Here is a 61,001-nt window from a genome sequence, read left to right as displayed (position 1 = left end):
TTACTACAGCCAAGTTGCCTGTCCAGTACAAGGGCTGGTCAGGAACGTGGACTTTTGCAGTCTATGATGATTATCCCATCCCCATGCTGTTGGGGGAAGACTTGGCCAATCAGGTGAAGCTAGCCAAGAGGGTGGGAATGGTCACCCACAGCCAGGCTAAACAAGTCATCATGCCTAGATCTATTCCGGAAACTTCTACCAGGACCCGGTCAGAGGTGAAGGACCCGGATCCCAGGCCAATGTCTGCAACAGCAGTAGTGGATCCAGTCCCAGAGACCCAGACAGAGCCAGTCCCAGAACTGGAACCGGCGGAACAACTATTACCAGACCCATGGCCAGTACTGAATCCAGTACTTGCAACCCCAACACCAGAGGGCCCCACTGAACCTGAACCGGCAGCAGCCGATAACCCGACACAAGAGGCTCAGCCGGAGCCTGAACCCCAACATAGTGCACCAGCGGAGAGTGGTTCACAGTCAACGGAAACAGCCCCATCCCCTACATCACTTCCAGAGGGACCAAGCATAGGTCCACAATCCAATGAGGAACTGATGTCTCCAGCATCAAGGGAACAGTTTGAGACCGAACAGGAAGCAGATGAAAGCCTCCAGAGAGATTGGATGGTGGCACGGAGCAACCCACCGCCTCTCAGCTCTTCTAATCGATCCAGGTTTGTTGTAGAAAGAGGACTTTTATACAAGGAAACTTTCTGGTGGACACCAGGAAGACTGGCATCCTCAGAGACAGTTGGTAGTTCCAACTAAGTACCGGATCAAGCTCTTGAGCTTAGCCCACAATCATCCTAGTGGCCATGCTGGGGTGAACAGGACCAAAGACCATTTGGGGAGGTCATTCCACTGGGAGGGAATGGGCAAGGATGTTTCTACCTATGTCCGGTCTTGTGAGGTATGCCAAAGAGTGGGAAAACTCCGAGACCAGGTCAAAGCCCCTCTCCAGCCACTCCCCATCATTGAAGTTCCATTTCAACAAGTAGCTGTGGATATTCTGGGTCCTTTTCCGAAAAAGACACCCAGAGGAAAGCAGTACATACTGACTTTCATTGATTTTGCCACCTGATGGCCGGAAGCAGTAGCTCTAAGCCACACCAGGGCTAAAAGTGTGTTCTAGGCACTAGCAGACATTTTTGCCAGGGAAGGTTGGCCCTCCGACATCCTCACAGATGCAGGAACTAATTTCCTGGCAGGAGCTATGGAAAGCCTTTGGGAAGCTCATGGGATGAGTCACTTGGTTGCCACTCCTTACCACCATCAAACAAATGGCATGCTGGAGAAGTTTAATGGAACTTTGCAGGCCATGATATGTAAATTCGTAAATAGGCATTCCAATGATTGGGACCTAGTGTTGCAGCAGTTGCTCTTTGCCTACAGAGCTGTACCACATCCCAGTTTAGGGTTTTCACCATTTGAACTTGTATATGGCCGTGAGGTTAAGGGGCCATTACAGTTGGTGAAGCAGCAATGGGAGGGGTTTACACCTTCTCCAGGAACTAACATTCTGGACTTTGTAACCAACCTATAAAACATCCTCCGAACCTCTTTAGCCCTTGCTAAAGAAAACCTACAGGATGCTCAAAAAGATCAAAAAGCCTGGTATGATAAACATGCCAGAGAGCATTCCTTCAAAGTAGGGGACCAGGTCATGGTCTTAAAGGCGCTCCAGGCCCATAAAATGGAAGCGTCATGGGAAAGGCCATGCACGGTCCAGGAGCACCTGGGGGCTGTTAATTATCTCATAGCATTCCCCACCTCCAACCAAAAGCCTAAGGTGTACCATATTAATTCTCTAAAGCCCTTTTATTCCAGAGAATTAAAGGTTTGTCAGTTTACAGCCCAGGGAGGAGATGATGCTGAGTGGCCTGAAGGTGTCTACTATGAAGGGAAAAGTGCTGGTGGCGTGGAAGAGGTGAACCTCTCCATGACCCTTCGGCATATGCAGCGAAAACAGATCAAGGATCTGTGGACTAGCTACGCGCCAACATTCTCAGCCACCCCAGGACTGACTGAATGGGCATACCACTCCATTGACACAGGTAATGCTCACCCAATTAAAGTCCAACCTTATTGGGTGTCTCCTCAAGCTAAAACTGCTATAGAACGGGAGATCCAAGATATGCTACAGATGGGGGTAATCCGCCCCTCTGGCAGTGCATGGGCATCTCCAGTGGTTCTAGTTCCCAAACCAGATGGGAGATAGGTTTTTGCATGGACTACCGTAAGCTAAATGCTGTAACTTGCCCAGACAACTATCCAATGCAACGCACAGATGAACTATTAGAGAAACTGGGATGGGCCCAGTTCATCTCTACCTTGGACTTAACTAAAGGGTACTGGCAGGTACCACTAGATGAATCCGCCAAGGAAAAGTCAGCCTTCACCACACAGGTCGGGCTTTATGAATTTAATGTACTCCCTTTCGGGCTGCGGAATGCACCCGCCACCTTCCAAAGACCTGTAGATGGTCTCCTAGCGGGATTAGGAGAATATACTGTCGCCTACCTTGACGATGTGGCCATATTTTCGGATTCCTGGGCAGAACACCTGGAACATCTACAAAAAGTCTTCGAGCGCATAAGGGAGGCAGGACTAACTGTTAAGGCTAAGAAGTGTCAAATAAGCCTAAACAGAGTGACTTACCTTGGACACCAGGTGGGTCAAGGAACTATCAACCCCCTACAGGCCAAAGTGGATGCTATCCAAAAGTGGCCTGTCCCAAAGTCAAAGAAACAGGTCCAATCCTTCTTAGGCTTGGCCGGATATTACAGGCGATTTGTACCGCAATACAGACAAATCGCCGCCCCACTGACAGACCTAACCAAAAAGAAACAGCCAAATGCCATTCAGTGGACCGAAGAGTGTCAGAAGGCCTTTAACCAGCTTAAAGCGACACTCATGTCTGACTCTGTACTAAGGGCCCCAGACTTTGACAAACCATTCCTAGTAACCACAGATGTGTCCGAGTGTGGTGTGGGAACAGTTTTAATGCAGGAAGGACCAGATCAAGAATTCCACCCTGTAGTGTTTCTCAGCAAGAAGCTGTCTGAGAGGGAAAGCAACTGGTCAGTCAGTGAAAAAGAATGTTACACCATTGTCTACGCTCTGGAAAAGCTACGCCCATATGTTTGGGGACGGCGTTTCCACCTGCAAACCGACCATGCTGCGCTACAGTGGCTTCATACCGCCCCGAGAAATAACAAAAAACTTATTCAGTGGAGTTTAGCTCTCCAAGATTTTGATTTCGACATCCAACACATCTCAGGAGCTTCTAACAAAGTGGCTGATGCACTCTCCCGTGAAAGTTTCCCAGAATCAACTGATTAAAATCATCCTTGAGATGTGGAAAATATTGTTAGTCTTTATATACTTGGTAGTATATTTAGAGGTGCATGTGTCTTATTAACTCTGTTTTCTCCTAGAGCTCCAGGAAGAAATCACAGCCAGCGTTTCACCCGATCTGTGATTTGGGGGGCGTGTCATAAATATAAAGGGAAGGGTAAACACCTTTAAAATTCCTCCTGGCCAGAGGAGAAACCCTTTCACCTGTAAAGGGTTCAGAAGCTAGGATAACCTCGCTGGCACCTGACCAAAATGACCAATGAGGAGACAAGATACTTTCAAAACTGGAGGGGGGAGAAACAAAGGGTCTCTCTGTCTGTGTGATGCTTTTGCCGGGAACAGAAAAGGAATGGAGTCTTAGAACTTAGTAAGTAATCTAGCTAGATATGCATTAGATTCTGTTTTGTTTAAATGGCTGATAAAATAGCTGTGCTGAATGGAATGTATATTCCTGTTTTTGTGTCTTTTTGTAACTTAAGGTTTGGCTAGAGGGATTCTCTATGTTTTGAATCTGATTACCTTGTAAGGTATTTACCATCCTGATTTTACAGAGGTGATTCTTTTACCTTTTTTTTCTTCAATTAAAATTCTTCTTTTAAGAACCTGATTGCTTTTTCATTGTTCTTAAGATCCAAGGGTTTGGGTCTGTGTTCACCTATGCAAATTGGTGAGGATTTTTATCAAGCCTTCCCTAGGAAAGGGGGTGTAGGGTTTGGGGAGGATTTGGGGGGAAAGACGTTTCCAAGCGGGCTCTTTCCCTGTTATATATTTGTTAGACGCTTGGTGGTGACAGTAATAAAGTCCAAGGGCAAAAGGTAAAATAGTTTGTACCTTGGGGAAGTTTTAACCTAAGCTGGTAAAAATAAGCTTAGGGGGTTTTCATGCAGGTCCCCACATCTGTACCCTAGAGTTCAGAGTGGGGAAGGAACCTTGACAACCCCCAACTCTTTTTCAGTCATTTTGAGATATGGATCAGTAGCTACAGATGTTTGACATTCTGCTTTTGGTCAATTTGTTTCACAATTTTGACCCATTAACATAAACAATCAAATCCATGAAAATAGTTGTAGATGAAAAAGTTACATTTAAACGGAAGTAAAGGGCAGGGGAACTCTTCAATTACTAAGAAATTCCAAATTGTTTCCTCTGGTTTTCATCATGGAAATATGCAGCCGTGTGTGGAAAAATATAATCCATTTGCTTTTTATTTATTCAAGAGATTTGAACACGTGCTTTGAAACAATTCAAGTCTCCCTAGAAAATTTATCATTAGGAAAGGGAAACCTGCATATAGTTCAACTTTGAAACACGAACTGGATACAGAATATTTATATAATGGGTATGCTGTCTGTAACTGTCTTCTTATGTGTTGCATTCTGTTATGATGCTCGATATGAAGTGCATAAATCATTGGGAAAATTATGTGAAATACATTTAATATTCCTGCGGTAAATATTTTTAAATGTTGACGTGTAACCTGTTTTTTATAAATATAAAAATATCTAGTTCCCTATATTGTTAAGTGGAATTTAGCATCAAATTCTTTGCTGGCATAAATCAACTCCAATACACCTCTGCCACTTTTTAACCAGACAACGAAATGCTTCCAAATCTAGCTAAATGTAATGTATTCTGATGTTTGTACAGATGCACACATTCATTGCGTGGGGGTGTGTGCATACATAGATTTACATATGGAGCACAGTGTATAAACAGAAAGGCAGACAAGTGTGTATGTGTAAACTTGCTTTTAACCTGCCTGGCCAGGTTTTATAGCTGAGTTACACACATCTTTGAAAACCTGGTCATATTTTTAATTATATTAGGTATAATACACCAAGCCCCTTACCCACAAAGTGACACAGATTAACAATCCTAACCTCAAATGGGAAATGGTTGTCTTTCCAGACCCACTCCTTTTCAATTCCTTTCCCTAGCTTGCTACATGACACCAAAATCCAAAAGCATTTCTTCAAAGGGCTGAATAATTTTAAATTAGGAGTATTTTCAATTTTTCTTTTATTAAAACGGATAGTTCCCAGCAAGGGATGAACTGAGAACCGGTCTCTCTTCCTCACTCCACATGTGAGATAAGCTGCATTTCTTGAAAGCTGCAGTAATAGTTAGTAATGCAAGGGGATAGATTTACTCCTTCGGTGAAAAGATCTATCCGAGCAGACTGCGGCAGTGTGGGGCGACGCAGCGAACAACAATCAAAAGGGAGAATTAAGTATCGAGAGCTCTCACTGCAGGAGTGGCAGTATAAACAGAAGCATACTTTTCAGAGCATGTCTCTCCCCAGGTCATTGCATCCTATTATTCCCTTAAATGGCCTACTGTCTTTCCTGAAATAAACAACATATAAATTCTGATATTGCTATGTTTACCCTTTTCCTCACGTTGGGAGGAACAGTGTGAATTTATCAGGATGCCCAGAAAGTGAAATCTGTTGTGTGTGTGACAGAGCCCAGACCACAGCTTACTCAGTCTGGCTTTGGGCTCTGCTGCTGTCTCAGTTTCCCCTTTCTCCCAAGTAAAACAGTTCCATATTGCAGATGTTTCTCCCCCTTTAGGAGTGTGGATGATGAACATAAAGTTCAGAACTCCCATACAACTTCCCTAAAGGGCTCACACCCTTGGGGTAGGGTTTTGGCCTGTTCTTATAGCCCTCCTAGCTAGCTCCTGCTCCCTGTAAGCTTGCATTCTCCCAGGCCTTTCGCCTGGAAGGTCGGTCAGTCTGTCTCTGTCTCTCTGTCCCACAGGCTCACCCACACAAGCATCCCCTTCCATGGAGAGTTACCCACACTGAGCTCATCCTGCCTTTTATAGCTTTCAACAGGTCTGGTTCTGAGACACATGATCTCATCACACTCTCTGGACTCATTCTGTTCAGCTGTGGAGGCAAGCTACACCTGGCACAGGTGAGACTGAGCCCTCACCCTCTTAAAGGGCCAGCTCCATTTTTGACAGAGCCCAATATGATGCCTCTTTAAAAATAATTTAGGTTCCTGTTATTATTTCAGGGGAAGCCCTGTGAGGGGTGAACTTGAAGGGCTTCAGAGTTCCAATCTGATTCAGAGAAGTCTGATCATTCTCTGAAGCTTGTATAAACTATCCACACCCCACGTGTGTGCAAAATTGAGCAAGAAATCTCCTGGGAACAGGCATTCCTGTGAAACAGCCACTTCCAGTCTCAGCTTGAGCCAATATATCAGTGCTTTTCTGACGGGGTGCAGAAGTACAAAGACACACTTCCTAGGGTGGTAGGCATCACATTCACAAGGGCATTTCAGAACTTTGCAGAAGGGTTGATTAAGTTTCATCCGAAAAATGGGTGAAGATCCAAGGTGGGCTGCATATTTTCCAAGCCTTGTACCCATCCACAATGCCTGCGCGGATACATAGTTCTTCTGACAGTACTTTGGGATATAGTCTCCTACCAAAGCTGAAAGACTTGCCTGGCTAGCTGCCCTTAGGGTAGCCATATAAGAACCTATGTTCCCCTGCACTGTGCAGCGCAGAAGGCTATTGAAAAAACCATAGCATTTCCACTGTGGTGATATGTGAGACTGCACAGAGTAGTCCCTGCTCCATGCAGCAGAGAGACCTGGTAGGGAATCAGGGTGTGACCAGAAAACAGAGGTAGGGAGCCACAGACACCCTTTTTGCACAGAATGTTCCCTCTGTTCCATCACCCCACAGCCACGTGCAGAAGAGTGATTGAATGAATACCACAGCTATCGAGGACATTCAGGGTCAGAGCAGTACTCAGGATCACCACCTCTGCTGCTAGTGCTGAGTGCATTGATTTAGCCCACTCTTCCAGTCCTGTGACTGTCAATTTAAGGATCTATGTGCTATTCGTTTCTGCCCAGGAGAGGCTCAAATACCAACAAGAGAGAATCGTTGCAATCGGTGGCCCAGCTGTCCAGGAGAAGCTTACACACACTGCATGGATTTAAAGCAGAGTTATGAGCATCTCACTGTCATAAATACTAGCTTGAGTCCTGAAATGTGTGTGTAACTGGGACCAGATCCTCAAGGTGGTGTGGCAGGAAGTCAGCTGACACTGAGTCAGGATCTGGCTCCAATTCCTTTGAGATGGAGCTTTACAAACACCTTGTGCAAAAAAAATAAAAAAAATAAATCCATTGTACCCCAGATCTAGCTGCAACGGACAGTGAGAGGGATGGGGGCCAGGCCTGCTCTCAGGGATTCCATTGTCACTTCACTGACTTCCATGGGATTTATGCTGAGACACCCAGGACTTGAATTTGACCCAAAGGCTGGGATCAGCTGTAAATGAACAACAGGCCAAAACAGCTGCCCAGGTAGGGTGACCAGACAGCAAGTGTGAAAAATCAGGATGGGGGTCGGGGGTAATAGGAGCCTATATAATACAAAGCCCCAAATATCGGGACTGTCCCTACAAAATCGGGACATTTGATCACCCTATGCCCAGGAAAATGAAGCTGGGCATGAAAGTCACTGCTCCTGCAGCTCTACCATGGAATGAGTCAGCCCTTTTAAAAGAAACCTAATTATTTCACTTTAAGTCAATTAGAGCCCCCCCCCTTTTTTTTAGGTATTTAGGCACCTAAAGCGGCAGACAGGCACCTATCTCCCATTGAAAACAAAGGGAGTTGGGCACCTAGGCATTTTTGAAAATTCCACTAGGGCCCAGGTGCATCTTTAGGCACTTAGGCCCAGATCCACAAAGGTCTTTAGGCATTTCAATCAGTGGAAGTTAGATGCCTAAAGACCTTTGCGGACCTGGTCCCAAACACCTTTGAAAATCTGGCTCTGAGCCCTTGACACGTTCCTGGCACAGAGATGATCCTGGAGACACTGCATGGTGCTTGCTGGGGCTAGACAAGAATAGCAGCCGCAAGTGAGAAGAGGCTGGAACCAAGTGGGTATGATAAAGAAGGAAATTTAAAATGAGATGAGACCCAGTGAGGACGCAGGCTTTGTAGATTGCTAGCCCTTTAAAGGCAGTGAACGAGTGGCCCTGCAGAACAGCGAAGAGGTTCGGAAAGGTTCCCAGTCAGCTTCTGAGTCATTGGGGGTTTATTTGAGAGAGATCATGCAGCAAGGGAATGAATCTTCATTGATTAGATACGTGCAGAGAGATGTCACCTGGCAGATTAACAGAGGGACAGGCAGCAGCAGGAGGGGCGGGGGACAGATGCTAGCAATCATACGGTAGCAGAGAGACAAAGTCTGATCCTCAGATCACAGCACCAGCAGGGGGAAGAAGGAAAACAGAAACTGCAGTGGTCGATGCAGCAGGGAGCCAGGTGATGCAATCTCTGCAGCAGCAGAAGGGGCAGGGGGTCGATCCTTCAGTCAGACCAACAGGAGCAGGAGCAGGGCAGAGATGCAGCCAGGGTGGCAGAGTCGAAAGCTCATCCTGCTCTTATAACAGCATCAGCCTTGTCCCACCCCGCTCTTCCCATGGGACACTGCCAGAGCAGGGTGTTCAGCACAGTCACTTGGGCTGGAGCAACCTGCATATTAAAGAGAGGGAGTTTCTGGCAGGGGCTTTTCCTTATGACACCCCCAGCTTTGATATCATCTCCCCCAGTCTGAATGAGCAAGTGCAAATATATTGGTTCCTGCACTAGTGGGAGCCACAAGAGTGACAGGCAAAGGACAGGAGCTGAGATGGCAACTAGTGGGCAATCCATCACAGCTGCCGGTGGCACCTAATCCTCTCTTTGCAATAGGATTCTTGTTCCAGCACCAGCAGCAGCTCTGTCTCCTTCCCCTGTTAATCTCCAGCTTTTATGAGCCGGTGTTGTAGGAACAGAAATTGCCCATGGAGATCATTTTTTATTAGTATCTTCTGCTTATTCATCAATCCCGTCTCTGAATCTGTCTCAGCTGTAGTCCCTCTGAGGATATTGCAGGCTGGTAACACAGGCCACGGCTGTTGGCTACACGAATAAGAAAACGAAGGGCTTAACATTTATACAGGGCTTTTCCTGCAGAGATCCAAAAGGGCCCTGCAAACTTTGTACACCGGATGAGAGGGGAAGGAGCGATACAGGACTGAAACATATTCACTTCCAGGGCCTGATTCTGAGCCAATCTGTGTGAATCAAGAGTAACCCTGTTGGTGTCAGCAGAGCTGTACTTGTGTCCAGCCAGCACAAGTGAGAGCAGAATGAGAAGGTGGAAGGGGACAGCTACATAGTACCCAGTTCCTCTTTATCCAGAGTGACACAACCTGGTCCCAAGCTGAAGCAACAGGTTTACCTCCATCACCTGGTTAGTAGACCATGGAGGGTACAAGATTACTCATTCCCGTCATTTCTTATAGCTTCCCCCCCACCACCTTGGATCATCAGTGGTCATCTTGTTAGTCTCTATGCCACTCCCCATTCCAACCACCAGGATAGCGGGCATGGGCTTGGGAAAAGGAGGCATAACCTGAGCACTGCTGAGGTCCAGAGGTCCTCTTGGGACCACAGCTAGTGTAGTTTAAAGCCGTCCTGAGGCCTCTCTAAAGTATGCTAGGGACTAGGTCAACATAGATTGGCCCCAGGATTGGGAGGAGCATTCCGCAGTGGAGCCCAGTCCATACAGGATGCAGCTGAAAAACTGGCCCATGAAGTTTGAATGACCCCAAATCCTTGAAGTGAGACCCAGGGTATGTCTACACAGACAGTCTGACTGGCTGAATTTCATCTAGCTTTGCATCAAATCCTTACAAGAAATTTTACATGGTGTGTTCTGTCCATGAAAAGTGGGCCAAATTTCCTCTGGAAACTCTCCCACATTCACTCAGAAGATTCACGAACATCAGCCAACCTTTCCAAAACTCGCTTTCTGATACCACGAAGATGCCCAGGTGCCACACTGCTCAGCAATCTAAAAACGCATGACTATATGAGATTGGCAGATGTTTGTGAAACATAAACCCGGCACATTCATTGGCTTTCAAAAGTCATTGCACACTTTTCATGTTGTTCCATGAATTAAAAGTGGGGGAAGTGGCCAATTCCTTTTCACTCCCCGTAGTGCACGATTTAAAATGTGTGTGTGCAGAAAATCGAATCAAACATACAGAAAGACAAAACCATCGGCTGCTCAATGCTCTCGTTATTTATTTTCCCCTGAGCATAGCAGTTTTCATCCATTTTCTTAGCTGCTTCTCCATCAATCTGCCTAGCTGGTGTGTAGGGGAGTTGGCCCATTCCTCTGCTGTTGGCACGGTATGCATGGTCCCTTCACCTCCTTGTTATTCTCTCCACCATCTTCATCTCCAGCGGCATCAAGTTGGTACCCCTGTCAGGCACTGCTTAGAAAGACATTAAGACAACGGCTGAGATGTGAGCAGATAATTAAGATGACAGGTACATGGCAAAACATTAATCTGCTGCTTAAAAGAAAAAAAACCAATGGGAATATTTCTATTTAAATAGGGTGCATTGTTCCTTAGGCTGCACAAAGGATTCCACTTCAACTATGAAAACTCAGCTGATTTCTACTGTGTTGGGGGTAGCTTCAGAAATTGTTTCCTCACCACTCAATGAGCAAAAGGTATATGGTCTAGTGGACGGAGCACTACCCTGAGAGCCAGGATCTCTGGAATTCTAATCCTGATTGTAGCATCTGGCCTGTGGCTTTAGACAGGTCATTAACCTCTCTGCCTCAGTTTCTCCACAAGTAAAACAGGGATAATCATGGTGTTACATGACTTTGCAAGCTGATTTTGCAAACCACACTGGAGATGAGAAGTGTTCTTATAACAGCAAGATAGAAAACTTCTTTTCAGTTCATCTCTTGCTGGCAGCAACAGAAATTCATTGGGAAAAACAAAGAAGAAGAAAGAAATCCAGGGTGAGATATAAAAAGTATCCAGAAAATTCACAGTTTAGAATGTACTATAAATACAAGAGAACACTGTCTCGTTCATTCCCTGTCCATTGCACAGCCTCTCCCAACCATCTCACATCCATACTTATCTACCACTTCACCTTTGGGAGTGAAAATGTATTCTTCCAATTACTCACTAACAACATTATCTCATATATTTCCATAGAAAATTTAATTCTGGGGGAGATAAATGCCCTTTTCTTTGGAAGCTCTTTCTTATTATATGTGTAAAGCACCTAGGCACAGTAGGATCTGGATCCCTGACTGAAGCCTGTAACCACTACCAAAATACTACGACTACTAATCCATAGACCAGGTACAGACCAGGAAGAAGCCAGTTCAACGTTCTCCGACTGTCCTTCCAGTGCATGTCTCAGAACCTATCAGACCATCTGCAGGATGAGGACATGGAGCTATCTTTATCCAGTTGATCTTTGGCATTTCTCCAAGGGTGCCCAGTGTGAAGGTGTCACTGCCTTCCCCAAGCTAATCTATTCTATCCAATCGATTCTATTCCTTCATCCTTTGGAGGAAAAATGTACACCTGACCATATGTCTCAGGATAGATAGATAGATAGATACCTATTCAAATTCCATCAGGAGAGTTATTTCCAGTAGGGATAAGGAGGTTTTAGTACTGTTGTACAAGGCACTGGTGAGACCTCACCTGGAATACTGTGTGCAGTTCTGGTCTCCCATGTTTAAGAAGGATGAATTCAAACTGGAACAGGTACAGAGAAGGGCTACTAGGATGATCCGAGGAATGGAAAACTTGTTTTATGAAAGGAGACTCAAGGAGCTTGGCTTGTTTAGCCTAACTAAAAGATGGTTGAGGGGAGATATGATTGCTCTCTATAAATATATCAGAGGGCTAAATACCGGAGATGGAGAGGAATTATTTAAGCTCAGTACCAATGTGGACACAAGAACAAATGGATATAAACTGGCCACCAGGAAATTTAGACTAGAAATTAGACAAAGTTTTCTAACCATCAGAGGAGTGAAGTTTTGGAATAGCCTTCCAAGGGAAGCAGTGGGGGCAAAAGATCTATATGGCTTTAAGATTAAATTCGATAAGTTTATGGAGGAGATGGTATGATGGGATAACATGATTTTGGTAATTAAATATTCATGTTAAATAGGCCCAATGGCCTGTGATGGGATATTAGATGGGGCGGGATCTGAGTTACCCAGGGAAGAATTTTCTGTAGTATCTGGCTGATGAATCTTGCCCATATGCTCAGGGTTTAGTTGATCGCCATATTTGGGGTCGGGAAGGAATTTTCCTCCAGGGCAGATTGGAAGAGGCCCTGGAGGTTTTTCGCCTTCCTCTATAGCATGGGGCATGGGTCACTTGCTGGAGGATTCTCTGCTCCTTGAAGTCTTTAAACTACGATTTGAGGACTTCAGTAGCACAGATATAGGTGTGAGGTTTTTTTGTAGGAGTGGTGGGTGAAATTCTGTGGCCTGCGTTGTGCAGGAGGTCAGACTAGATGATCATAATGGTCCCTTCTGACCTAAATATCTATGAATCTATTCAAATTCCAATACATTGTAGAGTTACATAATTAGAAACACAGCACATAATGAGGCTGGGAGATGTTTACGTGAGAGACAGGTGACTTGGGCCAGAGCAGAAACTGACAATACAACATATGAAAGAGGCGCTTTTCTGGGCAGTTTTCAGAAAAAGTGGCTAATTCATACATGTGTTCGTAATACTACAAATTCAATCTGTGTCTTTGCAAAGTTTCTTCACGGGGGGAAGTTCTGTTATGGTGGCGGGTCTGGCTTTTGGTATCCCATGGAGGAAGTTCAGGCCAGGGTTCTGGTTTGTTGCTGAATCAGGACGAAGATTCAGATTCAACAGCTCCAACATTTTATGGCAGATCATGTAACAAGAAACTAGCCAAACTGTGGAAATCTCTTCCGATCATCTGTTTGTGTAAGTTTTCTGACAAGTTGGGCCAAAATTTCATAGTCTCAGCTATTCATATAAGAATTTGACTCCATGAGAACTGGAGGAGGGGGCTAGCCCCTGTTGATACCTAACTTGGAACTAAAGCCCTAGGGGCAGTTATAGTTCTGGAAGTTTGACTCCATACCTTCCCCTCTAAATTTTAAAGGGAGTTGTGTTTAAGATTCTGGTATAAACCCACCTCTCATTTTACATTACACAAATGGAATACCAAAAGCTGCATTTTATCTCTTCCTGAGATTCCTCCTCTGTAATATTACATGGAGAATGAACTCTCAACTAATTTTCATTCATCTTCAGACTTTGATCGTGAGGAATAGGTAGACTGGATTTTACAAAGTGCCTGAAGTTACTTCTACATACCTTACACTCCAGAACTGCCTTGTGTAAAAGGCTGTGCCAGAGATAACAAACACAATGGGGCTTAAAGATTTGCCTAGGGAAGGTTTTATCTCATTTTCATCACAATCCTTGGAGTACATTTGCTATTTTAAAATGATGAAATAAATCCTGCCATTATGCCTGCTCTCCCTGGCCTTCATTTTTCCAATTATGTCAATCAGGCCTGCAGGAAGCATGCTCAAATAAATTGGTTAGTCTCTAATGTGCCACAAGTCCTCCTTTTCTTTTTGCCATTACCAAATAGTATATAGGCAGCCCATTAAAAATCCCACATTCTGAGAAATGGATTTTGTATAATTTCTACCTGTCTCCTGCATAACACATCCTGAAATCACTACCCAGTTTGCCAGTCCCATTAAGTCCAGCAGGTGATGCTGGTGCAGAAAACATGAAGTTCATCTCCTTTTCCCTTAGGCCCTCCTCACAGAAAACATGCAAATGAGAGACAGCAAGATACCTGAATGCTAACTAAAAAAATCCTACATGGTGACATGTATCATATAGCTTTGTTCTTACTGTCTAGCCAGCTCTTCAGTCCCAGCTAATCTCCAGTGAACCTTCTGAAAGGCTAGAATAATGCCAGCAACAGTGAGAAAGCAGGAAGGTTTCTCCGATGGATGGTTGGTGCTTTCGGCGCTGTTCCTTTTGCTTAGCTAACTGCAATGCTTACAAAGCCAGACAGTGGTGCTCTCCTGGCCTCTTCCTGTCAATCATATTGTGTAAAAAGGATGCTGAAGAGTGGGTTTGAAGGATATAGATACCTCTGCATATTTTCGTCACTCAAGTCACAGTAGAAAAATATGCTCTGTGTATGAGCGGCCAGTCTATGGAAGGAACATTCTGGTAGATGCAGATGATTTATTAGGACTAAATAGATTAATATCACTGATGAAATTGATAGATGCATGGCTGGGATAGCTTGACAAAGAAAACATAACAGTGGTTTATGAATGCTTATGCCAACATGAATGATGAGGAGAGATGGGCTGTACTACCTAATCCAAGCAACCATACACTCTGCTATTTTCCTCATTGGGTTAAATGAAGGTGCCATCATGCAAAATCTCAGCATCTTTACTGCAGTGGAGTAGAAGATTCTCATGGAGTCTGGGCTTCAGCCAGGCCAAAATAATGAATGGTCACTTTAAAGAATGCCTATTGTAGCTAGTGTCTCAAGGGAGGCTTTCCTCTGTGCCCTGACTGGGTTGCTACATAATAACACCTAGCTCTTATTATCAGTGGATCACAAAGCACTTTACAGAGGAGGCAAGTATCATTATCCCCATTTTGCATATGGGGAAACTGAGGCATGGAGACTTGCCCAGGGTCGCCCAGAGGCCAGTGGCTGAGCAGGTCTCCAGAGTCCCAGTGCAGCGCTCTATCCACTAGGCCACTGTGTAAAATAGTATTTTTTTATTATTATTTATTATTTGCTCTGCAGTAGCATCACAGACAAGGTATCTATTGTGCTCTAGGCACTGTACACACACAGAACCAAAAGAGTGCATTAAAAGGAATTTATTAGGGTTTAAAAGTACAGAGGAGAAACACATTGGTACTCACCAGCCAATGACAGTACAGCATTTCTCTCTTAGCCTGCCCCATCTTTTATTTATGAATGGAGAGGTTCCAGCAGGACCCAGCAATAACCAATCCTGGCTGTGCAACCTTAATTCAGCCCCCCTGTGCATATACATTATGATACGTCCTCTAATTACATGATCATATACTATTTTTTCCACAAGCAACCCTAATTCTGACATTTCCTAACTTTTGAGTGCTTGACCTTGCAACCCTAATAATGTTCTTTTAACAGAGTTTGTGTGTGTGTGTGTGTGTTTGTGTGTGTAATAAGAACCTAGATAGTTAGAAGAAAAGGAGGACTTGTGGCACCTTAGAGACTAACAAATTTATTTGAGCATAAGCTTTCGTGAGCTACAGCTCACTTCATAATGCATCCGATGAAGTGAGCTGTAGCTCACGAAAGCTTATGCTCAAATAAATTTGTTAGTCTCTAAGGTGCCTCAAGTCCTCCTTTTCTTTTTGCGAATACAGACTAACACGGCTACTACTCTGAAACCTAGACAGTTAGACTGTTTCTAAATTAGCCCTTGCAGCATCATTATTCTGTTCCATTAATGACACCCACAAAGGGGGGCTGGATTCTCTGCTGATGCACCTCCCAGCTGTTTTCACTGTGGACATGCTCAGGGTGTCGTTATACATCGTGCAGTAAGTCGCTGTATTGGGTATATTGAAGACTAACGTTCAGTGTCTTACTAACTTCTGGCAGAATTGCAGGTGGAGGTAGAATAACAAAGTGAATGCTCCAATCTAGAGAAAGTTGAGCTTTCTTTCAAAAGATGTGTGATTTCCGCAATTTACAGGGGTCAGCTTGCTCTTGAGAGACTGCACAGTAAATTACTTGGATGGTCTTCTCTACTTGTAACGCAAGACAGGCAAGGGGATCACAGGGCTATAAATAGATATTTATATTTCTTCGCTGCTAGCGTTATTTCTGCATCTCCAGGGTTTCGGTTTAAATCCCAGCCCCTGACGTGAAAAGAGGAGGACAAAAGCATGCAGTCAGGGCCAGTCTATTCCTCAAACTAAATCCTGTGTAAAGTGAAGGTTGTGCAAGTATAAATCAACCTAACGTCATCACTTAATATCAGATAAAGCAGAAGATAAGCCAGACTTCACTCATGCACCTTACTGTCCAGACATCTTGCTACAGTACCCCTCTTTGCCATAAAATCTCCTTTGCACTTCTAATAGATAACCAACCGCAATGCACACCCCAATCCATTCAAATCACACTCAAATATACAGCTTTTACTCCAAGCTACTTTTTCATGTGAAAACAACACTTTATACACTTTCCCAGCATACACATCTCTAGAGAATAGACCTTAATTTGTTCATTGATATTTGTCTACTAATCAGATATTGATATTTTAAGGTGGGCATCTGTCATTTCCAATGTGAATGCCGTTCTTTTCTCCTATTGTCTGTGTTTTCCTCCAGACATTCTAATCGATAGGCATTAGAAGGTCATTGATTCTGATTTTTTAAAAAGTGAAACCCCTCTGTTACATAGTTTGTTTCAAGAAAGCTACCCCTGTATTTGAATCTCCGTTAAAGCGGGCACACTTAAAAAGATCAGCTGTGTTATAGAGTTCTTATCTATTCCAATGATACCTCTTATTCCTAAAATGGGGATACCCCTAGGGGCAGTCGGATCTTTAGGAGCAAGATGAGTGTGTCCACTGTATGTAAAGCTCAGTCTTGTCTTTGCTAACGTCCACAGCTGAGTGGCATCACAGAAGTGAACTACTTAGCATACCCCAGTCATACCCATTGCTGGCCTTGTGCTGCTGTAATTAGGAAGTGAGAGGCAGGATCTTTACACAGATTTGCACCTGTAAATGACTTCTGAGCACAAAAATTCAGGAGTAAATACCAAAGGGCCAGATTCAGCCACTCTTACTCACAGTGCGTACTGTAAAAAGAAAAGAAGGACTTGTGGCACCTTAGAGACTAACCAATTTATTTGCTCATAAGCGTTCATGAGCTACAGCTCACTTTATCAGATGCATTCGATGAAGTGAGCTGTAGCTCACAAAAGCTCATGCTCAAATAAATTGGTTAGTCTCTAAGGTGCCACAAGTACTCCTTTTCTTTTTGTGAATACAAACTAACATGGCTGCTACTCTGAAACCAGTGAGTACTGTGTTACTACTTGAGCAGTCCCAGGGAATTCAGTGTCAATCTGATTCCAAAGGAACTACTCCCAGATTAAAACTGCTCAGCATAAAGGTGGCAGAAGCTGGTTCTAAAGGTGTGATGGAGCAAGTTCCTTTTTAGAGGTAATGTTTAAACTGTAGCCCTCAGGAACTCCACAAAACAACTTAACTTCCCTAAAAGGAGAAGGAAACCTTCATAAAGCAGGATCACATTTTGAGCATCATGGTAAGCACTCACCCTCACTAAACACTGAATGGTCGGGTATATACCAATATCTGAATCTTCAGAGATCAGATTCTGATTCTTCCTGGTCAGCTTTGCTACAATTAACATTAAGCACCAATTAACCCAAATACCCATTGCAAGAAAAGCCTTCTTTATGTACTAAAAACATTCTATGCTTTTGCTGAAAGACAAAAGCCATCCAGCTGATCATTACCAAAACACTGTACCATTGTATATGTTTTTCTGATTCCACATTGCTATGTTGTCTGCACTTGCAGTTGCTAGGTTAACTGGATATTTAATTAATTTATAGCAGTGCAAAAAAAAATTGCCAAAGACAAGCCAGCAATGGCAGAATTTACTATAGGGAAAGCATGACATTTCACATGGTTATGTGTGCTTTCGTTCAATTTTCACACCAAAGCAGTGATTAAAGCAGGGAAATGGAATTCAGGTCTCCTGGGTTCTCTTCCTAAGTCTGGCATAACCCAGGGGTAAGCCACTTAACCATTGTGTGGCTCACTTGCCCCATCTGTAAAATGGGAGTAAATAAATGAATAGGTCAGGTCATTTGGCTAGTACTTGGAGCACTTTAGCCCAGCTAAATGTGCCACTGGCCTCCAAAGGTGCATCTTTCTGCAGGAACTCAAGTTAATTACCCCCTGCAAGACAGGAATACATTGAAGTGACCACAAAACTAAGTCTCATCCTAAATGTATGGCAGCGAATACCATCTTTCAGATTCCATATGATTTCTATTAGAGACTCCATTTTCCAGTCCTTCCTTCCCACCACCTGCCCCCAAAATCACCCTTCAAGCCTGGAAACTTTTGACATGTGGGGATGCCACAGAAGACGCACTGAGAACTTGGCCGCAGCAGGATAAGGCAAAGAGATAGGGTTGTCACATGCTGGGACAACTTGCACAAGGCAAGGGCTGTGCGAGATTTAACACCGTTTTGAAAATGCATTGCAAAATCCTTACAAGGAGAGAACTGAATTTCAAAGGAGGGAGTGTTTGAGCACAGAGAAAGGGCTCCATCTCTAATATGTGGATCTCGCCCATCAGCGATTCAGTGGAGAATGGAGTGGAAAAGAGCCTATCTTTGCCCTGACTTCCATTCCATGCAAATTCACTGGATTCCCAGCTGTTACCTGGGGGAGGTGCTGCTGAGCTTTGATTTAATGACAGAGGCCTCTCAACCCTACCATAGCCAGGTAGGATCTGACCAATGTATAGAGTGAAATGTTTGTAATGAAATCACACAAAACTAGTGACAGACCCTGTCCATTGACCTGTAACCCTGCAGGCTCAGTATAATTGCTTGGCATGTGAAAATCATATGATCTTCACGTTTTCCACCTAAAATAGAGATGAGCAAAGGAGACTGAAGACGCAGTCGCACGGCATGAGCTGTACACGCCTGCCTGGAGCCCGCCTGGGTATGTACTCATGGGGTCTGTGCTGCCACATCGTCACGGCTGCGTTTAGCTGTGTTAGCTGGATTAAAGCTAGTGAGGGTAGCTTGCCGAAGCTGTAATCACAGCTCCGATGCTCTTTGGGTTCTGGGCCTTCTTTTTGTTCTGTGTTTACACAGTGCCTAGCACACTGGGGTCCTGCTCCATGACTGGGGTTCCTGGGCAGGAGGGTAATAGAAATAAATACTGCTAATAATATTAAGTACTGCTACTACTAAGTAGAGATACTGGTGTCAACCGAGTTTTGCAGTGAGATTTTGTGAAGAGGGTCCATGGAGAGGAACCAAAGCTCATGTTTAACTGAGCCATTGCAAAGGGACGGGGCTGAGTGTCCGACAGCTGTCCCACTACACTGGATAACCTGGCTGCATACCCTGTGGAATTGAAAGCACAATGGCATAATCCCAAGACTGAAAACAGTCCAACACATTGGTGGGAGCCAGCGAAAGAGAAGAGCTTCTCCGCGGGAAGGCAGTCGTCTACAATCTGCGCTCAAAAATCACTTTCCATTTAGGTAGGAGGGAAGGAGTGAGTTTGTTCACCTCAACAAGAGGATTGTTATTTCCCTGCTGGAAAGCTGCTCCTCTCTGCAGATGCCCAAACCTAACAAGGAGAAGTGGAACAGAACCAAATGCTTGGAGGACTCTCCACGCTCTGCTAAGTGAGGACGAGACAGCTGGAGCTCTTTTCAATGCCATATCTGAAAAGCCAGGCAGAGCAGCTGTCCACTCTCCAGCTGGAACACAGGGCTGCGCTGTGAGAGCAAGCAACACAACTCGGTATTGCTGGAAATGTTTATTGCTGCTCCAGAAGCCCGCAATAAAACACACTCGGCTATAAAATGAGTATTAATAGCACTGTAATAATCATGCACAGCCCTGATTTCCAACCTCTTCATTCAGTGGCTTTGTCCCCCTGCAACCCAAGATATGTTTTTTTTTCTCCCAGCAGGCTCCCACCTCTCTGACGAGGGGCTCAGCATCATGATTTCTCCCCTCCTTCTAGGCCAGATCACACACCCACAGCACCCATTTCCCATCGCTTAGATTCTACAGTGGGTGCAGTAAAATACTGATCCTATCTCTGCCACTTTGCATTGCTTCTTGACTGGATGCATTTAACCAGCGGCAAAGGTCTGGGGGAAAGTATTTACTAAGCCATGTTTGAAAGGTCTTCCATAATTCCATAACAAGTATGCAAACATTACAAGAATGGCTGATGAATGTTACAGACGCGGTGATTAACAGAAGGCGCATATTAGACATGTGCCACATGCCCTGTCAGTATCTGAGCGCGCTCGTGTTTTACGAGCTATGCAGCACAGACACCATATGAGCTCCAGACAAAGTGTTTGCTGCATTGATAGAATTATCCATGCTGTGCTGAAGGGCCCTGGGGCTGGGGGAGGCCACTGCTACACTTGTGCCATGGCCACAGGGGCATCAGAGCCTGGAAGGGCTGCATGGAGGTGCTACAAATGCTAATGCCTGTGCGAGAGGGGACGTCTCTGCAGAGCCTAGAACTCCAGCCAACTCTGATTTAGTCCCCTGGTGTTCTCGCTGCTTGCCTTGCAAAGAAATACCCTAGTCTGTAGCGGTGCATGGGATTCTTCCGTCCTAAGTGCAGGACTCTGCACTTGTCCTTGTTGAATCTCATCAGATTTCTTTTGGCCCAATCCTCTAATTTGTCTAGGTCCCTCTGTATCCTATCCCTACCCTCCAGCATATCTACCACTCCTCCCAGTTTAGTGTCATCTGGAAACTTTCTGAGGGTGCAGTCCACGCCATCCTCCAGATCATTAATGAAGATATTGAACAAAACTGTCCCCAGGACCGACACTTGGGGCACTCCACTTGATACCGGCTGCCAACTAGACATGGAAATAGACATGGAAATGTATTCGTTTGGCTTTGGGCTGAATATTCAGCTAGCCTGGCGGTGCATTTCATCCTCCGAAGGTAACATGCCGCTGTCTCAGGGAGAGCTACTCATATTTCAGCCAAAAGACTTTTTAACTTCTGGAGAAGATTGTTTTCCCCAGGCAGTCCTTTGGGATCCTCCTGACCCATTTTATCTGAGTGCAGTGTGACTTTTTGTTCCGGTTGTTTTTGTCTCCCTCTGCAGTAGGTGTTTCCTGAGATAACATAGCAGATCGATCGTGCCCTCCTTATGCACACTGCACATTTTTAGGCGTGCTTATAAATATTGCATTTGTGATACTGTTCAACCCTGTTTGCGTGAAAAGTTTCAGGAATTTCTAACAGAGATAAATGGGGAAGATCTTTGTTGGGGACAATCAGGGGGAGAGGACAAGTCAATCCATGGGAATTGGAACCCCCAATTTGAGTAAGGAGGAGTTTGGGTTAAGCAGCAGTAGGATGAAAGGACTCTACCTACAGACACCAGATGCATGATCCTTTCATACTTTCTACTACACGGCACATTGAATATGTCCCCATATAACATCACTGGAATGCAAACACCTTCGTTTGTGCAAGGCTTGTGCATTAGTTAATGCCTCGTAAGGAGGCGAGGCTCCTGCTCAGTGTTGCACACGTTAAAGGCAGTGTGCCTTGTCCACACTCACCTTTCAAAATGTGTTCGCTTTTGTGAGCTTCACCCCCTAAATCATAGTCTAGACAAGGCCACTCTTGGCTACTATGGTAAAGCTGTTTATGCACAGCCCAATCCAACTCCTGTTACAGTCAATGAGAGTCTTTTCACTGATTGCAATGAAAGATGGATCAGGCCTCTGCTGCCTACAGCTTTGAGACACATCATAAGATAAGAACAGACAAACTGGATCAGAGCAATGGTCCCTCTAGCCCAGTATCCCGTCTCTGACACTGGCCAGTGCCAGATGCTTACAGGGAATGACCAGAACAGGGCACTTGTCAAGTGATCCATCTCTTGTCATGCAGTCCCAGCTTCTGGCAGTCAGAGATTATGGAGTAGTCAGAGCATGGGTTGCATCCCTGACTATCTTGGCTAAAGGCCAATGATGGACCTGTCCTCCAAGTTTTAAACCCCAAGTCAGCTGTTCTGCTTTTGATGTGTTTGTTGGCATCGTGGGAAGAAAATCTTATCAGCAACTCACCGTAATGGTCCAGCAAACAGTCCCAAAACCTCCTGGCTGACCATTAATGGATCCATCACCAAACCTATAAACAGGATCTGGATCGGTTGAGGGTACTTCTCTTGTTTTGTTTCCCATAGAATGTGTTTCCAGGTACCGTAGAACACAATGGTGTGTTTCCCTGGCCCCTGTACAATGTTGCTCTGTGTGCGGGGTAGGAATATTTTCTTCTGCCGTTGTGTTATATGTTTTCCTCCAGTTTCCATACGTCAGCCTTCACCACACAGCTGGCACTCAGATCCAGGGCACAGCTGCCAACAGCTGCAGAGCACTCTGCCATTTTGGTTGCTCCTGTTCGCCTAAATGCCTCTGATGCCTTAAATGATGGGGTTGCATAAAAATTATAGCACCATGTTGGATCTTTTACTCTGCTCGCTGACCGGAGAAAGTCACTGGGACAAGCAGAGTCTATTCCAATAAAAGCTCTTATTTTATTTGTAAAGTCCCTTTAAAAAATAGTTCTTAATCCATTAAAAGCCTCTTGAAGTTCCAAGCTGGTGGAGGGATAGCCCTAAAAGCTGCCCCCGGCCCTCTAGTATTTCAGGGCCATGGTTTCACTGATATTTTTATTGTTATTGCAACATTGAATTTCTTCTGTAGCATAGAGTGAGGGTCACTTGCTGGGATCAGCTGGGTACACCTGACATAATTAACTCTCTATCATTTCAGGGACCTCAGGCAGCGACCTCAGTTCCTCCTGTTCTCTGCCTATGGCACATAATAGTTTGGTCTCCTGTGAGCTGTAGTAGTTTGGTCTAATTTCGGTTGCTGGGTTAAGGCTGGGTTGCTGGGTGGTGTCAGTGACCTGTGATGGACAAGAGGCCCAACTAGGGGTGGTCCCTTCTGGCCTTAAACTCTATGACTCTCTGAGCTCCTATGTCAAGTACAAGATCTGACAGCAGATCTGGGGAAAGGAATTTTTGAATTGCATGTGGCACAAACATTCAACTAGAAAGTCATCAGCTCACCAAGAAAGGAAGAAGCTGTCAACAGCATTGGGGTAACTGAGTCTCTGACCCACTCTGTGGTCTGCTCAAAGGATGACCCGTTAGGTCACAGGCTTACCACAGTCTCTTGGCAGTCCCTCTTCCCCCGACCGGGTTTTGGCTGCAGCCCCCTGTCATTCAGTGTGACTATCCCAGCAGGTCTGATCTTAGCTAAGATCCTGCAGTTCCACTCTCTCACAGCATCTAAGACTGTGGTTTACCAGACACCAGGCAGCCTTACATAGAGCACAGTACATTTATTTTAGGACAAAAGCATTACAGAGAAAACATATCATAAAACAATCAAAGATCTAAATGCACACTTAAGCTTACCAGAGGTACCGCATCTTTCCTTTGGAGAATCTGGCAGGATCCCGTCCTTCAAACCCTTCAGCAGGGTGTGCCCCATACACACCATTGGCCAAAGATTCTGGTCCATTTGTTAGATCAAAACGAGGGCCTTCCAGTCATCCAGGCTCAGTCAAAGGCCAGGTATCTGCATAACCAGCCATGGGACTTTGCATTAATAATTTCTTAGTGAGTCCAGATACCAGAGAAATCCCACCCAACACCCAGGAGCACAAAATACATATAACACATATTGATACAAAGGTCTACTAATGTTCTAAGGGCCACATCATCTGGCACATCTCAAGATAATCATCTTTGATGTTTTCATATTCCAAGGTCTGTCTCAGAAAAATGCAGATGACATTTACAAAGTTGATGTGCCTGTGTTCATCAAATCTGTCACAGGAACTTCTTCTAGGAACAGACAGCCCCAGAGAAACCACTCACCTTTCCCCCGGCTGCAGAAGGAGCGCCTTGGCCAGCGATAGCCAAGGGACAACACTCTCATCCAATACATGCATTGCTTATCATTACAACAAATCCTTACTGGCTGATCATCTCTTCAGGTCAGGAGACAGTTACCTAGCAACGCCTCAGGAGAGCTAGGTGAAAATTTTTTGGCAAATAGTTAATTCACCAACATTGTTCAGGGCACCAAAACTCTTCTCAAATTCAAGTCGAATTTGGTGAATAGTTTCAGCCAAAAAAAAAAAAATAGGGGGAAAATATTGGGAAAAAAAAGTCGAAATGGTTCATGACAGTCATTTCAATATGAAGCTTTTGGACTCTGCATTTTAAAACAGCATTTCACTGAGAAATGGAGTGAATTGAAAACAAACAAACAAAAGGTTGAAAAACAGTCCAAAACTGACCTAAAACACAACAAAAAACAGAAAAAAAATTGTTTGAATCAAACAAAATATGTCATTTGACCCCAATTATTCCCTCAGCTCCACTCCTGAGACACTCTGGCTTGACAAAATAACTCTTTGTGTGTCACCTGCAGCATGATGTTGTGTTATTTGAAATGACTGTTAAAACATAGTTCCAAATCCTTTTAGCAAGAGTTTAGCAATATAAACATAGGGAAAGTTAACGGGCCAGATCCTCTGCTGGTGTGAATCACAGTGGCCCCATATGTTTTCCTTGAAGAATCTGAGTCTCTCTGATCTCCTGGGGGATACTGCAAGGAATGCAAAGACTCCGTCAACGTCCATCTCTATCAGCTGAGCAGTTCACAGCTAGGGAATGCTCCTTTGATGAGAGCTATCTGTGCGGAACTATTTTTGAGCCAGATCTTTAATCGGGGACTCAGATTGCTTTTGCTTTTGCAAACCCCACTATCAAATAAAATCAAAGGGACCTCTAAGCAGATTTTGTGGTTCATTTGGTTTTTCTTTCTCAAACACAAACATCAAAAAAGGATTAAGGGGGGGAAATGACCCCCTTGCAGAACACATACCGTCTGAAATAAGCCACCAAATGGGAACTGATAGTGTTCCGTTCCAGGCAATAGGTGTGTGCGTGGCATATCAATCCACCTGGCACTATTGGACAGAGTAGGACGGAATTGCCTAGGCATGTCTGATGATAAGTTTCTTTGAATACACAAATGCAGTCCTTGAGGTCACTGTCAGCAAATGGCTAGATTAGATGAAAAGCAAAACAAACAAACACCTTGTCATTCTAAACACGTCTCCCTGCAAGCTGCTGCTCACTGGCTTTTATTCATCCCATGGATCACTATGTTTGGACAGCTGCGTCGCTCAGACCCTTCTGCCCACAGGCCCCTTGAGCATTTCTGCTGAGTTTTCGGTCCTACGGCTGCAGCACTAGAGTTGCTGAAATATGGAACCAGCAGCAACTTTGGCAATGCTGGGAGATAAGAATCCTGCCTCCCTGCCGAGGAAAATGCCAAACCCAGCCCTTCTCTGGCTTTTGCGTATACGGTGTCCATGCACAGTACATATGGTTCTGTCGTGTTTGTATTTAGGCTAACTCAATAGCAGCGAGAGCTCATTCCAACACCGTTTTGGGTGGAGTACAGCAATGTGGATAACACCAGACCTATCTCCTGAAGCTGGGCCAACTTGTGTTTTTTCACCATCCCATCGAAATTCCGTTCTTCAAAAGGTGCTTCCCAGCAGTCAGGCCAGATCCTCAGCGAGTGTGAATCAGCATGGCTGCATAGGAATCTGGCCCATCACAATTCCAGGAAGAAAACGTATTTCTATAATAAACAATCAACTGGAAATTCAGTCATCCAAAGAGACTGGGAAATAGTCATCTTACCCACATCTCAAAATCAGTGACACAAGAATCACACCAGGGAAGGCTGGCTAGCTCAGGGAAATATTAATGAGATATGGAGATTTTCACCTCTAGGTTGCTGCTTTAATTCCAGCCCTGTTGAGTTTTCACTAAAAATTATTATCCAACAGCTGCAGAGTTGTTTATCTGAGAAAAGTGGTTTGTTTGTAGCACTCTTCCTAGCGGGGCAGGTGCGTTCACTATGCTGGGAGCCCTTTGCTGATAATCTTCAGTGCAGAGGCCAAGGTTTAAATGGATTGGGTTGAAGAGGAGGAATTACCCACTGGCCCCGAGAGTTGATCTCTCCAGTTTAGGATCGGGGCTCAGTGGCAGTGACATGGAAGAATTCCTAAACTGCAACTGCCTAGTGTTGTGAATAAGTCGAACACTTCAGTCTCCAGGGCTGTCAGTCCACCACTAAATGCCCCAGCTAACAAACAAAGAGAACCAGACATGTTTTTTGGGGGGGGGCAGGGGGGGTTAAAGGAAAAGTTGCACAGAAAAGGTTGAGTTTTTCAAAATATTTTATTTCTGAACATTTTTAGTACCACTTTTCAGTGGAATTTTTTTTATCCAAAAATGAATATCAAAGCCAGCGGTAAACGACAAGGGAAAAATTTCATTTCCTGAAGATAAATAAAATAACATTTTTATAAATAAAAAATGCAACTACTATTTCAAGAATGGCTTTGATATAAATTTTGATTTAACAGAATTCACCAAAAATATTAAATAAGGGGGGAAAACGGGTCTACCTAGAAACCTAGAAATGGTAACAATTTGAAATTTCAAAATTGTGTGTGATTTTATTATTCTTATTTTTCAGCTAGCTTTCTATCTATGTACTGCACGAAGTACATAACGTGCACACACATCACCAGTGAGAAGGGTGGTGCATGCTGCCCATCTGTCATAAATCTTATCTCAAGTTGCGCAAAATAAATAAAGTTCAAAGAATTATGGAACATGTAGCTCTGCACTTCGGGAGACAGCAAAACTCTGACAAGGGACATCAAGTTACCCTAATGTCCAGGTTTACTTTTTTCTATTACATTTATGTAAAACAAAATTTCTGATGCTAGTTGGTGCTCCCTGGGCTTCCACATCTGCCTGCCAATCTCAAGCCATTTTTTTTGTGTGTGTTAGAAGTTAAGTTTGAATAGAAAACTTCCAAGTGGAAAACAAGATCCTTTTTCCTACAGACATTTCTTCTTTCTTGTTTTGCTAATTTAAGACAAATGAATATATAGAGTTTTATCACCTGGGCCCCAATTTTCCCAAGCTTGCTTGCGGTTATTGTTGGCCGGATAATTACAGGCAGCTCAGATGAAGAGAAGTCTCAAAAGAAAATGAAAAAATAGTTTAAAATAACAGATAAAAGCAGAAGGGGTCTCAAACACATACACCACCCAGCCTTCTCAGCAAAGATTCAAAAGGATCTGAAAGCTAACTCTGTACAGACAGCCAAACAGTAGCGGCCAAGGCTGTCAATTAATAATCATGGAGAAATTTTTCTTAAGCATCTGCATTGTGAGAGCCACAGTGTAACTCTGAGAGAACTATGCCCTTAAATATAATATAGTCATACTGTCCAGTTTTAGTACATGGCTGCTATTCCACCAGCCATTTCGAGATTCCTTCCATTTTCCCTCTTTGGGCAGGGAGTATCTGGAAATCCCACTACTGGTACCAAATATGAACAGCCAGAGTCCCAACCCCAGCCTCAACATGGCACACACACAAACTAGTGGTGTGAGCAAAAACTCATCCCCATCCCAGGGTTTTCTTTAGTCTTACTTTAAGAATAATTGAACATAAAGGAGATCTTGAGATTTCTAGGGGTTTCCCCCCCAAGACCTATTGTCTCTCCCCTTAGTTCCTCCTTCCCCCTAGAGAGGGACACAAACCCTTTCACAGCCCAGCTAATGAGACGCACCTGGCTTTACTGACAGCACCAAGTTAGTGGTGGTCACTAGAACAGTGATGCCCCTGCTGTTTGGGTCCAACCACTGACAGCCCATCACGTTGTTCCTTCATGTTAAAAATAGGGTTGTCTGGTAAGTTCCTTAGAAAGAGGGGACACTTTAGGGACCAGTCTTCTGAATGTACTGCAACATGATATGCACACCGGGCACTGGGAATGCAAAATGTGAATCAGTCACAACTGCTGCATGCTTTGAAGCCATCAGTAGCTAAACAAGACTAGACAGAATTCTAAGCCACTGGCAACATATTACTTTATGGACAGCATATTGTTATGGAAGGTAAATAGATCTGCCATCTCACTAGGGTCCCTGTATGGGGGCCCCGTTGCAGCTGTACCCAAGAGTAACCCACTGGCAGTAAAAACGCGGTATGTTCACTACAACTTTGATCAGCACACAACACAAAACATTCCAGACCTGTTTCTTTTGGTAAATATCTTTTTCAGACCTACCAAACCAAAGCCTCATTATACACTAATGAATGAAGAGGCAGCTCGGGTCATGCCTTCCCAGTTAGGGGCCAGTGCCTGAAGTCCTTTTTCGGTCAATACTCCCATTGGCTTTGTTTAGAACTCCAGGAGAGTGCTTTCTGTCTATTACAGCAGAGTAAACGATGATACACAAAGGCTGCCCATTTGGAAGGGAAAAGCACCCAGGAATGTAATGCACTGATTTTGGCAGACACATATTTATCTAAAGAGAGACTGATCCTAACACAGAGGAGATTTCATTTTCTTTCAGCATGTTGAGTGAAGGTGAAATTAAATAATACAAACAACAGAGAGAGAGAAGCAAAGGGAGGTGTTTCAAGTCTTTGAGAGGCTGGTCCCTTTTTCTTTGCCAGGGATGAAAAAAGGCTTACAAGAGCCTTCACATGTTACTAGGTTTCTGCAGCTCCTTATTAAAAATGGCCCTGCTCCTGGTACAATCTATCCCATATGTTTTATAGTGCTGCTCAGAAAGTGGTTTGTTTCACCACTAATAGGGCGAGAAAATGTTCTGGGGAACTAATCCCGACTAATTCCAAATAAGTGTGTTTCAAATGGAAGCTAATATGGATCATCTTTGGATTTGCTGTTCCAGCCATTCTCCCAAGTCAGTCATTTCAGGCAAAATTCTTTATGCTAAGGATCGCCAGGCAAAAGGAATCATTGAACTCTGTAGAGCAGCTAGATGTGTTCACTTTCATGGGACTGCTCATCAGAGCATCTTGGTGACGCCTTGATTTCTCCTATTTTCTATTTGTGGCACACAACTGTTCAATCTAATGCAAGTTATTGGGCTCAATATAGGGTATCCGGGTGACATTTAATGGCTTGTGATTGCAGGGCGTCAGACTTCACAATGATCCCTTCTGACCTTAAACTCTATGAAATGATGAAGAGGGGCATAAAAAGGACGTGGGTCCTGATGCTGCAATCACTGAAGTCAATGGACATATTAGCATTAATTTCTGTGGGTGCTGGGTTGAGCCCGTAGGCCCCATTTCAGCGAAACATTTAAACACATGCTTAAATCCATCCGTATCTAGCAAAGAACTTGACTGGGATTTAACCATGTGCTTAAAATTAAGCAGGTGCTTGCACACTCTGCTGCTTATGGATGGGCTGCTGAATCAGGGCTTTAGTGGGGCTGAGGGTCTAGCCCATCGCTGGCTAACTGTACAGTACACAGCTAGGTGATGCCACATTGAGAAGTGCCTTAGAAATACCTGAACGAGGGATATAGCCAGATGAGTAATTGTGCCATGTTTTATCAAATGCTAAACTATTTTTGTTATTGTTGCTGTACCCTATTTCTTCACTCTCCAGGGACACAAGGTAAAATTGGGTGCTTGCTGCTGTGAGCTAGTGCAAAACGGATCCGTCTCCTTTGGGCCCAGTATTCTTCTGGTTTTATCGCTAAAGAGTTTGTATACTCTGAATGCCAGCCTAGAGGAACTTCATTATGTTCAAAAAAGTAAATCAATTAAAGGCTGCTTCAGGTCTGGATCCTTTGATAGAAACAGTTGCTGTGTCATTTCTTCTCCACTCCCTTGCAGAAAACTGAACATGTCCTGGAATCAATTAGGCCAATGCACAGGAAAGAATAACAACTGCTGCACTTGGCAAAATACAGAGAGAGCAGGGCAGTTTCAGACTGAGAGGAAAAAATGAACATGAAGCAAAACTCCCTTGACTCTCAGAATGAGCAGACAAAATCTCCATCCTTAAAGAAGGAAACGTCGTCTGGGATCCCAGCCTTGGGTGGTAGTTTCAGCAATGGTGCAGAATTAGGACTGGGTGGAATTGTTTGCAAAAGACTACAGTCTCCCCACCACGCTGAGAGCAGGGAACTGGCGAATAGAAAGATGGGGCTATTACATTTCTACCAGGGTCAGGGCTAGGATGATTTAGTGATGATTTAGTTGGGGTTGGTCCTGCTTTGAGCAGGGGGTTGGACTAGATGGCCTCCTGAGGTCCCTTCCAACCCTAATATTCTATGATTCTATGTGTATTTTCATTATCAAGTCGCGGAGATTCACAAGGAAAGGCTCCCAACTGTTGCTTTGATCTGATAATGTTACCATAGGAAATTCCATGAACTGCTTTCACACATGTATAGTGAAATTGCTGTGGAGAAAAGGACTGGCAGAGTACAATGACACTAGCATGCCCTACAATTTTAACATTGTCAGCTTGGCACGAAAAAATAAAAATCAGAAGAAATAACATCGTTTCCCTTTGGCTCCATATTTATGACATTTTAAAGTTCCCTTTGGAGTTTGATGATTTCCCCTCCACTGACTTTCTCTGCTAAAGTCTCTGCAATATTAGTAAATAAAGCCATCAGCTTCAGCTTCATATATATTCTCCTTTTGTAAGATCAAAAAGTGTATTGGTAATAAATTTACAAGCAGGCAGGTTTGAACTGACTGAAAACTGAGCTATTGCAGATTATTCTGTACAATCAATTTTAAACAAAAGACAAGTAATTTTATATAGAGAGATTCAGGTTACCAACAGAAGGTACATAACAATACCAGGATTGTATAGTGAGTGATAAATACATATTACATATCAATGCACATATACATCAATTTTACATATAAAGGGATTCTGCCAATTTAAAACCCAGACCTTGTAATCAAACCCATGGGGAAAAGTTCACCCTCTGCCCAAAAAATCTGTTAAACCGCTACTTTATCCTACTTAGTCCTGCCTCAGTGCAAAGAAGCTGGACTTGGTGACTTCTTGAGGTCCCTTCCAACCCTTCATTTCCATGATGTATCCTCCACTTCTCTCCTCTGCCTTGGACTGAGGCTTGGAAAACCACTTAAGGCATTTGGATGCCCAGTAAATGGGAATGGGACTTCCAGTTGTGAAAATATCAGCCTTGGTGCCTACACAACACAGCCAACTGGTAGTGGCTGGGCACATAGGGAGCTGAGACAACTGTTATCATACAAAACATGCTTGTTTTACCATCACCTCCTCCTCTTCCTCCCCAGACTGTTTGCAATTTTCATGCACCTTTCACAGTTTCTCATAAGCATGACTTAAATCCTCTGGGGGAAGGGACTGGGACTATCTTTTCTCCTATATGTTTGTACAGGACCTTATCACACTGGGGCCCTGATCCTTGTTTGGGGCCCCCCGGCATATTACTACACCATGAACAAAGAGATTCCCCTCTGCCCATGGCAGCCGTTTTTAATACCATGCCATCTAACATAACTTCTCTAACTGATATGGTGTTAAAAATGGCTGCAACAGCTGGGGACCAGCTACACTGGGCTTCCCAATGCCACTCACACCAGTCATGCTCTTCCTAGCAACTGTGGGAAATAATTAGAAGTGTGGATAAGGCCATGAAGAGCAATGTTAGCGTCCAGCTAACACTTCGATTCCTTTTGCCTTTGATGCTCCCAAGAATGGCTAGCACTGGACTGCATGGGCACATCAAAGAGGGAAAGACCCCAGGAAGTCCTGACCAGTGGAAATGTGGGACCATTTTTGAGGTCTAATCATTCCAGAAATGTATTTGTATCCCTTTTTGGCAAACCTGCCTTTCTTTTGCCTAGGAATTGGATGACAGCAAATAACTGAAGCACATACTAATAACACAGACCATTTAGGGAAAGCACATAGCCACCCAAGCACCAGACAAGTACTGCTTGAGTGTTAAAAGCAAATTACAAAAGATGTTTGATTACTATTTTAAGAAAATCTCTCAATTATCAGCGCAAACCAATCATTCAAGTCCACCCATTTGGCACAGCGCAAAGACGCATGCTTCAGGCAAAAGCTTCTTTTCAAAATATAATTCAAAACTAGGGAAAAGAGAGCTCCTTTGTGAGAAGCATCCTTGACTTTGCAAGTGCAACTCACTAGTGAGTGTGTGTTACATGTCCCTCTCTGTGCTGATCCACAGAAGATATGATAGAATCATAGAAATTCAGGGTTGGAAGGGACCTCAGGAGGTCATTTAGTCCAACCCCCTGCTCAAAGCAGGACCAACACAAACTAAATCGTCCCAGCCAGGGCTTTGTCAAGCCTGACCTTAAAAACCTCTAAGGAAGGAGATTCCACCAAGTCCCTAGGTAACCCATTCCAGTGCTTAACCACCCTCCTAGTGAAAAAGTTTTTCCAAATGTAATATGAACTATTACAATCCCAAATACCTGACATTAATTCTGGCTCAAGCCACAGCCGCTCCTGCTTTTTAGCTCTGAATGTCTCCGGTTCATTCACGGTACATCAGCCAAGACAGCAGCTGTCACATAATTGGGGATTCATCTGGGATTTGAAGGGCAATGGATCTCAGATGCTCAGGACAAGCTTCCTTTGAGCATAGATTCATAGATACTAAGGTCAGAAAGGATCATTATGATCATCTAGTCTGACCTCCTGCACAACGCAGGCCACAGAATCTCACCCACCCTTTCCTGCGAAAAACCTCACCTATGTCTGAGCTATTGAAGTCCTCAAATCGTGGTTTAAAGACTTCAAGGAGCAGAGAATCCTCCAGCAAGTGACCCGTGCCCCATGCTACAGAGGAAGGCGAAAAACTTCCAGGGCCTCTTCCAATCTGCCCTGGAGGAAAATTCCTTCCCGACCCCAAATATGGCGATCAGCTAAACCCTGAGCATATGGGCAAGATTCACCAACCAGATACTACAGAAAATTCTTTCCTGGGTAACTCAGATCCCAACCCATCTAACATCCCATCACAGGCCATTGGGCCTATTTACCATGAATATTTAAAGATCAATTAATTACCAAAATCATGTTATCCCATCATACCATCTCCTCCATAAACTTATCAAGTTTAATCTTAAAGCCATATAGATCTTTTGCCCCCGCTGCTTCCCTTGGAAGGCTATTCCAAAACTTCACTCCTCTGATGGTTAGAAACCTTCATCTAATTTCAAGTCTAAACTTCCTGGTGGCCAGTTTATATCCATTTGTTCTTGTGTCCACATTGGTACTGAGCTTGAATAATTCCTCTCCCTCTCCAGTATTTATCTCTCTGATATATTTATAGAGAGCAATCATATCTCCCCTCAACCTTCTTTTAGTTAGGCTAAACAAGCCAAGCTCCCTGAGTCTCCTTTCATAAGACAGGTTTTCCATTCCTCGGATCATCCTAGTAGCCCTTCTCTGTTCCTGTTCCAGTTTGAATTCATCCTTCTTAAACATGGGAGACCAGAACTGCACACAGTATTCCAGGTGAGGTCTCACCAGTGCCTTGTATAACGGTTCTAAAACCTCCTTATCCCTACTGGAAATACCTCTCCTGATGCATCCCAAGACCGCATTAGCTTTTTTCACAGCCATATCACATTGGTGGCTCATAGTCATCATATGATCAACCAATACTCCAAGGTCCTTCTCCTCCTCCGTTATTTCTAATTGATGCGTCTCTAGCTTATAACTAAAATTCTTGTTATTAATCCCTAAATGCATAACCTTACACTTCTCACTATTAAATTTCATCCTATTACTATTACTCCAGTTTACAAGGTCATCCAGATCCTCCTGTATGATATCCTGGTCCTTCTCTAAATTGGCAATACCTCCCAGCTTTGTATCATCCGCAAACTTTATTAGCACACGCCCACTTTTTGTGCCGAGGTCAGTAATAAAAAGATTAAATAAGATTGGTCCCAAAACTGATCCTTGAGGAACTCCACTGGTAACCTCCCTCCAGCCTGACAGTTCACCTTTCAGTAGGACCCGTTGTAGTCTCCCCTTTAACCAATTCCTTATCCACCTTTCAATGTTCATATTGATCCCCATCTTTTCCAATTTAACTAATAATTCCCCATGTGGCACGGTATCAAACGCCTTACTGAAATCTAGGTAAATTAGATCCACTGCGTTTCCTTTTCTAAAAAATCTGTTACTTTCTCAAAGAAGGAGATCAGGTTGGTTTGGCACTATCTATCTTTTGTAAAACCATGTTGTATTTTGTCCCATTTACCATTGACTTCAATGTCCTTAACTACTTTCTCCTTCAAAAATTTTTCCAAGACCTTGCAGAGGAAGTATGTAAATCACTAGTGACTGTGTGTTATGGGTCCCAGTCTGTGCCAATCCACAGAGGATATGAGTTGTTGCAGCCCCATTTACACAAACACCTGACATACATTGTTGAAACTGGAAGGCTCCCTATGCGTTTTATGTACTAGCATGATGCATAATGTATGAAATATGCTACCAGCTTGTTTTGCTCCCTCCTGATTTTAGGCCTCCGAATTCTAAAGTCCTCTCAATTCATGCACAGAAATTTGCATGCACAATCACTTACACATCACTTATTCAAACTAGTTTTAAATGTCTCAAGTGAGGGTGAGGTTCCCTGAGGTAACTATTCCACAGTCTAAAAGCTCTGCGTGTGCAAGATTTTTCTAGTATTTAATCTATTTTGTTCTTTTCTTTATTACATCCCATTATCACCAGTTACTTTAATTTCTTTTGCCTGCTTAAACAAATTGTTTCCTTTCCTTATGAAGCCACACAGCAATTTCAGCAAATATGTATGCTTCATTTATTTTTTTTTCTTTTCAGCTAGTCCCCAAAGTTACCACCTTCCCCTGTCCCCAGTTGTACTGAGGTCTCCCAGAAGGCACCAGACTAACGACTTCAGGAACATGAGTGCTGACCTGTAGAGCCGATCAAATAATGAAAGAAGATATTTGATGAGTAATTTATTCGCCAAGTTTTGCCATTCTCTGATGAATAAGTTCTTTGTTCAGAATGTTCAAGAAGCAGCTTGAACAATACAAAGGATTATTTCATGAATAATTTATTCAGAGCGTTGCCAGCTCTCCCGATTTCATTGCAGTCTCATGTTTAGCATTTTTTAAAGCCCTTCCTGCTGGAGTCATGTGATTACATGAGAATCTCAATTTTCATTAAAAACAAAAATAAGTTTTCAGCCCAGGTGGTTGCAGAGAAAAATTGAAAATGTTACCCAAGTGCGCTCAGAAGTTCAAAACCCAGAAGGCAAACAAAAGAACCAAAAATGTATTCTCTAAAAAAAAATCTAATCATTTTAAGCCAATCTCATGATTTTGGGGGGCCTCATTCATACATTTTTAAAACTTGTGGCTAGCGATACTCTATTCACCAAACAACAAAATTCACTGATTACATTATTCATGGAATAACCTTCATCTCGTTCTAAGCAAGTGTTTTGCAAGAGCAGTTTCCTACTGCAAGGTGACAAGGTAAAGCCAGTTCTAGTCCATGCTAACAAAATGTCTGAGGTTTTCGATCCTCTTGTTTAGATGAGTATTAATCACGAAACCTTTGAGAGCCAAATTAACCTTATCAGTTACAGGTCTGTTGAGTTTCAGGCCAGCATCTCTGATGGCCCCAAATTGTATTACATTTAAACACCTAAGAGGAAATCCTGCTGGCCCCATCAATGTCAGGATTTCACCTCTACTCCTGTGGGCTAAGAACAACTCCTCTCTTCTCATCCTGCTTCAGTTGAGAAGGCAGCGGCGTGGGGAGCATTTTTGTTCCTGGTATGGGGCAAACCACTGGTATCTCATTTCTTAATTTCTCATTCCCTTTGAGGGAGCAACCAGTTGTCGATCCCTGACACCATCATATGGCCAGAGTCACATACCCTTAGACTGAAAAGTACTTACTTCTTGAGAAGCTCCATTGATTTCAAAAGCACCATTCATACAGTAAGATACTATTCATTTCAAAGGACGGTATCAGAATCTGGCCCATAATTATCAGAACAACAACATGAATTGTGAAATCACTATAATTCAGCTTTGTCTTTATCAATCATGACAGGTCTCTGCATTATGCAAATAGAATACAGTAAAGGCTTTGTTGACTTGTATTGAATCAATTAGGGTGTGCTCATTTTTAATGGCAAGGCAACTGCTAAAAGCAAACCTTTTATTCTTCTCATTGAAATAACCATAGCTGTGTCATGAAAGGCTAGACAACCTCAGAATTATCCAGCCTTCATGTCAAGCGGAACAAGTGCTTGAGACTCAAATAGATTCACAGATTCCAAGGCCAGAAGGGACCACTGTGATCATCTAGTCTGACATCCTGCATAGCACAGACCAGAGACCTGCCCCAAAATAATTCCTAGAGCAGAGCTTTTCAAAAAACATCCAATCTTGATTTAGAAATTGCCAGTGATGGAGAATCCACCACAATGTATGATAAGTTGTTCCAATGGTCAATTACCCTCAGTGTTAAAAATGTACTCCCTCTTTCTGGTCTGAATTTGTCTAGGTTTAACTTCCAGGCACTTCACAGTTGTCTCTGCTGTGCAAACCAAGACTTCTCATTAGCTTAAAGAAACAGGCCTGATAATCATAAAAAGCACTTTCATTTTGTAATATTCTAGATGTTACTATTTTGTAGTAAATAGATCAACTGACACAGAAGAAGGAACGTAAGGAAAGGGTATCTCATGTCTAAATAAAAAGGCATATCAAGAACCCACGTTTGGAGGTTGAAGGTAGATAAATTCAAACTGGAAATAAGATGTGTTGGGGTAATTTACCATTGGAACAAATTACCAGGGGATGTGGTGGATTCTCCAATACCTGAAATCATTAAATCAAGACTGGGTGTCTTGCCTCTTCGAACCTTAAAAAAAAATCTCTGAATCTATTAAATATAGGTAGAACTCAGTTATATACGTACATTCCGATAAATGAAAAGCATTCCATCTTTTGATTTGCTGTGGGGTAAAACTACTACTATTCCCTAGGACAGGTATTGCACTATACATTTTCATGACATTTAATAAACATTAAAATTAAACCTCGTAACACCTTTGGGAGGCAAGGAAGTGTTATCCACTTTTCCCAGAGGGGGAAACTGAGGCACAGATAGGTCACATGTGTAATCACGGCATTACCGGCATGTACATTTGTGAGAGCACCAACGCACATGCACTTTTCTGAAAACCAAGTGTGTGTCACATCCCTTCCAGATAGACAGTGCTGCCTCGTAGGGGTGAGCTACCCTGGCGAGGGCCCCAGTGTTTGCGTTATAGTTATGTGAAGGTGATGGGGAGGGTAATCACAGGAAGGTGGGATGCTTATACTAGTATCCATCATGTGTAGGTTGAATAGTGTGGGGATGATCTCATTCCCACACTATTCCCTTTTACAAGCAGGACACTGAGGGATTGGCAATATGGGGGGATATTTTTATTTATTTATTCCATTTGTGTAGCACTTATTGTGACAGAGGGGTCCTTCCGTTATGGTCATGGAGCATAAAAAAAGAACATTTAATCAAAAGCTAAACACAAGAAGCAAGCCCTGTATGTTGGCTCCTCCAGGTTGCTAAGTTGGGCAGCCAAAGGGTGTGCGTTCCAAAAAGGGGGAGCTTTGTTTACTGAAGAGGGTTCTGGTTTCTTGGGTTTAGAAGGCATTGCCCAGTGCAAAGAGGTGGCTAGCCTCTGTGGGCCCATGACTAGAATTAACTTCCTCTGTGGATGGGCAGCTCAGCAGACTCGAGGAGATGCAGAGGCCTGTTTGATGCAGTCTTTATTGCACGCACTGCAGTGAAATGGGTTATTATTGATGCAAACTAAGCACGGAATACCCAAGTGTCCTGACAGCAAAGGTGCACATAGACACCTGGTCCCATATATTGTGGTGCAAATTCCTCTGGAAAACTCATTCTGCATTCCGTGTGTGTGTGTGTATTCTCTATTACAACCCTGCTGTCACGCACACTGTCTCCCAGTATCGATCTCTGTATGTCTCACGCTCATCACTGCTGGGTGCCTTGCACGGCTCACAGCAATGTTGTTTCCAAGCGAGAAGGGATAACTGAGCTGTGTCGAATCCACAGCCTCCTCAAGTTTAAATCTGGGGTGGAGCCACCAGCCAAGGTCCAAACTGAGATGAGGCCTCTGAACCAAACTGGCAGGGCACTGGAGTACACGTTCTTCATTTTGCATCAATAGTAATGTGTGGGCCTGACCCAGCCACCCCAGTAGAGACAAACACAGTATTGGTGGACCCCTCTCCTACCTACCCTGTCTAATGTCAGATGGGAATTGCCAGCTCACGCTGCTGCCTTTACTGCCCAGTTAAGGCAATCCAGGACCCTTGGCGCACCACAACTCCAGCCCAGCTCCACCTCCATGTCCCACTCAAGCACGGCAGAAACAGCAACATGGGGGCCTCCTTCCTCTCAGAAGCAACGTTGCTTCTCTTTGAGCTCCTCAGAGAGGCCAGGGTGGCAGGAGAGGGGCCCTCCAGTACGAGAGCTCCACTACCAGATTTTCTTTATTTGGGTGGATGATTCAGGCCCTCTGCATCCTCCTTATCCTCCTGTCGCACCGAGTCCTCTGCTGGAGAAGTGTTGGCCAGAGCCAAGAGCAGTGGGTCTTGAAGTTAACTCCCCATTGAGATGCACAGGGCAGTTCACATCTCTCAGAGCTATTGTTTCAGGCCCTCTGCAGACTCAAGCAGACACTACTGAATAGGTTATGCCATGGTCACCTTTCCAGGTTTTTTTTCAGAGCCACGAAGGCTAGAAACGTATTCTTCTATCTTCTTCTTTTTTTTCCTTTCTTTCTTTCTTTTTAGATGAAAGCTTAGAGTCTGGTATTATCCCATGACCCCAGAAGCTGAGGCTTTAGGACTGGCACCTGTAGTATCTCTGCCTTAATCCTCCCTGGCTGCCTTCCAGTTCAGCTGAGGGTTTCTGGCTGGCCTGACAGCCCACAAACACACACACACTTAGTAGTGGGGTGTCACAAAGTCCACTCCCTTGTGCTAGCGCCATCCACCAGAACTACAAATCCCAGAAGCCCTGACACTGTCCTGAACCTTGGAAGTGTGAATTGGCCCTTTCTGGTGATTTGGATTCAGCCGAATCCAAAACCTGGGAAATGGATCCTGATCCAGTGTTCCGGATCCAAACACCCTAAAGCATTGGGCTGTTCAAATCAGGGGGCTTTGGCTGGGTCTCTCTGCCAAAAGCTCTTCATGGGCCACAAGCTCTCAGAATAAATCAGGATTCCTTCAGCCAGCCAAAAATTAGTGTTAAACAATCTTCATTTGTGGATGTTATTTATACTAAACTGAAGGGCTCTCCATCATCCTTATGCTCCTGTCTCCCCTGAATCTGACTTCAGCAAAATTCCAGTCAAAGCTTCTCAGAAGTGATTATTCTTGTGGGGGTAATTATATTTGTGTTAAACTCATCAATCACCTAAGTGCTTGGCAAACTTTTAATAAAAGCAGCTGAAAGTGCTTCATCATACCGGCAAGTCTAGCCAGTCCCTCGTTTTAAAAGATAAACTGCACTGCAGTATTGGCGACCCCCTCGTTGTCTGTTTAAAATGTGTTGCTCACCACAGGTTATTCTTTAATATGCCGAGCAGAACAGGGTTTTGTTTATCGGCAGGAACGTTTCTGACATCCTGTCAGTAGCAAGGAGCCAGAGCATAGCCCTAGGGCCTAGTGAATTTGAACAAGCAGGCTGTCGATTTCCATGAAAGAAATAATAAGAGATGAAGGCAGTCTTGGCTGCATTCACACCCACACATACACCTCTTTCCTCTCCCCTGCAAGATCAGCTGGGTAGAATTAGCCTCCCGAACCACTGTGCTTTGATGTCACACACATGGATTTTCAATACTAAACAGTTGCGCCTGAAGATATCAGATGCTACTAGATGACAATTCTGGGAGATAGTAGCTGGGAACACGGCCAGGCAGAGAGCCAAGTTACCCTCTGCACAGCTGATACCCTCACCCATAATCTAGACAGGATGCCTCTTCCCTAATTCAATCTTTGGCTGTATAAATGAGGGAATCTCAAGTAGGGAGGCTATATTACCTCTCTATTTGACCCTGGCGCAATCGTCGCTGGAATACTGTGTCCAATTCTGGTGTCCACGCTTGAAGAGGGACGTTGACAAATTGGAGAAGGTCATGGAGAATAATAGAATGAGAACATGGTGTATGGTGATAGACTCGACCCACTTAGCTTAACACAGAGACGGTTAAGAAGCGACTTGGTCACAATCTGTAAATACCTACATGAGGAACAAAAATGTGATAATGGGCTCTTCAGTCTAGCAGACAAAAGTATGGCAAGATCCAGGGTCTGGAAGCCGAAGCTAGATAAATTCAGACTGGAACTGAGGCATAAGGTTTTAACAATTAGGGTAATTAAACATTAGAACAATTTCCCAAGGGTTGAGATGGGTTCTCCATCACTGGCAATTTTAAAATCAAAATGGGATGGTTTTCTAAAAGTCCAACCGGGAATTAATGCAAGAAGCTCCTATAGCCTGTGTTACCCAGGAGGTCGGGTCGGAGTGGATGATTCTAGCATTGAAACTGATGAATCTATGCTTGAGTCTGTTCTTTTTATCCATCAGCCACCCATCCAGGGTAGGGATATTCAGGGCACCCACCACCAGAGCACCTAGCAGTAATAGAAATAATACACAATGAACCAACCACAGCAGATTTTTCTCTTCTCCACTCCTAGGTTCAGCCATTTACACTTCCTAGGACAGAGCTGTCGCTACAGAGCTGTAGCTTCACTGAAGTGCGTGAGACCACACCGATTTTCACCAGCTGAGGATATGGCCCAGGGATAGGGAGGTTGGATTTTTTAATTGATTTCTTCTTTGATTTCAGCTAGTGCGAGAATAAATTGACCAAAAAGAGCAAGTGTTGACCTGTGTCCTGATTACAGTCTGGCTCAATCTTCCCTCTCTTAGGTTACTTGGTTCAACAGTCCCCATGACATGAGCTGATGGCATCGGATCATTTTCCAATGGACCGGTGACCTCTGCAGTTGTCTTCCGTGGGGGTAGTCCCTGTAGAGAGGCTAGGAATGGAATGTGCATGGAGACCGAAGGCCAGATTTTCAAAAGGGAGTAGGGAGCTGCAAATGCATGTATTGCAATTGCTTGCAAAAATTAGGTCTCTGTATGCATGCAATTGGAGGGCTCAAGCCTTCGAAAAATCTCGCCCTGTGTTAGCCTCTCGTATTTAAAGATGTTCCTCTCTCTCTCTCAAGGTCAAGTATATTCTTTGGGAGTGCAGGGAAATTTGTATGGTCAGTGTAATGTACATATTCTCTGAATTAATAAAGAGCAACTTTTACTGGCACTGAGGATGATCACGTTCATGATGATTAAAAAAAAAAAAACTTTCTGTAACCTGAAATGAGTTTTTTGAAATCTACTCAATTTAAACCAGTAGCTACAAAGTAATTTCAGGTGCAACACCTGCTCCTCGGTCCCTCTGCCAACTTTCGTGGATTTTCTACCATATCCTCCTGTTTTTAAAATGACTTCCTCTTCTCAGGTTTTTGTGTGAAAGACCCACACAAAGAACAGCTGCAACTGACTGATTCGACAGGAAACAATTACATTAACTTCACACAAAGTGCTCCTAAAGTGAAGAAACTGGAAAAAACAGAGACATTTTTCTCTCTAATTTCTCTCAGTGATATTGAGGTTTGGTGTTGCATGTAATAATTGTAGTAAACATTTTCCAAACAGAGATATTTTAAGTGTCCTTTTCAATTTCAGCAGTGGCACAGTGTTAGTAGAAATTCTTAAAGGGAACAGACTGGGGGGGGGTCACCTACTTATATCTTCACTTTGGAGAAGAGTGGCATTTTTCATACCTTGTAATCTACAGATCTTCTCTTATTGTCACAATGGAAATAAAGACCTCTCTATTCCTGTGTTGGTCCTTAACCACTGTACCTCCAGCAGCATTATTGATGACTCAATTTTCTTCACTAGTTAACTCTCCTATCCAGGAGGAATAAAACCAACTTGCCATCATTTTGCCTTTTTATTTTAGGCTCCTTTGTATTGCTTTGTACTTGCTTTTCACTGCAGCTGACAATTTCCTGATAGTTCTTAGTCGATAGTGAGCTCTCAGACAAGGAATGCTAACCAATTCTGGATAATATAGAATATATGTAGGATTCCCTTTGGACAAGAATTAGCACACATCTTGAGATCTATTGACAAAACCCCTGCCCGGGAAGCATAAGCTCTGTTCCCTTATCCTTCTGACTTATCTCCAACAAAGGAGCTTGTTCACTTTCTGTTTTGGTTGTGTCTAAAAACGAAGCTTTTCATTCAGAAATGGGTTTTGGACAACTCTTTTTTTTTTTTTGGAAAAACAAATTGAAATTAATTTTCTTGGGGGAAAAAATCAGTGGTTTTCATTTCAAGTTTGTGGGGAAATTCTTAGTTTCTCTGGGGTTTTTATATTTTCTCTCTCTTTTTTTCCAATACAATTGAAGAAAGTGTGACTCTCTTTTCTGGCATTTTTTAACACTGTAAAAGTGGGACTCTCTCACAATTTTTAATCTTTTTTTAAACTTATTTTGCCCATTTTCAAGTGCAAAAATGGCAGAGAAGATTTTAAAAAGGAAAGGAAAGGAGAGAAAAACAAATTCAAAACAAAACAAAAACATTGCTTCAATTTTTTTTTCAACTCCCCCACCCCGAAAAAAAGTGAACATTTTTAACCAAAATGAAGTGTAGGTAATCAATTTAAAACATTTCTTCATGAAAAACTCTCCAAATGTTGGCTCTAATAATAATTGCTACTGAGACTGGCTGTGTTACTGAGGTGTGCTTTGCAATGTACTTGTCAACATGCTGTATGTGTATGCTACCCATCCCGGCCAAAGTGCATGAATCTTGCAGAATGATGCAAAGATTCTGAATGGAATATGCAAGAGTCCCCTTAAATAAGCATGAAGATTGCATGATCTTTGCATTAAACTTTAAATAATTGAGGGCTGCATTCTTTGCATCTCCCTGTGCCATCATTGAAATGTTTTTCTTTGTGACCAGAGGACAAGGTAGTGAGGATGATGATTTCTCTGGGTTCAAAATGCATTCATCTGAGTGTAAATGAGAGAGGGGTGGGTGTGTGTGTGTGTGTGTGTGTGTGTGTGTGTGTGTCAGCCTTATTAGTGTGGAGCTGAGAATCTGCACAGAAAGGGGAATAAATCAGGAAATATTATCTGGTGGCTAAAAGGACGGTGCTGGCATTTGAGTATTTAACTACCTGCATTTGTTTGATGCTCCTCACCATGGTATCTTGAGAAATATATCTATATTTTACAGATGGGGAAACTGAGGCACAAAGAATACCAGAGACTTGCTTATGGACACACAGCAGAAGAGAAAAGAACAGAACTGAAGTCTGCTGGCTCCCAGTGTGATCAGCCTTATGCCTATTATTGTCTAAAACATTATGACTCACAGCCCAGTTACCATGATCAAAAGCTTTAAGGTCTGTGCTTTGCTTCTTCCTCTATTTCTGTCCATGTAAGAGATTGAGCCCCCAGTGACAGAATCGGGTTCTAAGAGAAATGACCCTTTGCAGGGAACACTGGCTTTGGAGATTCTCCACAAGCTGTCAAAAGGGGAACACAGGGCAGGCACACGCAGCCAGCATTTTACTTCAGAAATCCATGTCGCTGGCTTTGTTGTCCCATCTCCTCTGTTAAATTCTGTACTCAAGCTTCAGAAACTAATTCCAAATTAAACTTGAGCAATCCACACTCTCTTGCATCTCTTTCAGTTTGAGGAACCGAAATCAGAATTTTTCTCTGTGTGTGTGCACGTGTGTTTTGTTTCTGTCTGTGTCAGAATCAGGCAGAGCTCCTACTTTACAGTTGAAGACCTGTATAAAACAACTTGGAAGGAATGCTGTTACTTGGAAGACCAAAGGGCCCTCAGAGGCACATTTTACCATTCTCTTTTCTAATTTCTCTCTCTTTTTTAACACTGAAAACCAAAGTAACAAAAGCCTGCAAATCCTAGAAGATGCATCCATTTTAATTTCCAAAGTGTTGGATGCTGTAGCCCTGCAAAGGAAGCACCAGAGACCTCGACTGGGTGTTATCATTATTATCATTTATACTGCATGCACCAGGACTCCATTGTGCTAGGTGCTGTACAAACACAGAACAAAAAGATTGTCCTTTCCCAATGTAAGTAAATCATTGTAAGGCATAACTTATGTTGTGGGGGGGGACCATTTAGGATGGGGGGAAGGGGAGGATGCTATTTTCCCCTCATCTCCCACAATGGAAGATATTACAATCAGTTATCTCAGAACATTGCAAAACTGCCTGGCAAGGGAAATTCTATTACCCCAGAAGTCCAGCACTGGTACAAGAGCTGTCTTAGCAAGTATCAGGTTCCCTCCCCTCTGGAGGAGGACAACCGAGGATGTGAAGGGTAGGTTGTGTGAAATCAAGTGCTGGAGCACTGGTGTGCCAGGCAAAGGCAGGATAGCCATATGGCCTGAGCAGGAGTGAAGCCAAGAGACTCAGTTACCTGTAAGGGGAGGAGAAGGGATGAGCGGAGCGGTAGAACTGAGCTACCCAACAGAGGGGAACGGAGGAAGGAGGAGGAGCGCATGTCCAAAAGCACCATGGCACTAGTAGCCTTACAGATAGATAAAAGAATAGGAAGGCCAGTTGCAGCTGTTAGGCTCGTTGCTGATCTCTTCTACACCAAGGTCAATTTGGATTCGCTCCTATGCCATCAAGGAAGTTGCTCTGGATTTTGGGTGCAACTGGGAGCAACCTCAGAAGTCAGCAAGTTCTCCCGTCCACTTCCCTCGTGCTAAGAGGGTTGAGCACCGTGATATATTTTTGGATGCTATAAAGAAGCCACTGGTTTCACTTTCTTTTAAATAAGTAACAACAAAGACACTGGATGGGAATAAAAGTCAAAGCCACGAACCCAGATGTCTGCGTTCAAACATGGTATCGAATGCCCCGATATGCACAAATTTCCAAATATCCAAACTTACTGGGGCTTGCGGGAGGGCAGAGCACTGCAACTCTGAGCCTTTTTCTCCTCTGACATTGTGTTTGCACCAGTGCATCTCTATGGAATTTACGGGAGATCTGCTTTTACCTCTGGGAGAGGAGAAGCAGGCCCTCTGCCTTAAGTCCGTCTCCAAAGAGTAACATGACATGAAAGTAACACCCCCAGGGATTGATTTATGAGTTTCCATATACAGGAAGACCTGAATATTTCATATTTAGGAATAATTCCCAGCTAGGGAAAGTCCAACTTTTCCATTCAACAAGGCCCAGCAGAAGAGCATCCTGCTGTAGTAAATGATGCATTTGCTAAGGATTTGCCTCTTTCTGTAGATTTGTTATTTTGGGTCTGTTTTGACCTCTAGCTTGGATCTGTCCTTAGCCAACATTTCAAAATGATTCTCCACTGTGGCAGGTGCACCTGTGCAGTGGTTATTCGTGCATCCAAATGAAGACATGAGGTCACCCAGTTCCCCTGGTGAAGCACTGTCCTGCATCCAAAGATCACTTGGCTGCTTTCTGGGCCTCCCATGTGCTGGCACTCGGGGCTCAATCTGCTTGGTTGGACTCAGCGCTTTTTGTGAATCAGTGAGGAGCCATATGCTGAGCCAGACTTCTCCCTTCCCAGAGTTCTTGCATCCAGGCAAGCTGCTCCAGCAGGACACAGTAGGGTGGAAGCAGGTGCCAGAAGGAAACTGAAAGCAGGAGTAAGACAGAGATAAAAGAGGGGAGAGACAGCAGGGTGAGGAAGAGACAATGAGGGAAGGTTGGAAAGACATGAGGGAGGATAGACAAATGAAGGAAATGGGGAAACAAATGAAAAGAGAGAAACGAAACAATAGGAAACCAGGGTTAAGAAAAGCAGAAAAGGATGGACCGACAGCATCCACAAAACTGCCTGTCAGAGCTTCGGACAGGAAAGGCTTCCTTCAGCAAGACCAGTCCACACCCCAGGAATCAGCAGAAGAGACCACAGTGACAGCCCTAATCATTTGCCCTGTGGCAAGAGAAGTAAAGAGAAGTGACAAAGGCAGTCACATTTCATTTGGTAGCAAACTGCTTCCAAATTGCTTCCGTTCCAGCCTCTGTCACTCAGCTAAACCCATGTGTCCTAGATCTGCAGCCAGAAGCAGCGCTCCCCAAAAAGGGCACCACCAGCAATGCCTAGAGCAGGGGCAGGCAAACTTTTTGGCCTGAGGGCCGCATCAGGTTTCCAAAATTGTACGGCCGGCCGGTTAGGGGAGGCTGAGCCTCCCCAAACAGCCAGTCGTGGCCCGGCCTCCTACCCCTATCCGACCCCGCCCTGCTTCTCGCCCCCTGACAGCCCCCCCCCAGGACTCCTGCCCCATCCACCCCTGCCTGCTCCCTGTCCCCTGACTACCCCCTGCCACCCCATCCAACCCTGACTGCCCCCTGCCACCCCATCCAACTCCTCCTCTCATTCCTGACTGCCCCTCTGGGACCCCTGCCCCATCCAACCACCCCTTCTCCCTATCCCCTGACCGCCCCTTGAACTCCTGCCCCTCTCTGCTCCCCGCCGCCCCATCCAACCCCCCCCTCCTTCCTGACTGCCCCCCTGACCCCATTCAACCCCCCTGTTCCTCACCCCGACCCCTATCCACACCCCTGCCCCCTGACCACCCTCCCCGAACTCCCCTGCCCTCTATCCAACCCCCCCTGCTCCCTGCCCCCGGCCCCCTTACTGCGTTGCCTGGAGCACCAGTGGCTGGCGGTGCTAAAGCCGCGCCGCCCAGAGCACCGGGTCAGGCCACGGCTCTGCAGCCCCAGCGCATTGCTCCGGCAGTGCAGTGAGCTGAGGCTGTGGAAGAGGGGCCGGGGGCGAGCCTCCCGGACCAGGAGCTCAGGGCCCGGGCAGGAGGGTCCCATGGGCTGGATGTGGCCCACAGGCCGTAGTTTGCCCACCTCTGGCCTAGAGTAACAAAGGACATTTCAGTTAATTCATTCCCTCGGCAATCTAGGTACTCTCTCTTGAGAATAACACATCGCTGCTGCTTTCCTGCGTAGTTAAAAATAACCTGCCATGGACCTTCAGAGAGTGTAGACAAGATTCCAAGTGACATGACACTGACTGTGTGTTGCCTTCGAAGCCAGAGATAAAACCATCTCAAAATCCACCCTTACCCTGCTGAGATCTCTCCTTTCCACTGTGCTACTTGTCCCAGCTTCAAATGGGACTAACTTTGCCTGCACAAAATTCACTTGGGAGGAGGTGGTTTATTATTTTATGAAAGAAAAAAGCCTTTTAATACCCAGCAGGAAGGTGGCATTACCTATGGGACTAAAATGACATGACATCATTCACATTTAAACCTAGCCCGCTTTTCAGTAGGTTTAATGGATCTTTATAGATCGGCCAGTTAAACAGAGATGCTGCAGATCTGCATCATTGACTGTTACAACCTCACTTGAGGCTTGATCCTGTGATGGTCTGAACACTCTCAGCTTCCGCTGATTTGGGAAGCTCTAGGCACTCAGCACCTTGCAGGATTGAGCCCCAAGGAAGCATTCGTCCCCAACAGCCATTTGCCTCATCACTTCTTCAGCTCTATTCAAATCTCCTCTGAAAACATCTCTGGTCTATATCTCTCCCCCCTGCTGCTATAATTTAATTCTCTTGCTATGTCATTTGATGCTGAAAAGTGTTTTGAGACCCCTTTGTGTGCATGATGCTACAGAAAATAAAGCTGCATTGTGTTCCCATCTATTGAATGGGGAGGTTATGTCAGGCAAAACATAACAGCCCTATTATGCAGAACAACCGGATCATGTTTAAGATGCATAAGGGCTAGATTCAATTTTATGAAAGGCCTGGTTAGAAGTATGGTGAAATGCACCAGTGATCCTAACAAGCTGTATTTGTAAAGCCTTGGTTATCATTTAAATTAATAATCCTTGGCACTGCAACAGAATCTTTCATCCGAAGGCTTCAAACTGCTATATAAACATTAGTTAATTAGGCTTCACAAGACCAGAGGTAGGTCACTGTCATTAACCCCATTTTACAGATTTTACAATGTGACGTGCCCAAGGTCACCCAGCAGACAGAGATGGACTAGAACCCAGGTCTCTTGAACAGGGCTTAAATTCAGCCGGAGCTGAACGGAGTGGAGCTGTGATAAATATTTTCAAACCTCATTGGATTTTTATAGCATGTTACATGGGAGGGGGCTCTGGGAAATACTCTACGACAATTTAAGCCCTGCTCTTGAATCATTCCTGGCTTTATGTTAATTCCTAACCAATGCCCCCCTACAGTTGATTTCTATGTAGTAAGGTCCATAAACCAACAATTCTCAGCATTTAGCTCCATCCTTTAGTCTTTGCACATATCACTGGTTTTTTAAACATCTTTCTCCAGACCAGATTCATTCTGTTTATTCAATTTTCCTAAAACAAATCTATATCACAAGAGCTGCTGCTGTAATTACGGAAACACTTGAATATTAATCATGGCTTAATTAGTTTGTAGCTTTTGTTCTGTACTAAGTTTCTCAGCTGGTAATAATTCTTATCACTAATGTACAAAATGTATGTGATATAATTCTAATATCTTAAAACATTCTCTTTATTTCTAAATAATGCACAGCTTCATATATGCAGAATAGATATCAGGGTAGAAATTAAAGATGTTAGAATACTAAATGTTCTATTCAAAAATAAAGGTATGACTTCAAATGGCACTAGGGAACCAAGAAATTCAGAGTTGAGTCTTAAATCACCCTGGAATTCCAAGAGTCTTCATATACAGGGTTATTTTACATAGGATTAGAGTTTTATCAGTAAATGTTGGTAAACATTGATTTCACCATACACACACAAACTGATGAAAATATTTTTCCCATCAATGTAATAAAATTGAACAGAGAGGCAATATGAGAAAAATGCTACTTGAGAACTTGTTAGAGTTTGATTTAAGTATATTTACTTTGAATATTTTGACATGTGACACTGACCGTTTGCATTCTAATGGTGATAAAACTTTAATGTTTTGAATCTCAATGTTTACTGTCATTAAATCATTATTGTCTGTCAACCCCCCTAATTGTCTGGCCACCCCTTAATTTCCTGCAACTGTGAAAATGTAAATCAATAAAAACAGGAAAGAAAGTTAAAACCTCTTAATTTTGTGCAACAGTGAAAATTTAAATGAATAAAAGTTAGAAAAAAGGCTTAAAAATTAATATCAAATATTATCTGTCAAAATTATACCCCCAAAAAATAGAAATCAGATTCTGCCAAGCCTACATATCATCCATGCCAAGTAGCACAGATATCTATGCATACATGCCTCCTCTACTCAGATGTATTGCATATTGGAACTGCCAGCCTGGCTCAGAACCGTAATCCAGCTAGTCCAGTATTCTGTCTCTGAAACCAGCTAGTACCAGCTGATTAAAAGGAAGGTGCAGGAAACCCTACATACGAAACATACTATAGCTAGGAAGTTTCATAGCACCATAAAATACATAGGCAGAAACTAAAGAAATTTAAATTGCAATATCTATTAATAATCTGAAAACTGTTTAGTATTCAGCACAGCACTTTGAGCAGGTGTAGTGAACACTAAACATGCCTCAGGTAGGTGCCTTGTGAGTCATAAAGCCAAATGTCAAGTAATTTCAATTACCCCAAGAAGAGCCGGTATCTATTTGCTTCAATTTATTTTGATATAGTGCCCTTCCTACACAGCCTCTCAGAACAATTTGCAGCAAGAGAGAGAACACATGAGGCTTCACGAAACTGGGTTTCTCTATTGCTTTTTGCAATATATTGTTTGCACTTTTATAGTGATTGGCTAATCAATCTCGACCCATGTGGTTGCAACTACAGAGTCGGAAATTTGCCACTTTGATCAGCCAGTCAGATTCTTCATTTCGTAAAGCCCACTTTTAAAATATAGTGGTAATTATTTATTTTATGTGGGCATGTCTACTGAGCTTATCACCAGCGTATCTAAGCAGGAGTCTTACATATGGTATTATCCCTTCTGATTTTTGTACTATGAAATTGAAGACAGTCAGTTACAGGCAGGTATAACATATGAGCCCATGTCAGACGTATCTTTGTACAAGTGTGTGAACAATAATGTCCATAAACTAAAACAAACAGCAGTTTTTTGATATACAAACAAAGGGATCAGCCAGCGGCCAACAAAGCCTTTGAGTATTATTACAGAACACATGGGAACTGGTAACACCACACTGTAGTAAGGCAGTGTTTATATGGCTGCAGAAATCTGTAGGCGAATGCTACAGACAGTATAACCGATCTAAATCTCCCGCGGAAATTATAGCAGGGTAGGATGCAGAAGTTTGGCTCCCAGGTCAGGGACACATGGCTCCAGGGATAGCCTCCACCTTTCTGCGCACTGTCAAACAAGTCCATTTCTTTTCAGAGTATAACTGGTGCCTATGTGGTGCTCATGGACCATGAAGTTTTCCCCTTCAGGAGGGACAGAATGCTAAGCAAAGGCATAAGGTGCAATGGTGTATCCTGCAAAGAGTAGCTGCAAGTCTGTGCGTAGCCCGTCCCATGAAAGGCTGTGCCCAGAGGAAAATACTCATAAGTTCCCATTGTGTGTGGGTGGAGACATAAAATCTGCTCTGTAACCAACCTGCAGCTAAGCCATGAGACTGGCATGGTGCGATTCAGCTGTACAATACTGCCACAAGAGGCATGAACCAGGCATAATCACAAAGCCACAATTGGCCAACTAAGTGGCTGTGGATGCTGGTTATGCCGTCTCACCCCGCACCGAAGTATGGTATCATTACTAGAAAACACAGGACAAATCACTAGTGCTGTGTTTTGGAGGAAAAGACTCCTGAAGATTTTCCCATTGAATGTCAAGAATCCAAGCAATGGAGGAGACACTTTGTACCCCCAGGTCTTCAGTTGGCGCAAATCAGTGCAGTTGGTGTGGGTGTCCTGAAGCTCCAGTTCACCTTCGCAGAATTCCGTTCCCCTCGAGCAATTATGTTCTGAACAAAGGAGCTCACGTCGCCTGGCTTGTTCTGGTCACTTTAAGATCTTACTCGTTGTATATAAATAAACCTGGCCTGGTGCTTATCATTCCTTTCCCCGAGCAATCAGCAGCGGCTCTTTTATCAGAGAGTTTGCAGGGCCTCTGCAGTCAGTGACTTTCAATGGCATTTTCAGTGCTTTGCTCCCAAGAGATCATGATAAAAAAAAAAAAAGAAAAAGAAAAGCGTGGAAAAAAGCAAAGCAAATGACCCGTGCACTGGCCTTTTACGTTGCTTAATAACTACAGAGAGGGAAAGACACTGCAGGGAAGGAGTGTGATAAAGCACTACCAATAAAGTTCTATCTTTTTAATATATCAGAAAAATGAGGACATTTCTGGCAGCTGGCTGCTAACAGCCCTTTGGTTATTTTTATTTATTTTAAGAACATAAGAATGGCCATACTGGGTCAGACCAAAGGTCCATCTAGCCCCGTATTCTGTCTTCGAACAGTGGCCAATGCCAGGTGCCCCAGAGGGAATGAACAGAACAGAGAATCATCAAGTGATCCATCCCCTGTTGCTCGTTCCCAGCTTCTGGCAAACAGAGGCTAAGGACACCATCCCTGCCCATCCTGGCTAATAGCCATTCATGGACCTATCCTCCATGAACTTATCTAGCTCTTTTTTGAGCCCTGTTATAGTCTTGGCCTTCACAACATCTTCTGGCAAGGAGTTCCACAGGTTGACTGTGCATTGTGTGAAAAAAATACTTCCTTTTGTTTGTTTTAAACCTGCTGCCTATTAATTTCATTTCATGGCCCCTAGTTCTTGTGTTATGAGAAGGAGTAAATAGCACTTCCTTATTTACTTTCTCCACACCAGGCATGATTTTATAGACCTCTATCATATCCCCCCTTAGTCGTCTCTTTTCCAAGCTGAAACGTCCCAGACTTATTAATCTCTCCTCATACGGCAGCCATTCCATACCCCCTAATAATTTTTGTTGCCCTTTTCTGAACCTTTTCCAACTCCAATATATCTTTTTTGAGATGGGGCGACCACATCTGCACGCAGTATTCAAGATGTGGGTGTACCATGGATTTATAGAGAGGCAATATGATATTTTCTGTCTTATTATCTATCCCTTTCTTAATCATTCCCAACATTCGGTTCACTTTTTTGACTGCCGCTGCATGTTGAGTGGATGTTTTGAGAGAACAATCCACAATGACTGCAAGATCTCTTTCTTGAGTCGTAACAGCTAATTTAGACCCCATCATTGTATATATATAGTTGGGATTCTGTTTTCCAACGTGCATTACTTTGCATTTATCAACATTGAATTTCATCTGCCATTTTGTTGCCCAGTCACCCAGTTTTGAGAGATGCTTTTGTAGCTTTTCACAGTCTGCCTGGGACTTAACTATCTTGAATAGTTTTGTATCATCTTCAAATTTTGCCACCTCACTGTTTATCCCTTTTTCCAGATCATTTATGAATATGTTGAATAGGACTAGGCCCAGTACAGACCCCTGGGGGACACCACTATTTACCTCTCTCCATTCTGAAAGCTGACCATTTATTCCTACCCTTTGTTTCTTATCTTTTAACCAGTTACCAATCCATAAGAGGACCTTCCCTCTTATCCCATGACACCTTACTTTGCTTAAGAGCCTTTGGTGAGGGACCTTGTCAAAGGCTTTCTGAAAATCTAAATACACTATATCCACTGGATCCCCCTTGTCCCCATGCTTGTTGACCCCCTCAAAGAATTCTAGTTGATTGGTGAGGCATGATTTCTCTTTACAAAAACCATGTTGACTTTTCCCCAACAAATTATGTTCATCCATCTCTCTGACAACTTTGTTCTTTACTATAGTTTCAACCAGTTTGCCCGGTACTGAAGTCAGGTTACCGGCCTGTAATTTCCAGGGTCTCCTCTGGAGCCCTTTTTAAAAATTGGCATCACATTAGCTATCCTTAGTTTTATATATGTACACAGATTCCAGTAATTCGGGAGCAACAATTAGACAGAGCACAAAAGGGCTAATAACTCCCCTGATGCAGTTTTCATTTGGCTTTTCTATCCCTTTTGCTAAAGGTCAATGCAAGGAATAATCCATCGTGAGCTGCACTTCCAAAGGGGCTGGAGAGGGAATGTTGGATGGGGTGGGCCAGGGCTCTGAGGTGGCACCAGGCAGTCTCTCTCTCTGGTGCTTGGCTGGCTGGTTCTTGCCCACACTCTCAGGGCTTAACTGGCTGCCATATGTGGGATTGGGAAGGAATTTTTCCCCAGACCAGACTGGCAGTGACTTTAGGGGTTCTTTGCCTTCCTCTGCAGCGTGTGGATGCAGGTAACTTGCCAGGATTATCCAGGTATATCTCTGTCACGTTCTGGGGTGCAATCCAGACCAATAAAGGGTTGTGTCACTGCTTCAGAAGGCTTCTACTGCAGGGTTTCTCTTGCCTTGGTGCTCCCAGCCAGCGGATAGGCTTGCACCGAGTGTGGGTTAAGCAGCTCTGATTGAAGCAATCTACTTTTCCCCCACACCCCGCCAGGCACACTCTGCCTACTTCTGACAAGAGGACCCCAACACGTACCCAGTCCTAAATTTTCCCAAAAACAAGTGTCCAGCCCTCTCTTGGAACACTCAAGGAAATAGTACGGTTAATTTGCTCCTTTAAAGAAACAAAAGCACATCACAACTTATCAACTTAACTGGGGTAAATACACCCTTCCCATCAAGCACAGCACTCAGCTGGTTTATTATTTAAAAAAAAATTATTAACAAAAGGACATAGTTAAAGTGACACCAAGTAGAAGGAATAAAGTTTGAAAGGATTACAAGCAAACAAAAGTAAAAGATACCCTTTCTAATGGCTAAGACCTAACTTAACAAGCTATAGTCTTTGTTCAAGATAGTTTCCTTACCAGGTTCCGATTCCCAGGGACTTCAGCCCCCTTGGTTAAAGGACCCATCTTTCTCAGCTTGCAAGAGTTCTGGTCCCTTGTGTCATCCAGTGCTGGATGCCAAAGATGGCTTCTGTCCTTGCTTATATCTTCCAAATTTCAAGCAATTTGTTTCAAGAGGCCAGGTGACCTCATACAGTTCTTCTCTTCCTGTGGACTTCCCATCACTCTGCTGATTTTGATGTAAATGGAGCTTCCATTATTTTCGGTCACACCCTGGGGGTCTGCAGACTATGTCTAAGGTTTCCAAAGGAGTCCACACCTCCATCTGAAATTTTTTAGGGGTCAGCAAATGAAAAAAGGTTGAAAACCACTGGGCTAGAACAGTGTTTTACTAGTGGGTATCCTTCATGTTCAGGGAGAGACTGGTCAAAGGCAAGAGTGGCCTGGTTGTTGATGTAATGAATTCCTTTCGCCAAGGTGAGCAGTCTTGGGGATTCTGGGAGGCCAGTCTGTCCTCAGTTGGCTTTGGCAGATGAGACCTGAAAGGCATGGCAAGGCTCCTCAGCCTTACCCTGGATTCTTCTGGTTTGCAAACTTCACTTACTCTGCCTTGCAGCCCCTCCAGTGAAGGCCTTTGGACAAACCAGGTGTGTAGCCAACCTTGAGGTCATGCAACCTGGTCCAGCAGGTTCAAATCAAGTCATCCTTAGCTAGAGTTGATTTTGGGGAAAATACCACTTAAATCAGCAGTTTAAAAAACAATGTCTGTTTTCATGCCACAGAGACTGATGTCTATGACTGCCCTCAAAAAACATGAAAAGTCAAAACACGTGAGACTGCTTTTGAGGAATGCAGCATGAAAAGGATGAAAAGATCTCTGGATGAAAAGGTCTTGAGAGGGCAGTGTGTCATTAGTTCATGGAAAGTTCAACACGAGAATCCTATAGAAATATCTCACTGCTTGGGCTCTTTTTGAAGACACCCAATGGTCATCCATCAACAAAACCAAAAATAAATTCAAACGTGAGCCATCCATCATGCCCAGTTTCTTCTCTGCTAATCTAAGGATCTTTCTGGAACTGGGCTCTAGGTCAAAGAACTTATCTTCTGACCTCTTCATCTTGATAGAGAACAGTTACTTTATACTCATCAAGATGAAGCCCATAAACGTTTAACGTTTATATAAGGGCTGTATTCCCAAATGTGCCATTTCTCTCACAACTGCCAGGAGGAGTGATATTTAATTCAGAAACAGCTTGAGTCGGATATCATTAGCCATAGTCTACCAGTGCTATGCTAACATCAATTTCATGTTGCTGATGGGGAAGAAACAGTTTGCCACAGAGATGTTGCTTATAGTAAATTCATGGCCACAGGAATGTTCAGTGATTAATGGTGCTCTCTGGCAAACTGAACACGTTGAAAATACCTGTCTGAATTCTATTTGTCTAAGTATATATCTGGCACGCGTGTCCATATTATCACATCACTTTATGTTACCTGACTCTATACATTCGATCTATCTAGTTATTTACCCAGCCTCACAGTCACCAGAGCATCTGAGCACCTCAAAATCACTAATGAATTTATTCTCACACCCCCCTGTGAAGCAGAGAAAGTACAATGTTAGTCACACCAATGGTTAATGCCATTTGCTCAAGATCACACAGGAAGTGTGTGGCAGAGATGGGGACTGAAATCTGATGTCCCCATCCAACCCCCTTGCCTTAACCACAAGACCTTCCTGTATCCTGCCTCGCCTACACTTGCATCCATTTGGATCTATCACAAATTGTTTTTCTTGCACCTCCTCCTTCTTTCTCCAGGAGCCAGGAGAATGATGCGAAAGTTCACCTTGGGCTGCATTAGTACCATATGGCCCCTTCCCTCTGTTCCATGAGCTGAGAGAGCCATCATACGAAGGAGGAAAGAGAAGTGGCTTCACAGTGCTCTGAGACGCTGTGGCCTGTTGTGAGTTGAATGCAGCTTTCTAGTCAGAGGAATGTCGGGAATTTAACAGGCTGAGGACACAACAGGAGGTGGACGGTGTTTAATCTCCGCTGCTGAGATGAAGACGACATTTCCTGACAGAACCGAGGCAGTGAGCGCAATAACCTAGAGAAAGCACAGACGTTAGATCTTGTTTATTGCCACCAAGATGGGTCCAGCCAGATGGCAGGCTCTGAAATCAGTGACAAACAAGCAGGAGGAAAGATACATTCTTAGCACCTGTGGCAAGGGATTCGTCTCTCATGAAAGCAACTTTCCCTCCTGGACCTCATACGTAGAGGCAGCTGGGAATTTTTCAACAAAACCTTTTTTCATAGGAAAATGCCAATTTCATAGAATCATAGAATCATAGACTATCAGGATTGGAAGGGACCTCAGGAGGTCATCTAGTCCAACCCCCTGCTCAAAGCAGGACCAATCCCCAAAAGAAGGCGCATTCCCTGACTGGGAATCGAACCCTGGCCGCGGCGGTGAGAGCACCGAATCCTGACCACCAGGGAGCTCAATTTGTTGGAAACAAAATGTAAGAAAGGGTCAGGGGTCAATCAATGTGTCAACTCAAAAGTGTTTGGGGGGAAAAAGTTTCAAAGTTGTCAAAACATATTTTAAAAATGAAAAATTCCTGGTTTTAGATTTTAAATGTCTTTCTGTTTAGAAATGTAAACTAATTACAGTAAAACAAACAAAAAAATACAAAATGGCCAAAATTGAAACAAAACTTTTTGACTGACCCCAACCAACTTTTCTTTTGGTTGATGAAAGTGTTTGAGATTCTGACTTTTCATCCCGGTTCAGGACAGGAACATTTCTTTGATATCTCAAAAGTTTTTGTGAGGGGGGGGAATCTGTTTCCCACCCAGTTCAATTTCTAAGTCAACGGTGCTTAGATGGATTTCTGCCTATTTGTCCCACCCTCAGAAGATGGGGTGTGCATTAGAAGGAATTCTGTGATGATTTCTCAGACAGTTTGGCATCACCTTCCTCCCAGTTTAATCCAGTCCAGCCAGGTCACTACTGTGATGTCTCTGTACCATTAGGGAATTTTGTGACATCTAGCAGAGCAAAATCTTCTGACACGGCAGTGGCAAAGAGCCAGGGGCTCACGGGATTGCCACCCTCTTTATCAAGAAATGAGGTGGCACCTCACAGCCAGCCCAAATTTCAGGGCAGGGCATGTTCCCAGGAAGCAGCATAGAAACCAATGGCCGGTGACAGCTGCCCTTCTCCTGACTAAGAGAGCTGAATGGAACAAATGCTAAGTAGTCTGCCGACAAGCCTCATCATGGGTTATTGTTTGGGGAGGATGAATTCACCTTACATAGTGTTAGTGACCTGAGATCCTAACGCAAGTATTCTTAGTGAAAGAATTTGTAGAGAGGATCTTAGCTCTTGTGGGAGATATATATGGGGTCTGTACATATGATCCATTGAAGAGGCCTCACAACGTAGTTATTTGTTACTCTGTTGCTCACTAGAAACTCATTCTTTCACTCAGCTGTAGTTTTGTCAGGCAATCACCACGGGTCTTCTGTGTTTCCGGGTACACTTGGGTTCTGGTTCACAGGAAGTTCCTGCAATGTGTGCCTGGCTTTTTGAGGTACAGTTTAAGTGAATGTGCCACAAGGTTTCTTTTCATAGACAATATTTCCGCTAATAAAGAAATCTGCATCCATGCATCATATTAATGTCCTTCTGTCTCGATTCTCCAGTGCAGGAGCAGCAAATGAAGCTCACAGTCTCTCTCCCCCAACTGGGCACACATGTTGTGACAGCTTCATCTGTACGGGAATGATCCCATTTGCCCACACGTGCTCTGAGAACAGTGTGTGTTCTCACCTCTGCTGCCATGTAGGAACAAAGGGAAACATTACAGTCCCTGACTGACTCCGAAGCAATGACTGCATCTTTTCCAGCTGCCCATCGCTGGAAGTGTTGCACACCTGTACACTCCAAATAAACCCGCACCGCACACCAAAACCGGCACCCATCACGGCCAAGGCACTGAGTAAGAGCTGAGTTTTTCCTCTGCCCTTCATTCCTCTCTCAGTAATTGGCCTGATTCTATCTCAGCCCAGCTCCTGGATGTAAAGTCCCACAGGAAGCACACAGCACTAGGAATTGCACAATTACATCCTGAGGGTTTGAGGACAGAGACATATCTACTTCCCTCAATGCAGCAGCGTCGAGCAGAGGAGCTATTTACTGCCTTTTACACTGTGCCTGGGGCAGCACGTTCAGGGTCTGGTGGAGAGAGACCTGTGATTCCAGGGAGGCTCCAGCGATTTCTGTAGCTAGGCAGGAAGCTGCACGATTCTCTTCCGACTGCTCGGACGAGAAGACAACGTGAATTCCAAATCGAACTTCCCCTCCCCAGCCTTCCCTGAGCAGCTCTTATCAATAAATATTTCCTAGTTCATCCACTGGATGAGACTCACTCGCTACACTGACCGGTCACCAGTTTTGCCTTTAATGAGGTTTGTCCCACAGCACTAGCAACTAGTTGGCTAGGCAGCATGGGTCAGGGGATAGGGCACTGGATGAGGACAAAGACCTGGGTTCTAATCCCAGCTCTGCATGAGTTTGGACAATTCACATCCCCTCTCCCCTTCTGTTTCCCCACCTACTCGCTCTCTCTGTAGTCTATTTATAAGGTAAGCTTATCGAGGCAGGGGCCATCTCTCATGCAGGATGTCTACATTTTGAGCTGGGGGTGTGTAACCAGGCTAGCTCCGAGCTAGCATGCTTAAAATAGAGGGTAGCCATGGTGGTGAAGATGGCCGGAGGGGTTAGCTGCCCTGTGTACGCGCCTAGCATCTTATGCTGCTGCAGCTATGTTTAGCATGCTAATTTGATCAGAGCTAGCACAAGCACGTCTCCATGGGAATTACGCCCCCAGCTCAATGTGTAGACATACCTTGTGTGTATGTACGGCCCTTATCACAAGGGAGCCTTGGCATCATTTGGGGCTGCTAGGTGCTACTGTAATATAAATGCTTGCACGTGCAGGGTAGGGATTTTGATTTTTGCAAATCGCTTTGTAGAGTAGATAGTAGCGGGCATGGCTGTGAACACAGTAGAGAGAGATTGTCTGGAAATATTTGTTAAAATTCTAAAGTACATTCTGATTGGGTCATTTTTGCAACCATTTCGGGGGGCCGACTTTCCATTATCTTTCACGTGCCCAAGTTTTAATACTGGGAATGCTCACAACAGCAAATATCAAGCTTGAATGTTGGACTCTTTGCCAAAGCAAAGTTTGAATTGCCTGAGTGATGGTAAAATTTACAACCCATACTGTCAGCTTGATTAATGGATCATCAGCAGGGATCTGAAACAGCAGCATGTGACTTATGCAACTAACCAACACAGCATGTATTACTAATATTTGCAACATACTGTTCACCAACAATCAGCACAGCAAAGATTATTTTGGAAGAGATTTGCAAAAAGAAATCAATGTGTGAAAATATCTGAGGATTTCACAATCTGTTGGCCAACACTTGCATGTTGGTATCTGGTACACTGCAGCAGCTCAGCCATAAACGGAGAGAAATCAAGCATCTAGTCCTTTCAATTGCTTGTCTCAGGCCAGAAATGAAAAGGAATCAAATGAACAGAGGAAGAATATACCAGTGTTTTCATAATGAATGTTTACAGGCTTGTGGGTTTTGTTTGTGTCTTTCTGTGATCCTCTTGAATTTCACTTCATGAGCGTGAGTCCCTTTTATACTTTTATCTGCTCGTCTGACCCTCCGTTAGTCCCAATCTTAAGAATTTAGAGAATATTTTAACTGGAAAGTCAGCACGAAGAAGGTCAACAGCACCAGAAGCCTTCCTGCCCTCCCTCCTTAGTCACTAGTTATGCTTCCATGAAGCCAACAAAATTAGCTTTTCTTTTTTTTAAGGCAGCACGTCAGAGCCTTATGTGATGTGCATTTAAAACAGAGACACTGTGAGAGCAGATGGAGAAATAAAGGGATATAGATTACAAGAGAATCAACCAGATGGGAGTTAAGGGGTAGGCATGGGTAGTGGGAAAGGGGGAATGACCACCCCACAAGGTCTTATTCTTACCCTAAAAAGTTTTTGGGGCTTAGTTGCAATTCTTTCAGGTCCAGTCCTATGATGACCTAAATCTTCTGTACATTGTTGCCATATCCTGGGGAGGAGCAATTTTGCAGGCATTTCAGATGTAAACAGGCAAGTTTGCTGCCCAGCACTCAGTCATTGCAATATGTGAGTGCATTCAGTTTTGTACCATTAAGGGACCTCAAACTGGCCTTGTTTTTTGTGGGTTCAATTCCCATGATGGAGGAATCCTCATCTGCCTGTTTAGGGTAGCTTCCGGGACTTTTTGCTCAACTGGATGGATACACAGTGGTTGTATTGAAGGCTAGGCTCCAGCCCTAGGTTTAAAAAAATGCATTGCCCTGAAAATTCCATTTCATTGTTCTCCATTTAAATAAACCAAAACAAAGTCGATATGAGCCAACAAGAGCTTAGTACGGCATGCCGAGTATCAGGTTAGACAGACTGATATTAACTAATCAAGAAGACATATAGCAGCATGCTGATGAGGCCAGGGTTAGGAATGATAAAACCAGGAACAAATGGGCAAGGTCAAAGGTGTGTTTTGCTCATTCAAAAGAGGTGCTTGCATGCTTGTTTAGATGCACTCGGTTGCAAAGGGTACAAACTGAAGGCCAGCTTGAGGGTAGATGAGGATACTCCAAAGTTGGAAATTATTCCTAGTGTTCTGTATCTTCCAAATCCAAAACCAGACCAAGCCCCATCCAGTAGAACTGGTCAGGAGTTTATCAATGAAACATTTTTTAAATTTAAAAATGCTGATTTGTCAAACCCTAAACTTTTTGTGGGAAAGGGCTGGATTTGACAAATTTCTTGACTCAACATATATTT

General features: G+C 43.8%; 1 long non-coding RNA gene across 1 annotated transcript; it reads right to left on the bottom strand.

The window, feature by feature from the left end:
• Positions 1 to 10,476: 10,476 nt before the first annotated feature.
• LOC141997371 (uncharacterized) lies at positions 10,477 to 24,090 on the bottom strand. The gene is made up of 3 exons (XR_012641715.1): positions 23,989 to 24,090; positions 23,524 to 23,686; positions 10,477 to 10,656 (listed from the first exon to the last, which is right to left on the bottom strand). It is a non-coding gene; the product is annotated as an uncharacterized LOC141997371 (long non-coding RNA).
• Between the last annotated feature and the right edge of the window lie 36,911 nt (positions 24,091 to 61,001).

This window comes from Natator depressus, chromosome 13 (assembly GCF_965152275.1).
Source record: "Natator depressus isolate rNatDep1 chromosome 13, rNatDep2.hap1, whole genome shotgun sequence".
Lineage (NCBI taxonomy): Eukaryota > Metazoa > Chordata > Testudines > Cheloniidae > Natator > Natator depressus.
Note: the sequence above shows the minus strand (reverse complement) of the source record. Positions and strands in the feature narration are given on the sequence as shown.